Source organism: Mustela erminea, chromosome 1 (genome assembly GCF_009829155.1).
Source record: "Mustela erminea isolate mMusErm1 chromosome 1, mMusErm1.Pri, whole genome shotgun sequence".
NCBI lineage: Eukaryota > Metazoa > Chordata > Mammalia > Carnivora > Mustelidae > Mustela > Mustela erminea.
The window spans coordinates 130,713,083-130,782,705 of record NC_045614.1 but is presented as its reverse complement, the minus strand read 5'-3'; the positions used below and the strand labels follow the sequence as shown (position 1 = coordinate 130,782,705).

General features: G+C 35.2%; 1 long non-coding RNA gene across 1 annotated transcript; it reads right to left on the bottom strand.

Moving 5' to 3' along the window:
* Window positions 1-26,061: 26,061 nt before the first annotated feature.
* LOC116590383 lies at window positions 26,062-34,571 on the bottom strand. Its single transcript, XR_004285574.1, has 3 exons — window positions 34,496-34,571; window positions 34,143-34,315; window positions 26,062-26,362 (listed from the first exon to the last, which is right to left on the bottom strand). It is a non-coding gene; the product is annotated as an uncharacterized LOC116590383 (long non-coding RNA).
* Between the last annotated feature and the right edge of the window lie 35,052 nt (window positions 34,572-69,623).

The following is a 69,623-nucleotide window of genomic DNA, read 5'->3' as shown; positions in this document are numbered from 1 at the left end:
GTTTTTCTTTTTCAGGATCCTATACAAGCTACCATACTACATTTAGTCATAAGGTCTCCTTAGGCTCTGTCTTCATTCAGGCTGCTATAAATTCATACCATAGAGTGGTGCTTAGCCAATATACATTTATTTCTCATAGTTCTGGAGATTAGAAGCCCAAGATGAGGGTGCCAGTATAGTGGGGTTCTTGGTGAGAGCCCTATTCCTGGTCATATTCCTACACAGGCTTGGTAGGTGCAGTCAGAGACAGAGAGCTCCTCTCTCTTCCTGTTTTTTAAGCGTGTTTATCCCATCATGGGCTCCACCCTCATGACTACATCTAAAATTACTTACTTCCCAAAGGTCCCATCACTAAATATCATCACATCATGGATTAAGTCTCCAACATGTGAATTTTGGAGGACATAGACTATAGCAGGTTTTCTTGAGAATGAAAGTTTGTCAGATTTTTCTTGATTTTGTTGACCTTGTCAATTTTCAGGAGTAGTATTCACATACTTTGTAGGATGCCATTTCATTGGCATTTTTCTGATTTTTTTTTAAATTATTAGATTGAAGTTATGAGTTTTTAGAGGAAAACCATGGATGTAAAGTACCATTTTCATCATAACAAATCAACATATCATTACCGTCACGTGATTTATTATTGTTGATGTTGACTTTGGTTACCTGGCCCAAGGTAGTGTATATAGGTTTTTTTTTTTTTAATATTTTATTTATTTATTTGACAGAGATCACAAGAAGGCAAAGAGGCAGGCAGAGAGAGAGAGGAGTAAGCAGGCTCCCTGCTAAGCAGAGAGCCCGATGCGGTGCTCGATCCCAGGACCCTGGGATCATGACCAGAGCTGAAGGCAGAGGCTTTAACCCACTGAGCCACCCAGGTGTCCCGTGTCTATAGGTTTTTCCAATATAAAGTAACTCTCTAACTCCACTGCCTTTCCATACGATTTCACTTGACAAAAGCTACTATTCCTAGCCCATACTTAAGCATGGGGAATTACAATACACCCACTCAGGGGGAGGAGTATCTGTATAAATTACTTAGAATTGCTCTTCATGAGAGATGTATTTATTATCTTCCCTTTATTTATTCATTTATTTATATCATAGGGTTTTCATCGTTTTGTTTTGTTTTGTTTTGTTTTGTTTGTACTTGGGTTAACCCAATACTATTTTATACATTTTGTTGCCCAGGAAAGTTTTGTCCATTAGGGATTCTTTTGGTTGACTCCTGCATTTTGTTTTTGTTTTTGTTTTTTTTTTAAATTTTTTTAATTTTTTTATAAAAATATAATGTATTATTAGCTCCAGGGGTACAGTCTGTGAATCGCCAGGTTTACACACATCACAGCACTCACCATAACATATACCCTCCCCAATATCCATAACCCCATCACCCTCTCCCTATCCCACTCCTCCCAGCAACCCTCAGTTTGTTTTGTGAGATTAAGAGTCTCTTATATTTGGCTCCCTCCTGATCCCATCTTGTTTCATTTATTCTTTTCCTACCCCCCAAGCCCCCCACGTTGCATCTCCACTTCCTCATATCAGGGACATCATATGATAGTTGTCTTTCTCCCATTGACTTATTTCGCTAAGCATAATACCCTCTAGTTCCATCCACATCATTGCAAATGGCAAGATTTCATTTCTTTTGATGGCTGCATAGTATTCCATTGTGTATATATACCACATCTTCTTGATCCATTCATCTGTTGATGGACATCTAGGTTCTTTCCATAGTTTGGCTATTGTGGACATTGCTGCTATAAATATTCGGGTGCATGTGCACCTTGAGATCACCACCTTTGTATCTTGAGGGTAAATACACAGTAGTGCAATTGCTGGGTCATAAGATAGCTCTATTTTCAACTTTTTGAGGAAACTCCATGTTGTTTTCCAGAGTGGCTGCACCAGCTTGCATTCCCACCAACAGTGTAAGAGGGTTCCCCTTTCTCTGCATCCTCACCAGCATCTGTCATTTCCTGACTTGTTAATTTTAGCCATTCTGACTGGTGTGAGGTGGTATCTAATTGTGGTTTTGATTTGTATTTCCCTGATGCCAAGTGATGTGGAGCACTTTTTCATGTGTCTGTTGGCTATCTGGATGTCTTCTTTTCAGAAATGTCTGTTCATGTCCTCTGCCCATTTCTTGATTGGATTATTTGTTCTTTGGGTGTTGCATTTGCTAAGCTATAGATTTTCGGTACTAGCCCTTTATCTGATATGTTATTTCAAATATCTTCTCCCATTCTGCCAGTTGTCTTTTGGTTTTGTTAACTGCTTTCTTTGCTGCACAAAAGCTTTTGATCTTGATGAAATCCCAGTAGTTCATTTTTGCCCTTGCTTCCTTTGCCTTTGGCGATGTTCCTAGGAAGAAGTTGCTGCGGCTGAGGTCAAAGACATTGTTGCCTGTGTTCTCCTCAAGGATTTTGATGGAATCCTCTCTTACATTAAGGTCCTTCATCTATTTTGAGTCTATTTTCATGTGTGGTGTAAGGAAATGGTCCAATTTCATTTTTCTGCATGTGGCTATCCAATTTTCTCAAATCATTTGTTGAAGAAGCTGTCTTTTTTCCATTGGACATTCTTTCCTGCTTTGCTGAGGATTAGTTGACCATAGAGTTGAGGGAATATTTCTAGGCTCTCTATTCTGTCCCATTGATCTATGTGTCTGTTTTTGTGCCAGTACCATACAGTCTTGATGATGACAACTTTGTAATAGAGCTTGAAGTCCAGAATTGTGATGCCACCAACTTTGGCTTTCTTTTTCAATATTCCTTTGGCTATTTGAGGCCTTTTCTGGTTCCATATAAATTTTAGGATTATTTGTTCCATTTCTTTGAAAAAAAATGGATGGGATTTTGATAGGGATTACATTAAATGTGTAGATTGCCTTAGGTTGCATAGACATTTTCACAATATTTGTTCTTCCAATCCATGAGCATGGAACATTTTTCCATTTCTTTGTGTCTTCCTCCATTTCTTTCATGAGTAATTTATAGTTTTCTGAGTATAGATTATTTGTCTCTTTGGTTGCATTTATTCCTAGGTATTTTATGGTTTTGGGGACAATTGTAAATGGGATTGACTCAATTTCTCTTTCTTCTGTCTTGTTGTTGGTGTAAAGCAATGCAATTGATTTCCATGCATTGATTTTATACCCTGATACTTTACTGAATTCCTGTGCAAGTTCTAGCAGTTTTGGAGTGGAATCTTTTGGATTTTCCACATATAGTACCATATCATCTGCAAAGAGTGATAGTTTGACTTCTTTGCCGATTTGGATGCCTTTAATTTCCTTTTGTTGTCTGATTTCTGAGGCTAGGACCTCTAGTATTATGTTGAATAGCAGTGATGATAATGGACATCCCTGCCGTGTTCCTGACCTTAGCAGAAAAGCTTTCAGTTTTTCTCCATTGAGAATTATAGTTGCAGTGGGTTTTTCATAGGTGGCTTTGATAATATTGAGGTATGTGCCCTCTAGTCCTACACTTTGAAGAGTTTCGATAAGGAAAATGTGCTGTACTATGTCAAATGCTTTTTCAGCATCTACTGAGAGTATCATATGGTTCTTGTTCTTTCTTTTATTAATGTATTATATCACATTGATTGATTTGTCGATGTTGAACCAACCTTGCAGCCCTGGAATAAATCCCACTTGGTCGTGATGAATAATCCTTTTAATAAACTGTTGGATCCTATTGGCTAGTATTTTGGTGAGAATTTTCGCATCTGTGTTCATAAAGGATATTGGTCTGTAATTCTCTTTTATGATTGGAGCCTTGTCTGGTTTTGGGATCAAGGTGATGCTGACCTCATAAAATGAGCTTGGAAGTTTTCCTTCAGTTTCTAATTTTGGAATAGTTTCAGGAGAATAGGAATTAATTCCTCTTTAAATGTTTGGTCGAATTCCCCTGGGAAGCTGTCTGGCCCTGGGCTTTTGTTTGTTTGGAGATTTTTAATGACTGTTTCAATCTCCTTACTGGTTATGGGTCTATTCAGGTTTTCTATTTCTTCCTGGTTCAGTTGTGGTAGTTTGTATGTCTCTAGGAATGCATCCATTTCTTCCAGATTGTCAAATTTGTTGTCATAGAGTTGCTCATAGTATGTTCTTATAATTGTTTATATTTATTTGGTGTTGGTTGTGATCTCTCCTCTTTCATTCATGATTTTATTTTTTGGGTCCTTTCTCTTTTCTTTTTGATAAATCTGGCCAGGGGCTTATCAATCTTATTAATTCTTTCAAAGAAGCAGCTCCTAGTTTTGTTGATTTGTTCTATTGGTTGTTTTTGGTTTCTATTTCATTGATTTCTGCTCTGATCTTTATATGGGTTTAGGCTTTCTTTGTTGTTCTTTCTCCAACACCTTTAGGTGTAGGGTTAGGTTGTGTATTTGAGACCTTTCTTGTTTCTCATGAAAGGCTTGTATCACTATATATTTTTCTCTCGGGACTGCCTTTACTGTGTCCCACAGATTTTGAACCGTTGTGTTTTCATTATCATTTGTTTCCCTGAATTTTTTCAATTCTTCATTAATTTTCTAGTTGACCCATTCATTCTTTAGAAGGACGCTGTTTAGTCTCCATGTATTTGGGTTCCTTCCAAATTTCCGTTTGTGGCTGAGTTCTAAATTCAGAGCATTGTGGTCTGAAAATAAGCAGAGAATGATCCCAATCTTTTGATACTGGTGGAGACCTGATTTATGACCCAGGATGTGATCTATTCTGGAAGATGTTTTATGCACACTATAGAAGAATGTGTATCCTGTTGCTTTGGGATGGAATGTTCTGAATATATCTGTGATGTCCATCTGGTCCAGTGTGTCATTTAAGGCCTTTATTTCTTTGTTGATCTTTTGCTTGGATGATCTAATGATTTTGGTGAGGGGAGTGTTAAAGTCCCCTGCTATTATTGTATTATTGTCAATGTGTTTCTTTGATTTTGTTATTAATTGGTTTATATAGTTGGCTGCTCCCATGTTAGGAGCATAGATATTTAAAATTATTAGATCTTCTTGTTGGGCAGACCCTTTGAGTATTATAGAGTGTCCTTCCTCATCTCTTATTATAATCTTTGGCTTAAAATCTAATTGACCTGATATAAGGATTGCCACCTCAACTTTCTTCTGATGTCCATTAGCATGGTAAATTGTTTTCCACCCCCTCACTTTAAATCTGGAGGTGTCTTCTGCTCTAAAATGAGTTTCTTGTAGGCAGCATATTGATGGATTTTGGTTTTTTTTATCCATTCTGATACTTTGTGTCTTTTGATTAGGGCTTTTAGCCCATTAACATTCAGGGTAACTATTGAAAGATATGAATTTAGTGCCATTGTATTGCCTGTAAGGTGGCTATTACTGTATTTTGTCTCTGTTCCTTTCTGATCTACTACTTTTAGGGTCTCTCTTTGCTTAGAGGACCCCTTTCAATATTTTCTGTAGAGCTGGTTTGGTATTTGCCAATTCTTTCAGTTTTTTATTATCCTGGAAGCTTTTTATCTCTCCTTCTATTTTCTTCTTCTTTTTTTTTTAATATTTTATTTATTTATTTGACAGAGATCACAAGTAGGCAGAAAGGCAGACAGAGAGAGAAGAGGAAGTAGACTCCCCGCAGAGCAGAGAGTCTGATGTGGAGCTCGAACCCAGGATCCCGGGACCATGACATGAGCCAAAGGCAGAGGCTTTAACCCACTCAGCCACCCAGGTACCCCTCTCCTTCTATTTTCAATGGTAGCCTAGCTGGATATAGTATTCTTGGCTGCATGTTTTTCTTGCTTAGTGCTCTGAATATATCCTGCCAGATCTTTCTGGCCTGCCAGGGCTCTGTGGATAAGTCCTCTGCCAATCTAATATTTTTACCATTGAATGTTCAGACTTCTTTTCCTGGGCTGCTTTCAGGATTTTTTCTTTGTTCCTAAGAATTGCAAATTCTACTATTAGGTGACAGGGTGTGGACCTATTCTTATTGATTTTGAGGGTGGTTCTCTATACCTCCTGGATTTTGATGCTTGTTCCCTTTGCCATATTTGGGAAATTCTCTACAATAATTCTCTCCAATATAATTTCTTCTTCCCTCTCTTTCTTCTTCTTCTGGAATCCCAATTATTCTAATGTTGTTTCATCTTATGGTATCACTTATCTCTCAAATTCTCCCCTCGTTGTCCAGTAGTTGTTTGTCTCTCTTTTGCTCAGCTTCTTTGTTCTCTGTCATTTGGTCTTCTATATCACTAATTCTTTCTTCTGCCTCATTTTCCTAGCAGTAAGAGCTTCCATTTTTGATTGCACCTCATTAATAGCTTTTTTTATTTCAACTTGGTTAGATTTTAGTAATTTTATTTCTCCAGAAAGGGCTTTTATTTCTACTGACAGGGTTTCTCTAATATCTTCCATACTTTTTTCGAGCCCAGTGATAAACTTGAGAATCATCATTCTGAACTCTAGATCTGACATATTACCAATGTCCATATTGATTAGGTCCCTAGCCTTTGGTATTGCCTCTTGTTCTTTTTTTTTTTTTTTTTTGTGGTGAGTTTTTCTGCCTTGTCATTTTGTCCAGATAAGAATATATGAAGGAGCAAATAAAATACTAAAAGGGTGGCAAAGACCCCAGGAAAATGTGTGTTAACCAAATCAGAAGAGATTCCAAATTGTGGGGGGGAGAAAGGGGATAAAAAGAAGTTCAGGAAAAAAAAAATTTTAAAAATAAAGAAAAAAATATATATATATTAGACTGGTGACTAGAACAAGGTCACCCACTTAATTTTGGGAGTATTTTGGTCTCTAAGAAGAAACTACCTCCCAAAATTTTAAGAGTCTCATACTCTACCGACTGAGTTAGCTGGGCCCTAACCTCCCAAAATTTTAAAGAATGAAAAACATATATAAGGATAAACACAATGAAGGGATGGACTATGCCTATAAAGATGAAAAAAAAAATTTTTTTAATTCCTAAAAAAGGAGTTGATAATGTTAAGTTGGTTGGGAGAGTAAAGAAAAAGAAAGTGGAGAGAATTTACTCTGGCTGGAGACTAGAACAAACTTGGTGCTAGATTTAGATTTTGATCTATTAGAAGTTGTACCCCAATTTAAAAAAAAAAAAAAAACATGTGTATACAAAAAATAAAGTTAGATACAATGAAGGATAAATTATGACTATAATAATGAAGGTTCAAAAAAGATTATTATTATTATTTTTTTTATGAAAGCTATTGTTAAGATAAACCAGTAAGGAACGTTAAAAGAGGAAAGGGTAAAAGTTAAAAAAATTTAGCAGAAGAAAAAAATAAAATTAAAAACAAATTAATTAACTGCAAGACTAAAGAATCATGGGGAGAAAGCCATGAATTCCATGCTTTGCTTTCTTCCCCTCTGGAATTCTGCTGTTCTACTTGGTAAGTGAACTTGGTCTTGGCTGGATTTCCTGTTGATCTTCTGGGGGAGGGGCCTGTGGTAGTGATTCTCAAGTGTCTTTGCCCCAGGTGGAATTGCGCCTCCCTTACTAGGGGCCAGGCTAAGTAATCCCTCGGGTTCACTTTCGGGAGCTTTTGTTCCCTGAACACTTTCCTTAGAGTTCCAGAGGACGGGAATGAAAATGGCGGCCTTCCAAGCTCTGGCCCAGAGGAGCCAAGAGCTTGGGGCCCAATCCTCAGTGCACCATCAGAGAAAAGCGCTCAATCACTCCCGTCTCCCTGGCCTCCCTCGGTGCTCCAAGCTCACCCAGCCTGTGACCAAGCGTCTCTGTCTCTGGCATACAACTCCACCTGGAGTCTCCGAACCCCACAGATCCCTGAGCTCTTCCAGGGGGGGTCTCCCTGTATCTTGTGGGGACCCCACTCACAGAGCAGAGGCCCTTGCCATGGATTAGGGTTCAAGGTAACCCCGAGTTGAGAGCTCACTCCTCTGCTCTGTCTCTTTAGCTGGCTTCCCCACTCTAATACCTGTAAGCTCAGTGACACTCAGACACCCCTGATCCTTCTGTGACCCCATGGGACCTGGGGCTACGCTGACCCGATGTGCACTTCACTGCGGTTTAGCCTCTGGAACGTTGTTCCTTGGTGGAGCAGACTTTTAAAAATCCTGATTTTGTGCTCCATTGTTTTGCCACTTGCCGAGAGCCAGCCCTTCCCCCCGTGGTCTATCTTCCCATTGCTTTGGATTCACTTCTTCGCCAGTCCTACCTTTCAGAAAGTGGTCGATTTTCTAGAATTTCTAGAATTGTTGCTCTTCTTCTCTTTGATCTCCTGTTAGATTTGTAGGTGTTTGCAATGGTTTGATAAGCTATCTAGCTGATCTCCTGCTACCTGATGTTGTCTCAGCCTAACCTACTTCTCCGCTATCTTGACTCCTCCTCCTTAATATCAACTCCTGCGTTTTTTTGAAATAACTCCATCAATGTCTGTTTTTTTTTTTTTTTTTTTGAGTACTTCCTCACTTTCCAGCAATACAAGATGCTCTAAGGCTTATCTTGTATATTTATAGTCCCAGGCCTAGAATTAACCATTTCTTCAGAGTCTTGCTTCCTTCTCTTATAGAATAACGTTGGAAACCAAGGTCTGGTCACTATGTGTGCTTTTGCTAAGGTGATATTATTGTCTTCAAGCCTTCGCAGGAGACAGAATAAGAAAATATTTGCATGCATGTATACCGTCTTGTGTGTGCGTCTGTGTGTGTGTGTCTGTGTGATTTCTCTGTGTAACCATTTATATCCATATTAATTAATCTTGAGTTCATACAGGTGTCTCCAACTCTAATCCATCACCACATGGATCATTCTAGCCCTATTCCCTTGATTAATGATAAATTCCCACTCCAATAGTGAAAAGTTTGGCTACCACAATCTGTCATCCATTTACTCTATTATTCAATTCCAATATATGTATAGAAGTATCAAAAATGGTCCATAAGGACTAAAGTACATTGCTTATGTATAATTCTTTTGCATTTAGTTGTGTAGACTCATTTCCAGAGTTACTTAAGTCAACACCTTTTTCCTCATCTCCTTTAGCGAAGTTGTTTTACACATTTGTAATACAATAGATCCTCTTGTCCTAGTCAGTCTTCTTTCCTGGGACTCCCCAACCTTCCAAATGATTTTGCTTTTAATTTGCATACAGTAAGATTCACCTTTGTGTTTTAAAGTTTGATGGGTTTTGGCAAATATGCAATTTTATACTCAACATTACAGTATTATACAAAATATCATTGAAAAATTTTATCACCAAAAAACTTCATGAACTTCACCTGTTTATTCTTCTCCCTGGAATTCCTAGAAACCACTGGTCTTTTTACTGTCTATATAATTTTGCATTTTCCAGAAGGTTATATAATTGATATAATATAGCATATAGCTCTTTTAGACTGGCTTCTTTACTTCACAATACTCATTTAAAGTCTATCCATGTTTTTCCATAGCCTGGTGGCTCACTTCTGTTTCATTGCTGAGTAATGTTCCATTGTATGGATCCATCCAGTCTGTTTAACTGTTCACCTATTGAAGGACATCTTGGCTAATTTGTTTATGGTGATTATGAATAAAGCTGTTATAAAAATTTGTGTATAGGTTTTCATGTAGACATAACTTTTCAGAAAATTTGTGTAAATACCTAGGAGAATGATTGCTCAGTCATACAGCAAGTGTTTTGTGAGAAAATGCCAAACCATCTTCCAAACCATCTTCCAAAACAACTGCATCATTTTGTGTCATCAGCAATGGAAGGAGTAGCTCCAAAAACTTGCTAGTATTTGGCATTGTCAATTTATTAGTAGTAGTATTTTTTTTTATTTTAGACATTCTAGTAAGTGTGTAGTTTAATATGGCTGTTGTTGTAATTTGAAATTCCTTAGTCATAAATGATATTGAACACCCTTTCATGTTTGTCATTGCTATATCTTTTTTGGGGAAGTGTCTGTTTAAATCTTTTGCCCATTTTTAAAATTATGGTGTTGTCTTATTATTGAGTTTTAAGAGTTCTTCATATATTTGGATAACATTATCAGATATTGTTCTGCAGATATTTTCTCAGTTGATGGCTTTTCTCTTCATTTCCGTAAGACTCTCTTACAGAGCAATTTTTAATTTCATTAAAGTCTAATTTATCAGTTTTGTGTTTGTGGACCATATTTGCTATGTTGTAATTAAAAACCCATCACCAAACACAAGGCTACCTAGATTTTCTCGTGTTTTCTTCTAAAAGGTGTATCATTTTGCATTTTATATTTATGTCTGTAATCATTTTGAGTTGATTCAACTTTTAGTGTTTTCTTTTGATTCTTTCTTAGCATTTCCATTTCCTTATTTACATTACCCATTTGTTCTTGTATGTTGCCAACTCTCCATTAGAGCCCTTAACATATTAATCATAATTTTTTTTAGATTATATTTATTTATTTGACATAGAGAGAGAGATCACAAGTAGGCAGAGAAAGGCAGAGAGAGAGGAGGAAGCAGATTCCCTGCTGAGCTGAGAGCATGATGTGGGGCTCCATCCCAGGACCCTGAGATCATGACCTGAGCCAAAGGCAGAGGTTTTAACCCACTGAGCCACCCAGGCGCCCCAATCATAATCTTTTAAATCCTGAGTCTGGGGGCACGTGGGTGCCTTCGTCGGTTAAGCATCTGCCTTCAGCTCAGGTCATGATCCTTGGGTCCTGGGATATATCCTTATGATAGACATCCTGTTCAGTGGGAAGTCTGCTTCTCCCTCTCCCTATGACCTTTACCCTTGCTCATGCTCTCACATGCACTCTCTCTCTCAAATGAATTAAAAAAAAAAAAGTCTTTAAAAACATTTCCTGTCTGACAATCCCTAAATCTATGTCCTATCTGATTTTTTTTTCCCTTCAGACTGCATTTTTTCTTGTCTTTTTGCATTTCTTGCAATATTTTGTTGAAAAAGAGACGTGATGCAATGAGTAACAGGAACTAAGCTAATTGGGCCTTTCCTGTAAAGTAGCATGTTAATCTGGCTAGGGGTTGGGCTGTTTTTTAATGTTCACTGTGGTTATAGTTGCCAGAAACTTCAAATTCCTTTAGTATCTTTGTTTTTGTCTCTCCCATTGTTTTGAGGTTTCCAAAAGAAATTCTTCTTAAATGTAATCTGGCTTTGTAGGTCTTTCAGTTGTAATCCACTGTTGATACAAAAAAAGTTTGGCAGAGAGGAAGCATTTTATGGTATTAGAACTAATCCATCTTTTCCTGGGTCTGTATCAATGGACTGTGACCTTTGCAACATTTCTTGATCTTTTCTCCCCCTTAGATGAGACAAGAAGTCTAAAGGGGCTGGAGTGGAGTAAATGCCCTGCCCTCAGCTGAGCGAGATGAGGCTCTACTAAAGTCTTTTCCCTGAAGAAAAGGACTTAGTTATGGGTATATTTTAATGTTTTGCTTCCATTCCTGCAGGAAACCTGAGGGATTTTTTGTTTTGTTTTGTTTTGTTTTTGACTTTTCTTTCATAATCTTATGGAGTTCTGGAGATAAAATACGCAAAAGCATAAGGGTCTTCCTAAAACTGTTCCAACCCCCCCCCCAGAAAATTTCTTGCACTCATACTAGTCCAAACTCAGCCTTCAACAATTTGTTAAATTGTTAATTTGTTAAATTTGTTAATTGTTTTCCTGACTCCAACCACTTCTCTTCCATGAAAGCTATCATTAGCTGTTATTCTTTATATTTACCTGCCTCACCAGAGCTCTGGGTGGCAATTAGTAAGCAGCCTCTTTCTTTTATGGGTCCAAACATAGTCATCAATGTTGTTTGTTTCACTTTATTCTTAATTATAAGGATGGCTGTCCAATGGGCATGTCTGTATTAGCTAGGTGGTCACTGTGGCCCTTTCTATGTTCCATTGCTCAATCCTGTTTGCCTAAAAGTAGCCTCTACAATAAGGTCATTGAGAGCCATATTGAAGGTGGCCTATGACATCCTTCTTCAATTGTCATCTTCAGAATATAATTGTCTTTGCTGGTTTAATTCTTTGTATGAAATTTACATTCAGTTTATTCAGATTTGTATATGTTTGGTGACTAAAATTAAATTTTAAAATTAACTAAGAAAGAGTTGACATTCCATGAAGTTGAGTGGTATACAAAAATATGACTTCCAGTTTGTTCAAATGTACATTTATGCTTTCCATGTTTTAATATTTTCTTGATGGAAGTTATTGTATATCTTGTTCAGTTTGTTTTAGGTATTTTATCTGTTTCTGTGGCTATTTTAATAGGTTTGTATCTCCCAGTTTACCTTTTGATAATGATTTTGGGTGATAAGATGGCTTCTGATTTCTATATATTTTATTCTTTTTTAATTTATCACATTTTTTTTGGTTATTTATAGTAGTTGAGCTTATTCTCTGGTACATTCCAAGCATAGTTTAGCATATGCGAATAATGAGAGTATTTTGTCTCTATTTGGGTTTTTATAACTTTAATATCTTTCTCTCCTTTAATTTTTTGGCTAATATCCCCAGTTCAGTGCTCATCTGTAGCAATGCTTATGAGTGTCCCTTGCATTGTATGAAACCCTGCCTTTGTGGCTGACATGATATTAAAAAAGTACCTACTGATTCCTATTTTATTCACTATTTTTAGCAAAAGTAGCTTTGAATTTTGTCCAGTTTCTTTGTACCATTTATGGAGCTGATGATATGATTTTTCTCTTTATATCTGTCAATCTGATTAATTCCTTTAATAGACTTCATAATACTGAACTGATCTTGCTTTATAGAAATAAACTGCACTTAATTATGATAATAAACCTTAGAGTGTGCAACTGAATAATAGTTGGGAATTTTGTATTGATATTTATAAGTGAAATTGATCTGTCATTTTATTTTTATGGACTCTGAAAATTTTCACTTAATATTTTATCTTTCCAAGCAAAATTTAAAAATTGTTATGGATCTTTAATTATCAGTTTGTTTTTTGGTTAGTGGTTTTTGTACCTTAATAATTTTTTTTGCCAATTTTAAACTTGCAAAGATATTCCACTATTCCTATTTCTAAAAGCCTTAGAGCTTTAGTTTTAACATGTAGTGTGTGTTCCATCTCAAATTAAGTTTTGTATAAACTATAGTACATGTTGATATGAAATAATAAGATATATAATATTTATATTGTATATATAGTATATTTACTATAGTAAATATATATATAGTATATATATACTATATATAATACAATATATTTACATATATACTATATATATAGTATATACATATACATATACAATATACATATATTGTATATATACTATATATTATATATATAAATATTATATATCTTATTATACATTATATATTATATAGATAGTATGTATAAGTCTTCTAATTTTGTTCTGTTTTCCCAAGATTGTTTTAGCCATCCTAGATCCTTTCCATTTCTATGTAAATTTTAGAATCAGCTGGTCTTTTTTCACCAAAAAAAAAAAAAACAAAAAAAAAACACCAAAAAAAAACACCAAAAAAACCAGCCTATTATGATTTAGAGGAGTGAGACTGCATTGACTCTGTGGGTCAACCTGGGGAAAATTAACATTTGGACAATACTGAGTCTTTAAATCTATAAGGATGGCATATCTGTTCATGTATTTAGGTCTTCCTTAATTATGCTCAGCAATGTTCATAGTTTTCATTGTTGAATCTTTGTCCAACTTCCATTATATTCATTCCTAACTTTCTTTTGTTAATGGCTTTGATGCTAATAAATGGTATTTTTAAAATGCTTATATTCCAATTTTGTGTTAACATACAAAAAATACAATTTGGTTTTTAATACTGACCTTGTATCCTTAGACTTCGCTAAAAATTCACTAAATTATTTAAATACCTTAAGATTTTCTATGTATAGGTCAAATCATCTCTGAATAAAAAGATTTGCTACTTCCTTCCCAATTTTTTTACTTTTTTTTTTTTTTTAACTTGTTGCTTTGGTTGGGAACTCAAGTACAATGTGGAATAGAAACAAAGAGAGTGAATATTTGGTCTTCTTTCCAATATTCTAGAGAAGTATAAAATATTTTATCAGTAACCATTATGTTAGCTATAGATTTGTCAGCGCTATCTTCATAGATTAATTTTAAAAAATTCTTAATTTTTAAAGAATTAATGTAAAATTTTGTCAGATGACTTTTCTGCTATTTAGATCATCATATAATTTTTTAACTTTTATTATGATAATGTGATGAATTGTACTAGTTGTTTTCCAAGTTCTAAACCAATGTTTGATCCCTCCACTAATCTCTGTATTCCCATGATGATGTATTTATTTAGTTTATTCCCATGATGACGTATTATTATTTATTGCTGGATATGATTTACTAATATTTTGTTGAGGATTTTTACATAAATGTTTATGAGACATATTGATACATAGTGTTTCCTTGTGGAAATATCCTTGCTAGATTTTGATATCTGAGTTACCCCGGTCTCAAAAAAACAACTGGAAAATAGTCCTTTCTCTATTTCTGAAGGAATTTGTGTAATATGGATTTTAATTTCTCCTTATATGTTTGATAAAATTCATCAATCAAGTCACCTTGGCCTAGAGTTTACTTTTGGAAAGTTTTTTTTTTTTTTTTTTAAGATTTATTTATTTGTTTGACAAAGAGAGAGATCACAAGTAGTCAGAGAGGCAGGCAGAGAGAGTGGGAAGCAGGCTTCCTGCTGAGCAGAGACCCTGATGTGGGCCTCAAACCTAGAACCCTGAGACCATGATCTGAGCCAAAGGCAGAGGCTTAACCCACTGAGCCACCCAGGCATCCCTTGGAAAGATTTTTAATTATTTTTTCAATATCTTCAGCATGTATAAGGATCTCAAATTTTCTCTTTTTCTCTCCCTTGTGTTGGTTTTCAATTGTATTTTCCAACATATCTGTCCATTTTCTTTACATTCTTGAATTTATTGGAAAAAGTTTATATAATGTCTCATTATTCTTCCTTCAGTATGTGTAGAATGTTAACCCTGTCCATTCTGATATTGGCAAATCTCTCCTTTTCCTCCCTCTCATTATTTCCTCCCCCTCTCTCTTCTCCCACTTCCCTCCTATTCTTCCTCCCCTTTCTTTTTCAGTTTTTTTTACTTACTTTCCAGTTTTATTAATCTTTTAATGGATACAATTATACAATGTTTATTTTCTCTAAGATTTGTTTTCTATTGCACTGATTTTTACTTTATTCCTGATTTTGTATGTCCTGTACTGTGTCTTCATTACTATTCTGTAGAGCATCAATTCAAATTTACTTCTTGTCTTTTTAAATTTCTTCTTATTTAAAAGTACATTGCAGAAATCATTCCCATTTGGGGATTTCTTTCTTGTTTTTCTTGATTTCTAATTTAATTCTGTTGTGATCAGAGAACATACTTTGTATATTTCAGAACTATGAAATTTATCGAGATTAATTTTATGGCTCACTATATGGTTGCTCTTTGTGGATTTTTTTTTTTTTTTAAGAAGAAAGGTTTTATTTATTTATTTATTTTAGAGAGAGAGAGAGAGAGAGAGAGAATGCAAGTTTGGTGAGGAGAAGATGGGGAGGGAGGAAGAGAGAAGAAGAGAAAGAGGGACAGAATCTCTACAGAACTCCTTGTTGAGCACAGAGCCCCATGCAAGGCTTGATCTCAGAAGCCTGAGATCATGATCTGAGCAGAAACCAAGAGACAAATGCTTAACTGACTGAGCCATCCAGGCACCCCTCTTTGTGAGTGTTCTATCTTGCACTTGAAAATAGTATGTATTCTCCTGCTGTTGGGTAGGACATTTTATATAAACTGTCCTTATAACACTTAAGTAAAGTGGTTTGATGGTTTTTAATCACATTTTCAATATCTTTATTGATTTTTTTGGTCTTTGTTATCTACTGAAAAAGGGATGGATGTTAATAATATCCAAGATTATTGGGGCACCTCTTGGTTTCAGCTCAGGTCATGATCAAGTTTTGATCTCATGAGTCTCAGCATTGGGCTCTGTGCTTAGTGGGAGGCTGCCTGAAAGATTCTCTGCCTCTGCCCTCCCAAATAATTAAATAAACCTTTAAAAAATATCTTAAATTATAGATTTGTTTCTGCCTTTAGTTCGGTCTTAGTTCAATTTTTTCTGAGTATATATTAAAGTTCTGTAATTAAGAGTTAAATATTCAGGATTGTTATTTATTCTTGGTGAATTGAACTTTTATTATTATGCAAAGGACTCTTCTCCATTAATAATCTTTTCCTTTGAGTCTATTTTGTTTTATTATAACCAAACTAGGATATTTATGCTTATTGCTTACATAATATATCTCTTTTGCATATCCTTTTATTCTCTATTATCTAAGTTTTAATATTATTAGTCGTATCTTGTAAACCATATATAGTTGTATCTTACTTTTTAATCTACCCTGTCAGTCTCTGTCTTTTCGAGGTTTAGGCCTCTAAATTTAATGTAATCATTGATATGGATGAGGTTGAATTTACCCTCTAGTTGTTTTAGACTCGTCTCATTTTTTCTTTTCCTTTTCTTATTTATGGAATTAATTGAGCTAAGTGCGGGTCTTTTAGTATTTCATTCTATCTACTCTACTGACTTGAGTTATTGGTATTTTTCTATCAATTAAAAACATGCATCTTTAACTTATCACAATCTACTTTGAATTGCTTATTATATACTATGTATAATGCAAGAATAATACAAAATGAGTAATTTTGTTTTCCTTCCCTGCACACCTGCACCCTTCCTATCTAAAATGCGTGTGTGCGCACACACACACAGACACACACACACACACCCTTTGTTTTGGCCAAAAGGACAACATATTGAGAAGTAGTGTGGAACCCAGAGCATTGAATGGGAGTTGTGTGACTTGGAATAAAGAAGTAAAAGCCTTGGTTTCCTCAGAAGGCTACTGCACAGGCAACAACTGCAAGCAACTTATGGAAATAACTTTTCCTGAGCAAGCAAACAAAATGGACTTTGTCAAAGAAAAGCAATATATTTTATAATTAAAACTTTCTTCTTACTGTCAGAAATACTGTCAGAAGATAATATATTTGCCTCAGGAGATTTTTTTTTAATTATTATTTTTAAAATTGTGAATATCTTAAATATATAGTAAAGCCAAAAAAATTAAAAGCATGAGGTTATAGTTATTACTGTGCCCATCACTTGGATTTAACACATGGTAAGATTTTTATTATATTTATTTCTGATTGCTTTTCTTTTCTTAAAAATAAAACATTAGCTGTTTATTAAAGTCTGAACTTCTCCACCCTATTCTTTTCTCTCTCTTCTCACACATATATTCTTTCTAATAATTAGAGTACATCTTTCTGGACCATGGTCAAGAAAGAAAAAAAAGGAAAGTATGTCCTGTACTTATCTATAGTATCTAATTTGGTAATAGCATGGTTCAAGTAGTTTACATCTTAACTTTTCAGAGTATTTAGTCAATTCCTAAGACACACATTAAAACTTTCACTATGTTTTTGGATTGCAAATTTCTTCTAATTTTGTTCAGTGTTTCAAATATTTAAGTTTGTTCTATAAGACCATAGGAGATTATGCTAGATGCATCTTAATTTTCCTTTTTCTGTTACATGGTAACCTATCCTCAGATTTGAAATAGGGGAAAGTTTTTTGTTTAACCTTATCGTAAGGGCCTATTTAGACAGAGCAGCTCCATCTTGGTTGAATAGCCATTTTGTTGTTTATTCAACAAAAAAACTCACCCTGCCCCCTACCCCCTCCACCCAGGAGAACTTACTTAAAAGCAAGTCTGGGAAACCAGTAAAATATGGTCTACCAGTGCCTGATAACAGAGCCCAAATACAAGGCTGGATCAGGTCAGGTGGAGATAACAGCCCTAATGCAGGGATGAGTTGGGCCAGGTGAAGATATCCAATCAGTGCAGTGTGCATACTGTCTCCCTAGGTACCAAGCAGTGTGGGCCCCGCCTTTTGGGCACCAATTCTGACCAAGGTGATAGGCTAGTTCAAATAGCTACTATGGGGTAAATTGTAATTCAATGGGCCACCCGTGTATGACCTAGCATGACTGTGCAGCTTTCTCTGTGTGTTACAATCTCATTGGTCACTGTGTGTGGCTGGGCTCAACCACATGGCCTTTGCTCTATAAAAGTTAGTCTGTGAGGCTGGGAGGGGTTGCCCTCTCTGTAAGAGGCAGGCCCAAATGGTCGGTTTGATTCTCGATTCTTGGCACGAAATAAAGCTTTGTTTGACCTTCTCTTTCTATCAGTCTTGCTCTTTTGACCATAGACCTCTCACTTATCTCTAACTTAAACATGTTTTTTGTTTGTTTGCAAGAATTTGTTTATTTGTTTGAGAGAGAGAACAAGTGGGGCAGGAAGGGGTTAGATGGAGAGGGAGAAACAGACTCTTAGCTGAGCAGGGAGCCTGACACAGGATTCAAGCCCAGGATACTGGAATCATGACCTGAGCTTAAGGCAGACACTTAACCAACTGAGCCATCCAGCCCCAAGTTAGAGATGTTATTTAATATCTCTGCATTGCAGTTTGATTATATATAAATGGGGGTAATTATATGATCTTTTAGTAAAATTGAAGATTAAATGAGTCCAGTTTAGTTGTAGTTTAAGAATTAAATGAGTTAATACACATAACGTATTCAGAAAAGTGCTTGGCTTGTGATAACTGCTAATATCTATTAGGATGATACGATGCTGTCCCTTTTCTATGGTGTTAGAGTTCAGGCCGCAGTCCCTAGGACCAAGAATATTATAACAGATGTCAGTGGTCCCTCATTACAAAGTAAGGTGCCAACTCCTCTATATAGGGCATAGTAAGAGTTTGACCTTTTAGCTAACTTTTGATCTTTCCTCACCTTGCACTTATATAAAAGAAAGGAAGTTGTAAAGGCCTACTGGGAATGTCTTTATAAATTTATCAGGGTAGCTTAACTTCTAATCCTGGAGGACCTAAAACAACAGTTAGTAAAACAAGAATAAATCAAAACAAGAAAATAAAGAAAAAAAAAATCACCCAAGTTTCCACATCACAGATTATTTGATCGAAGATAGGTTAAAGTTGGCAGAAGTCGGAAGCTTTAATTATATGAAAATTTGGAGGTTTTAAATTGCACAGAAATTTTCACTAAGTGACTGAAAAACCAATGGAAAAACCCTCATTCTGGAGGCAGAAGGAAAAGTCCACAAATAAATATTCAGGAAAAGTAGTGCAAAAGAATGAAGTTGCTTTTCTTTACCTTTGACTGAATCCACTTATCGATAAACCACTGATTACTCTACATATGGCCTTAGGTACACAGTCAATTTGTTTAAATATGTCCTGGAAAAATAGGACCAATTCTTATTGAACTTACATAAATAATTATATTACCTTGCAAAGTAATGAGACTCATTTAAACTATGTATTTATGAAATCTGAGGAGACAGAGTTCAGATACCATTTAGAAATGGTTCATTTCCATTTACAAGAGTATGGTCTATTAAATTGAAGGTTAGACATAAATAAATAAAGTGACTGGGCCTTTTTGTATATACATAAGAGAATATAAATTAATATAATTCTAACAATATTTCAAACAAATAACCACAATAAAATTCTCTTTGTCCATTTATTTAGTCCTATATTAATTCCTGTTTTATTGAATCTTGGGTTAGAAGTGAACTTTCATGGACGATGTCTACTTCCAGAGTGACAAAGGTCAAGCTGATTCAGTCCATCAGTATAGTTTGAAAGTTTTCTAAGCATTGTGAGCTTAAAACAGTTTACCAACAGTATACTCTTTGAACTGTTGAAGTAACGATAGTTCAGAAAATCTGGTATAATCTTTTTTAAGAGGTGCTGAAACTGTCTTTACTGACGACGCTAATGCTAGTTTGCAATTTAGGAATAGCAGAGGCTTCTGGCAAATATCAGGAAGGAGAAACCTATTTGTTAATGAGACTCTTAATTTATTATTATAACCAATAATATCAGAATAGAGAAAAGTAAAATTCTCTATTAGGGTAGAGTAAATAACTATTTTATAAGAGTTTGATCAATATTTTAAATGAATGACAAGAATATTTTATGGATAGTGAGGACATTAGCAAAACTTCAGGGCCTTCTCAAAAAGAATACAATTTCTGAAATATTAACATTAAAAAAAGTTTTCCTATAAACTTAGGGAAAAGTTTATTTAGGATACATGGGAGTATATCTTCTGCTTTGATAATCTTCCCATGCAGTTCCTACAATGGTACTGAGCTAATAAAGATTTAATGGAGCCTGCTAAAAAACCAATCATTATAGAACTCACCCCTTTTTTATAAGGGAAATAACAATTTTTTGTGATTTTCCTGGGGTCCTCTGGGAAAATTGATTTGTTTTAGCTGTAAAAGAAAACAGGAGGGTGTGTAGGTGGCTCAGTGGGTTAAGACTCTGCCTTAGGTTCAGGTCATGATCTCAGGGTCCTGGGATTGAAGCAGGCATCAGGCTCTCTGCTCAGCAGGGAGCCTGCTTCGCCCTCTTTCTCTGCCTGCCTCTCTGACTACTTGTGATCTCTCTCTGTGTCAAATAAATAGAGAAGATCTTAAAAAAAAAAAAGAAAACAGGAAATTTTATTTATAGCTTCTAACTTAGGATCTCATCTTAGGAAAGCAAAATTAAAAGAATTGTCAAATGATATGAGGTCATTTAATAAAGTTAAGATCTTAAATGCCTGAGACTATACTTGTTTATGTATTTAATTGAAGTGATGAAATTTTTAAAATAAACACAGATGAATGTTACAATATTATAAGGAGCTCTAGTCTTTCACAAAGGAGAAATCTTTATTAGTTGTGTGTGTGTGTCTGTGTTTATTATCTTTATTTTAAGTAATTAAAGATATGGTAAAGTTAACATGAAATAGAGAAAGAAAATTATTCTAGAGAGGCCTAAAACCTCATGTCTACATGGGTAAATTACACAGAACGTAAAGAGTAATTTTTACCATTCTATGTTAATAACTCTGAGACTAATTTGTCATTTTAACAGAGATAAAGTCAGATATGTTATTTGGGAGTAAAGACTATAAGCTTTTTCCCCACTTATGAATAAACGCATCAAAGCAGGGCAATCTTTGGCAAAATTTTAACGCATTTCAGTGCTTCTTTTCAGACCTTAACACGTGCAGATATTTTAAACCAAGGCACATAGAAATTCTTCTTCTGCAAACTCTGACCTTTTACAGCCATTCCAGTTTTGTGTTTTACTGTCGCCTTTCACATTCTAAATTGCAGACAATTTAAGATGGAAGCACTCTCTTTTTATCTTGATGAACTAAAACACCATTCCATTATCTTGTCTACACATTCATGTCACTGTCATCATTGTCCCTAGTGTGGTTTCAACCATCCGCAGTAATTACAACTTTTAACCAAAGTAACTAATTTCTATTTCACACAGCAAAGTGAGAATCTCATAATTGAGATTGTTCATATATAAGCATTTTGCTAGACCACTAATGCTGACTCGATGAAGTAATACAGGTCAATTGACACCATTTTAAAGTTGCAAACATGAACTCATTCATTATCATAACCCAAAGATAGAGAATATAAAATTTTATATATATTTTATAGTATATAAAAATAAGAAAAAAGTGTGTAATTTTAAAATGATTCCTAATCAGTAGTTCAGTATTTAAACATACTCTGAAATTAAGATCCCAATAATTATCCATGGTTTTAAGTTGCCTAAGAATCTTGAAATTTATGGTTAGTCTGAGGTAGTACAAATATAAGTAATTACAAAAATGTTTATCATAATTATGATTCAATTTAGGTGAATACAGATATACTTTTTAATATCTTAAAATTTATGTAGGAATAGTATTAATTTATTTAATCAATAACCCAACATAAGTTTAGAAAGTTCAGATAAACTAGTTTGTTCATGAAAAAACAAATCCACATCTTTCAAAAATAAAACAAATATTTACATTATATCCCTAGTAATAAACTCAAGCCAAGACATAGAGATATTTATGTTTTTAAAGTATTAAATGAGCCTGATTTGTCCAAAGACTCACTTTAACTGCATGAATTTGGATTTTTAAATGTTTCTGAGATAGCAGTTTCCCTAAAAGGATTTTTTTCTTAAGATGTCCTTTCTGACATCCTTAAGATATTAGAAGCTCACTTTCCTTATTTTGTGTGAATTCTAGCAATATTAGACTTATGTAGAAGTGTATCTATGTATAAAACATTTAAAACAGGGGCACCTAGGTGGCTCAGTGAGTTAAAGCCTCTACCTTCGGCTCAGGTCAGGTCATGATCCCAGGGTCCTGGGATGGAGCCCCACATTGGGGCTCTCTGCTCAGCAGGGAGCCTACTTCCTCTTCTCTGCCTGCCTCTCTGCCTACTTGTGATATCTGTCTGTCAAATAAATAAATAAAATCTTTAAAAAAATAAGCATATAAAACAGAGTAGAACTACTTTAAGAAACATAATAATCCAATTTATTAATTCCTTTTGGTGGTAGGAAAAGATGTCATTCTCATACCAGGAAAGGTAAAAGCTTTTCTGAATTACAGAGAGCTTATGGGTTTAGTTCTGCAACATCAGTCACAGGTAAGAGGTAAACCATAAACAAAAACTACCAGTTAAGATATCAAAAAGCTATTTCCCTTTCCAGTGGATACAGAGATTTGAGTTCATAAGCAGATAACAACAACAAAATAAGACTAGCAAAACATTGTCATTTCTCATCGAACAGAAAATAGATCACATAATCCATCTGACAAGAGGCATTCAGGTGGTCAAACCATATAATCAAATTCCCGATTACATCAATGAGAACAACTTTATCAGCTCTGAAAGTTGGACACAAAAGCACTATGGGGGAAAGAATTGAAAAGCACCCCTAGAGCATCAGGAAATATAAAGTTCTGGGTTTCACTCTGAGAGTCAAAAAAGACTTCCCTGGCCTTTAACACCTCATGAGGTATACTTTCTGGGAGCAGTTTTTCTTGACATCATCAAGAGATATTTATGGGCATCAAGAGATCCTTGGGCATCTCAGTAAATGACTTCCATAATTGTTCAATTTGAAGCTAAAATTTTTAGGCAATGAGCATATGACTGCTGGGTTTGACTAAAACTGGTTAATGCCCATAACCTTAAGCTTTGGGGAGATATTTAACAGAAAAAAATTATTTGCATTTCTACCAGGACCCCTTAGAATTGTAAAAAATCCCCGTCAATAGAAAGTCTGGAAAGTCAAGCCTAGCACTGCACGCAGAACACAGTAATCTCCATGGTCTATCTGTCTTGTCTATCTCCATATTTATGTGATTTTCTTCACCAGGATCTTTCTATTTCAGATCATTCCTTTTCCATTATTCATTTTCTTGTTTATCTTAATCTCACTGCGGGTAGCAATTAGACTTTTTATCTTTGTACTCTTGGTGTCACCTATTTTCATTTTTAACCCTCACATTACTTTTATTGATTTTTTTTTCTCCAGTATCCAATTATCTTTGATTCTTCATTCACACTGATGGGTAAAATGTATTGATTTGTATAGGGGACAAGCAATTTTTATTGTGATGTTAGGAGTTATCTTCTTAATAGAGTTATTTTTGCTTGGAATGGTGATTTTATGGTCTATGTAGGTGAATTGCACACTTTTGTAATCAGAGTTTCCTATAAAATGAATGGACAGCAAAAGGGTAATTAAGGTACTGACACTTACCATTTCCAAATTAAAAGCAATTTGTAAGATGGTATTCTTTAATGCCATTCTCACTTGGATGTATCACTTCCTTGTTTTAGGATTTTTTTTTCTTCTTCTTCTTCTTCTACTGATCAAGTAACTCAGTTCTTTTTTTTTTTTTTTTCCAAGATTTTATTTATTTGCTTGAGAGGGAAAGAGAGAGAACGAGCAGGAGGAGGGAGAGGAAGAAGCAGACCCCCACTGAGCAAAGCCCCAGGTAGGGCTCAATCCAGGACCCTGAGATCATGACCTGAGCTGAAGGCAGATGCTTAACCAACTGGGCCACCCAGGAGCTCCTAAGCAATTTAGTTCTGTTCTGTTTTTCACTCTTGTCTGTGAGCTCTAACCAGGAGTCCTCCAAAGATGGAGTCCTCCTTCTACAAGTTTGGTTTTAAGGCAAAAAGTCCACTTCTTCCTTTTGGTGGTTGAGGAAGGGAACAGGGCCAAAACCCACCTTCATAAGCTATTCTGAATGCTATTATTCCTCAGCCGCCCGCTATGTGTATTTGTTGATTCTGAGGTTGTAGCATCCCCAGAACTCTCTTAGAACTAATAGTACATTACTTGTTTTTCTTAGGCTAAGATTTTACTATCATGATTTCTCTACCATCCAAATATATATGTCTTTTATCTGTCAGGTCCTTTAATGGTAATTCTTCTTTTCCCAGTGCTATTGTGGTTTCATTATTTTTTAACTTATTATTTTTATATCTTTTTGTCATTTAAATTAAATGTAGGAGTGTAGAAAACATTTGTGCTTAGTCTGTACTTTCAACCAGAATTTAATCTGCTATAACCTAACACTTATTTTATTTTGACTAAGCTATAAGAATTATATAGAAATAAACTTATTAAATGTATAGTTGAATAATAGAACACATATTTTGTAATAATATATCATTTTCATTGCATGCAAATCTTTAAAATATGATGTGTTAACAGTGTCGGGAGGAAAATGCTTCCCTCTCTCTATTTAGGTCCAGTGCTTGGGGTCTGCAAATTAACTGTCAATAAGGAGATAAACAGGAGAAAAACAAAGTTTATTCAAACATGTATGTGGTAGTTGCTCAGTGTTAAGTAACTTACTGAATATCTAGAAAGAAAGATTTATATATCAAAACTAACAAAAATGGAGAGGAGGAATTAGGGCTTCAATGGGAAGACACAGAAGGTTAGATAATCTGTCTGTGGGCTAAAATCACAGGACACTCCCTCTGAGGGAAGGTAATGACAAGTGTGTTTTCAAGACGCTCTGCTTTAGTGAGGTAAAGGAAGTTCAGATTAAGATTTCTTTCTGCATCTTTTGTAGCTTGAATGTTTTCCCTTTACAATGATTTTATGCCAACTTCTAGAGTTCAAGTGAGTCTCTACATTTTTGCCATTTGAAACTTCTCTAGAAGTTACACATGAGTGCACATATGTGTGCATGCACACATGCACACACATACACACGCTGATTGGTGTGGAGAGCTAAGCTCTACTGACTGGTGTAGAGAGAAAGATTTAGGTTGAAAATCGTGAGGTAAGGAATCTGCAAAGAGGAAAACAAGCATTGATTAAAATGAGGATGAATAAGCAGAATAGGAGAAATCCAAGGAACCTGTCTCACATCACACTGAACAAGTCTCTCAGTCCTGGGAAAAGGTAGATCAGTCTAGTTTAATGTTTGTGTCTCATTTAAGCAGGTGGTGATGCAGGTGGGAGCGTGGTGCACATAAATACTGGGCTTCTATATGCTGGGAACAATCAAGCATCGCTTCATGAAGTCCATCTTAGTTCCTTAAAACTGTCTAGTTACATCTGATTCTGTGCACATCATTCTCAAATATGATATTCCAGTTAAAGCCTTGATAATCTGATCAGTTTTCCCAAGTGTGCCCTGTTACAAGGAGAACAGATTCTCACCGAATTTATGCAAATAACTATATTGCCATGTAAGAATACTTAATGAGAGTTTCTAAATTCTAGAGGGATTGGGCAGGGAGAAAAGATAAATGTTTTGTTTCTGTTTACAAAAGTATGATCTACTAAATTTCTGTAAGTTATGGATAGCTTAAGATGAAAGAAAAAAGGAGTTCCTTAAATCTGAAAAATGGAACATGAAAAAATCAAATCTGTTTCCCAAAAAAAGTTCATGAAAAATTACAATGGTCATTTATCACTTCATTTAATTCTGTGTAATTCTTTTTTTTTTTTTTAAGATTTTATTTATTTATTTGACAGAGAGAGATCACAAGTAGGCAGAGAGGCAGGCAGGGAGAGAGGAGGGGAAGCAGGCCCCCTGATGAGCAGAGAGCCCAATGCGGGACTGTATCCCAGGACCCTGAGATCATGACCTGAGCTGAAGGCAGTGGCTTAACCCACTGAGCCACCCAGGCGCCCGTGTGTAATTAATTCTTGTACCACTTGATCTTGAATTAGTAATTTCATAAACCCATCAGCTTTCCCCAGCAGAGTTTTAGAAATCCTTATTCAATCCAGGGTAGGATTTAAGAGTTATTAATGCTATCAGAATCCTCTACTATGGAGTACATGTCTTAGTCCTTTCCATGGGTCTCTGAGATAGTCAGTCCCTTTTGTTGAAGATGAAGCCTTCTGGCTTACAGTTGATTGCAAAGCTTTTAGGAAGGTATCAGAGTAAAACAATAACTACCTGTGGATAAGAAGAGAATTAGAATAGATGTGGCTGAAGATCAGAATAGAGTTTATTAAAAAAAAATGTAGTTGATAAGGAAATTTAGTTGTTTCTATGACATATAATGCTTCAGTAAGTGGAATTATGAACAATAACCTTAGACCATTGTTTTCTACTATCACACAAAGCAGCATTAACAGCATATTGTAGACAGTAAAGATATTGAAGAATTTCTAGAAATTTTATGTAATTCCTGAAAAATTATATTGATAATGTCTACACATACGAATAAAATACAACCTAGGGAAGGTTAAGCATCTCTTCTATTTTGACAATGCTTTTCATGCCAGTCAACATATAAGTAAACCTTATTATATATTAATATTATTTAGAAAAACAAATACCATTGCCTTTCCTGGGACTGTAGACACAGATGGCAAATCATGAGACTTCTTGGCCTCCATAACTCCATTAGCCAATTCCTTACAATAAATCTGATAGATACATACAGAGTTACATAACGAGGTACAGATAGATATTTTCTATTCATTCTGTTTCCTCTGGAGAACACTGACTAATACACTTTTCATAGAATTTTTTTTTCCTTCACCCTTACTATTTATAGTATATACTATATATATATGTAATTTTTTTATTTTTTAATTTTTTATAAACATATAATATATTTTTATCCCCAGGGGTACAGGTCTGTGAACTGCCAGGTTTACACACTTCACAGCACTCACCATAGCACATACCCTCCCCAATGTCCATAACCCCACCCCCGTCTCCCAACCCTCCTCCCCCCAGCAACCCTCAGTTTGTTTTGTGAAATTAAGAGTCACTTATGGGGGCACCTGGGTGGCTCAGTGGGTTAAGCCTCTGCCTTCAGCTCAGGTCATGATCTCGGGGTCCTGGGATCGAGTCCCACATCAGGCTCTCTGCTCAGCGGGGAGCCTGCTTCCCTCTCTCTCTCTCTCTGCCTGCCTCTCCGTCTACTTGTGATTTCTCTCTGTCAAATAAATAAATAAAATCTTTAAAAAAAAAAAAAAAGAGTCACTTATGGTTTGTCTCCCTCCCAATCCCAGACAACTATCATATGATCTCCTTGATATGAGGAAGTGGAGATGCAACATGGGGGGTTAAGGGGGTAGGAGAAGAATATATATAATTTTTTAAGCATTAGTAACCCTTATTTTACAGAGAAAACTAGAAAGTAAACAATTATGAATCACTTGTCATATACCAACATTCTTATATTAGCAAATTTTATGAAAATATCATTTTACAATTTCTAGAAGCATATGCTTCTTCATGGTATATTTTTTCAATGTGAGGGAGTATGTTTAGTAACTGAGTCAAAAAGCCTTAATTTCTCTGTCAGAAGAAGTCATATATATATATATAAACTTATGTTTAGTAACTAATATTTCAGTATTTTATCTCATTTAGAAATATCCAGGTATTTATTATTACTTAATTTAGAATAACTCTGAGGTTTAAGTTACCAAAAAATTTTGGCAACTACTTTAAGGCAGACATATAAAACAAAATTATTGTTGAAATAGTTTGTGAGAACAATGACTCAATTTGATTACATTAAGAAATGCGAGTTTTATACATTTTTTAAGATTTTATTTATTTATTTGACAAAGAGAGTGAGAGAGCACACACACAGGGAGGAGCAGTAAAAGGAGAGGGAGAAGCAGGGTCCCTGTGTGGAGCTCATCTCAGGACCCCAGTTTCATGACCTGAGCCAAAGGCAGATGCTTAACCTTCTGAGCCATCCAGCACCCCTGTGAGTTATATATTCTTAACCATTTAGTAGATATAAGCTTCTTTGACTTATAAGCCCATAGTATTACAGTATTATCTTTGATGTTGACAATTCTGAAGACATGCCTATTGTATAAAACCAACAATATTGGGAGTGCCTGTGTGGCTCAGTCAGTTAAGTGTCTGACTCTTGGTTTCCACTTGGGTCATGGTCTTGGGGTCCTGGAATGGAGCCTCACCTTGAGTTCTGTGCTTAGTTTGGGATTCTCTCCCTCTCTCTCCCTCTGTTCCTCCCCCCTTGTGATGAGGGAGCAGGAGGCTGGCTGAAGACAAAGCAAAAGCTGACGCCTTGCACCCCCCTCTCCACCCGTTCCCCTCTGTAATATGTGTAGCATTCCTCAGGGACCCCTGACTGCTATAGATGATAAACAAATAGTTAACTTGCAGAGATCACAATCCTGCAAGACAGGAATCTCCCTTGCTCTACAAATGTCCTGGAGATCTACAAACAGGGAGGTTGCCTTATCAATAGCACAAATTTCCAGAGGCAAATAACTCTCCGTTCCTCAAGCCCTAATGTCTCCCTCCCCATCATAACGAAACTGGAAAAGGCTGAGGTAGAAGGGAATGTAAATGATAGCAGGATCATAACACCCCACCAAGAATCTCCCAACTATCTTGATGTTAATGGCTGGCCTAAAGACGACATTGATGTGAAATAAGTCAAGCAAAGAGAGTCGATTATCATATGGTTTCACTTATTTGTGGAGCATAACAAATAGCATGGAGGATATGGGGAGATAGAGAGGAAAAGGGAGTTGGGGGAAATTGGAAGGGGAGGTGAACCATGAGAGACTATGGACTCTGAAAAACAATCTGAGGGTTTTGAAGGGGAGGGGGGTGAGAGGTCGGGGTACCAGGTGGTGGGTGTTATAGAGGGCACAGATTGCATGGAGCACTAGGTGTGGTGTAAAAATAATGAATACTGTTACGCTAAAAAAAAAAAAAAAAGACATTGATCAAGCCACAAGGGCAAGGCCTCCTCCCGGCACCTTGTAGGCCCTCTTTAACATATGAAAACTCTGTTGAAACCTCCCTTCCCCTCACCTTCCCCCAACTGCAAGGTATATAACCTGCCTTCCCTCACAACCCAGGGCAGCAGCTCTTCCTGCCCAGGGGTCCTGTCCCCGTGCTTTAATAAACCACCATTTTGCACCAAAGATGTCTCAAGAATTCCTCCTTGGTCATCGGTTCCCGACCTCAGCCCACCGAACCTCACCTAGGTTCTAGAACTTCATCACTTGTAAAATAAATGAATGAATCTTTAAAAAACAACAATACTGAACTGCTCTTATTTACCAAAGTCTTATTGAAGTCACATGAATTTTAAAAACATTTAGATCAGTTCCTATATTTCTGAGAGTTTCAGAAATATTTAGTTTATATAAGAATTGAGCTCTTTTATTAATTTAGCAATACCATCTGAAGATAGGAAAATATCACATATACATCACATATATACATACAATAGACAAATGCAAGTGAAGATCTTTATGGTTTTCATTATAAAATTTTAGCAATGTGTCAGGCATAAATACAGTAGTACACAATTCACTAGTTTATATGTGAATTAGTTTTCATCTTTGCCCACTTTATATTTTTATCCGAATTGTTTCTGGCAGATGGAACACATTGTTACTGGCTCAATATGAGGGTTAGAGCTTTCCATCAATATTTGTGGAGAGTTTTAAAATTTTCTTTTGCCATATTATGTAATCTTACCAAGGCTGTGGACTAAATTTTGTTCCCAGTTATCTCTTTTATTCTCTCTTTTCTTTTCTTTCCTTTTTCTTTTTCTGAGTCCCCTTAGCCCCTCAGGAGTATCAGGGGGTACTAAAGATCCAGGACCTAGAGAAAGTTGAGGATTGGAATAGGAAGGTGTGCTTGGGACTATAACCTAGCTTCAGAGGATATACTCCTTTTAAATGTGAGCTGAACCAATATATTGTATTTTTATGGCTTAAGCATAGATACAAGCAAGGCATAGAAGCTTCTGCCTCCATACCCAAAAATTACCAAGGAGAAAGAAAGCAAGGACTGTTACTGTTACAGGAGGTAAGTGAAGTCAACAGGAATGATCTTAAGTACCAGAGTACTTAAGGGTTGAGACCCTTTTTTAGACTCAAGCGAAATTCCTGAGAATTGTCAGAAAGATGCTACCAGGAAATGGGGTGTCCGGGTTGCCACATTTTTGCCTGGCTATCAATTCTTGGGCCCCCACTCTGACCTGCAATCACAGACCTTATGTCTCTCCCAACCCCACCTCAGGCAGGCAGAAAACCAAAGAACACTCTCTCTGAATCCAAACCAAATACTTAGGACACAAAATGAAGATTTAAAGAAAACTTCATCCAGTTTTACTGGGGACCCATAAACGCACCAGCCTGCAAGGCAGGCTTCAACAACAGGTTTATAAGTAATACCTAAACTTCTGTTCCACCCCACAATTCTCCTCCTTAAGACAAACAACACAAAAGGTAGAAACAAGAAACAATGGTATGTATAAAAAGTCACAATTGCCAAAGAACTAGTTCTAGCCCAAGGTTTTGTGCTGTAAATCTGAATTTTGAGAAATACGTTTCACAACAGAAGAGTCTCTTACTGCAAGCAGAGGTCCAGGAGTCTGATTAGTAAAAACAGTTTTTGCTGACTTGGTCAGAGACCCAGAGAGCTCAGTTGCAATCTCTGGAGCGGGCAGGTAGTCCCAACCATCCTATCTTAGTCAACAGAACTGTTGGGAGGACAAATTTTTCTCTCTAAATTGGGTCCGTTAATGGAGCCTGTAAATTAACTGACAGTAAATAGATTAACAGGAGAAAAGAAAAGTTTATTTACACTTGCACTTGGTGCTTTGCTCAATTCTGAGTAACTCACTGAATAGCCAGAGCTAAAGCTTTTTATGTCAAACTTAACAAAAGAGAGGAGGGTTTAGGGTATCAAGGGGAAGATGTGAAAGGTTCTATTGGGCTTTTTTAATGCTAATGTCTCTGTGCCAGCTGAATTCACAGGAAACTCGCTCGGAGGAGGGTTAATGGCAGCTGTATTTTCAGGAGACTCTGCTTTAGTCAGATAAAAGGAGTTCAGATAAGATTTCTTTTTGTACCCTCTGTAGTCAAATGTTTTCACTTTATAATAACCTTTGTACTAACTCTGGAGTCCAAGTGAGTCCCCACAGATGATTTATATAACATTTCAGAAAATTTTAATTAGGTTGGATTGAATTTAAACAACAGAAACAAAAGCCTATAAATTCTGGGGATAGAGATGAAAATTGAAAACTAATTGTTCAGGACATACACAGATAGAATTAGTAAGTTATTAGAAATATACAAATACATTCTAGGAATATTTCCTCCAGTACTCTTTTTCTCAGTTTATCTGAAAATATGGAATAGTGATAATTATAAATGTACTGAATGCCAGCTAGTTCTAATTAGCAACAATGGGAATAGTGATATTTAATTTCTTTTTTCTAGATCTTATTTATTTGACAGAGAGAGAGAGAGATCACAAGTAGGCAGAGAGGCAGGCAGAGAGAGAGGGGGAAGCAGGCTCACTGAGCAGAGACGGATGTGGGGCTGGATCTCAGGACTCTGAGGTCATGACCTGAGCCAAAGGCAGACTCTTAACCCACTGAGCCACCCAGGCACCCCGATATTTTAATTTTTTAATGCATGATTTAAAAGCATGTTTTACAAGAAAATTCACAAAATTTAAATAAAGGTTAATTCTTACGAAGAGAGTGATGACCATAATTAGAACTTGAGTTGAACTTTTGCTGCTTGTATTCCGTTATGAATAAAACACTTGGCAGAATATCTGGACGTTTCTTGTTTTTTTAATTTTATTATTGCTACTACTGTTATAATAATGTACCATAATTATACTTCTCTAAAATTACCATTATTTTCCAAGAGTCTAAATCTAAGAGCCAAGAAAATGTTGAAGTATATCCTCTTAAACATTATATAAGACAGGTTACCATGGGTAATGAAAGTAACAATAATCAAATCCATATGTATCAGCTGAGTTTTATTTCAAGTACTGAGAAAACAGTCATAAATGATGTAGCAAACAAAGGCAGAAGAAAAATTATTAAATTTCCTTAATACGTAGGGCAGAATGACTTTCCTTTAGGGACTCAACTCCCTCGATGTTGACACTTTGCTAATGGCAAAAGGCAATCTTAGACCCCCAGGATCCTATAAGTTTACTTTAACATATAAAAATTTCTTTAGAAATTTCCTTTATCTCTAAACCCCCAAGATGAGTGTTGGCAATCATCCCCCAAGCATATGGCCCACAAATATACATCTGAAGGGTCTCATGTCTTAAGATTTTATTGGACAGTAATAAATGACCTTTTCCCAAAATAGCTAGCCCTCTCAAGGTCCTAAAAACCTTGCTTCCAAATTCCTTAGATTTACACTATCCCTACCCCTTCCGAATTTGAAAGTATATAATGAGCCACTCCTCATGACCTTGGTGCAGCTCCTTCTGCCCAGGGGTCCCATCCCTGTGTTTTCATAAAACCACCTTTTTGCACCAAAGATGTCTCAAGAATTCTTTTTTGGCAGTCAGCTTGAACCCTAACATCTACATCAATAATCTGTCTTTTGAAATGGTATATTTCTGCTTGTTTCATGATTGTGTTAAAATAGGGAAAACAGCCTCCCTATTAATGTATTACACTTCAATCTACACTTTCTTTTACTTTTTTTTTCAGACTTGTACTTCTAAAATTGAAGGTTTGCTGCATGAAAACGCAAAGCTGACTGGCACCAATTCTCTTTAAGAGGGAGAACAGTTGAAAAAAAAAAAAGGAGACAGCGGTGGGAAGGATGAGGAAAGTGGAGTGATGTCAGGAAAAATAAAATGCTCATTTTACTCAAGAGCATATGAAAGCAAAAGTGGTAGATAAAGGATGAAGAGGAATTGGGAACATTTGATAGTTTGATGGAAACTGAAAGAATTTTAATGATAAAGGAAATGTGACTTTTCTCTGGTTCTATTCATCTTCACCTGGTGTTTTCTCTGTGGTTACCTTGTCTTGCATCTTTAAAGGGAAATTGAGCCTTATCACTGTCCTTCGCTCTCCTCTGTGTCTTTAGAACTTTCAGAGGCATTTGTTGTCACTGACAGACATATTATTGTCTTTCTTATCAGACACTTTGGTAACGTTCTTTTAAATTCAGTCTCTACATCTATATCTTCCTTTTGTCTTCTCTTTGTAATAACTTACTGAATAACATCTCTTTCCCTTCCTTTCCTTCCTTGTTTCACTGACTCCTAGTCATTCTGACATTTTTGCAGTTTTGTGCCACAAATACCACTGACTTACATATGTCTCTCTTCCTTGTCACACTTCTTAGAAATTTTGTTGCTGGAAAAAAGATCACCTCTCCTGATTGCTTATCATTGGCTATCAAACCACCTTAGTAGCTATTTAAAAGTGATTTTGCCACATTTTTTTAAGATAATATTAAGAGAATTTTCAGATAAAAGGTAAAATTGACTGTGGGGTCTGCTCTTACCAGCTGGATTTCCTCATGTGCTATTTAGCATTTAGCTGGGCATTGGAAGTTGTTATTGTGGGAATCCCACGTGCTAGTGGTTTGTGTACATTTGCGGGAACCCTTGTTTTCAAGTTTAAGTGCAAGAATTCCTGAATAAAAGGCCAAACTCCTATTGCTGTTTTAGATTAGCTTTTAAAGTATTTCTTATACACTACTTATTTCTCAGCAAATCACTTACTTTGGTTATTGTGTTTGAATTTATCTTTAGTATGTTTTTAGACGTTAAAAAACAAAATTTGACTGTGTAAATTTGAAGCGCTGATTGGCTTTATTCAGTGATTCATGAATTGGGGCATGATGCCATCTAATGGGTAGAAAGGAGCCCCAAGACACATATGAAATGGGCGACTTTTATAGGCAGAAATGAGGCAGGAAAAAGAACTTACTAGTAAGCGAAAAGAAAGGGTTGTTTGAGGCGAGGTCCTTTTCCTTCTGGGGTGAGAGTGGGACTGTGTCAAACAGATTACCTCAGTGGTGCAGACCAGGAAATTCCAAATTGCCTGTGAAGAGGAAAATTACCCAGAGCCGGCCCAGGCCAGCAGGCCCCAGTAGATAGTACCTAGAAAGAACAAGAGATAACCAGATGATGGCCTCCACCCTCTACCCCCCCCCCCCCCCCCCCCCGCAGAGGTAAACAGCATTTTCTGCTTCTGTAAACAGATTTCCAACCACAAGCTCCAGTTCCACTGACCACTGTTCCTTGTCTAAAGCAACACCCACCCAGTTTAAACCCACCTACCTGCAGTCAGCATAGCCCTTGGACCCTGACCCCCAGCACTCCCCTATAAAAGCTCTGTAACCCCGCTCCCCAGGCCCAGATTTTCAAGTGTGAGCTGGTCTGTGTCCACAAAGGTAATATAAACCCGAGTTCTTTCACTTCCCCAAGTCTCCCTTGATTTCTCACAGGTCTGTAACTATTCCTCAGAACAATGTATTACTTAAAATATAACTTACAAGAAATTGTACCAGTCTTCTAAGCATGCTTAAATAAAACCTTAAACAAACAAACAAACAAACAAACAAAATCTAAAACATTTACTAGCAACAAGCCTCTGGGGGAGAGCGAGATATACGTCCTTGAAGCCAAGCAGCTGTGAATGCCTGCCCCGCTCAAGGTGGAACACTGCCTGCTTTTATCTGTTGTCTCCCCTTCTCCAGAGACCACCTGTGGCTAATTAGATGATCTCTTTGAATGTACTTGCTCAACTATAAATTCTGTGCTGCTAGACCAGGCATATCCTGCCTTTCTTCTTGCTTATCTATAAAACATAAAATCATTGTATAACTCATATTCCTTCTTATTTATCTACAAGGCATATGGTTAATATACAGTCTTCTTTAGCTCCTTTGTTAACTACTGTCTAATATCTAATAAACACAGGACCGAGAATTTGTTGGGGTGACAGTTTTCTCTGCTGTCAACCCCTGCTCCCTTTCTCTTGCAGCTGACTTATTTGTGCCTCATTTCCCATGTGCTGTCAGGAGGCGGAAGGGTCTGATTATTTTCTACAAAAAGTGGCTAAAAGATTACATTCCTGCAATCAAGGCTTTGTTTGATGTTGTGGAGTCAAGTGACTCCATTTGGAGCTTGTTGTTTCTTTCCCCCACCCTTCTTTCCTTCCTTCCCTCTTACTTTCTTTTTCTCTCTCTTTCTTTAACATGGGTAACTTTTAAATTCTCTGCTGCCCAAGGAAAACTGACTTAGTATTAAAATATTTCATTTATCAAAACATTTACATTAAACTCTCTATATATTCCAAATTCTGGTATCTTTTTAAAATCACATAGCTTTTTTTAATCTCACAACTATTTTCTTCAAGAATTGATATACCTATTTTTTAAAAAGAGCAATTTTTTTTCAAATATTTAATACCTCAAATAATATTGTTAGATCGGTGGCCCTGGGAATGCAGGAGGAACAATAAAATGGCCGCCAGACTGCCATCTTCCCCCTACCCAGGACTTTCCCACTAGAAGGACATCTGTCAAGGACACCTCACCTTGAGTAAACTGAAACTTATTCGAGAAAGAGAAACCCTGCCACTTGGGACTTTCCAACCCCCAGTCTCTAACCTTACCAAATATAGTTATGAGCCCCTGCCCTGCCTTGGCCCAGCAAAAGCTCACTCAACCCTTTCCAGGCAGGACTTCCTCTACTCTCCTCTTCTGAGTCATGGAATAAGGAAGTTTCAAAAGAACTTTCATATGCTAAAGAGGACCCACCTACAAGGTATAGGAGGCCTGGCCATTGTCAACTTAAGGTGGCTTTCCCCTCTAACAACATATTAACATTAAGACATTTGGAGATTCCTTGAAGAAGGTCACACCTGTCCAACCCAGAAGTGGGGGTTGGGTGGAGGTTGCAGGGTGTCTGCTTATGCTTTGTCTTCAGCCAGCCTTCTGCTCCCTCACCAGGATGATAGCACCATCCATTTTATGTGGATCAGTTCCGCTTTATACTTGTTTTTCTACTATAACTATTAATATCCCCTTTCATTCCCAAATGTGCCCTGGGGCAATTAAATTACGTGCTTCTACTTACATTTAAGTGTATTTATGAGAGAGAATAAAGATAATGTCCAGCTTACTTCACTTTTTAACTTTCCTGAACACTGAACTAACTGGTTTCCTATATGGATATGACCAGTTTCTACCTCAAAATACTACTTTGGTTTAAAAAAGCTAATGCTAAAATTTTTGTGTCATTGACTTGCTTAGGGTATTGCTTCCTCTGTATTACATGATTAGATAAACTACTCTTCCAGGAGAATACTACTGAAATAGAAAGGGAAAAAGGTGTTAAAATTATATACGGGATGTTTGCTTATTTCTGAGCCATTACCAGTGTAGCTTCTTATTGTCATCATTAATGAAATTGATGCAGGAGAGCAAGGTTCTCATCTCTTGGATTTGAAGAACAAATTTCGGCGATATTGAAGAGTGAGTAAAGTGATAGAAGTTAATTAAGTGAAGATACAGAAAAAGTTCTCAAGAGTGAGAGGGGTCCCAACAAGGTTGCCAAAGAGGACCTTTAGGGTTGGTCTTTTATAGAAAGCTAACCAGGGAACTTAAATCCTTTTAACATCTCTTTTGATATCATCATTAAACAAAGACTAGTGGTTAAGACCTTCAATGGCTTACTTCCTTTTTAGAGTCTGGTTATTCTTTGTTGGTCACAGGTGCTTATAATAGAAAAAGACACCCACCCCCACACCTAGGGCTGGATGGTCTGTTTTATTCTCTTATCACTGGTTTTCCAACACCTCCACATTTTTAGGATTTCTGTAAGTCTGATCACATAGCCCCCCTATCTATCTCTCTTTACCTAGCTCCACCTGTCCCTTACTCAAAATCATGTGTAAGAAAGTCAATTGTAACTTATAAAATATCATAAAACAGAAAGCAACAATACTATTACAGTTGTATACTGAGTATGTCCAACTCTCTGTCTTCTGGATATATAATAGAATTGCCCTTCATTGCTCCTTGGAAGACAAACAAATGGCCAAAATAGAAAATTTATAATCCAGTCCATGATTTTCCACTTTCCCTTTCCATGAAAGCTGGACTTTCGATTGAGCTTTAGTTACTTGATTTTGAGAGAAAAGAACCTAGCTCTCCCTCTTCAGGCTATGAGATATGTGAGTGGAAACCCTTCTGTTCCATACGGAGCATGAGCAAGAAATCAATTTTTGTTATATTACGCCACTAAGATTTTAATGTACTTTGTTACCATAACATAACCTAGCCTAACCTAGCCTTTATCAAGTGTGACATAACCCTCTTAAGTAGCCCTTATCTGCTCTCTTTAAAAAAAACAATTACACTGTTTGCTTTCAGAGCCTTATACCATTTCCCAACCCTTCCCTGAGCTTTGGCTGTCTACTCAAGTGTGTTTTGACCACATGGTCTGCAAACCCTTTGTGAGGAAAAAAAAAGTCATAATTTGAGAGCTGGAAGATATTTTAGGGATTATGTAGTTCAACTCCACCATTTAGATAGATCATTTGGAAAAGCATAATTTGAGTAGTCACTGGCAGTCACTTTTGTGAACTCAGCAAAGCTACCTGATCTTTCTCACATTACTTCCTTTAACTATACAAATGCAGATAATCAATTGTCCCAGTTGGGTTTGTTTAAAAAATTGAGTGAGTACATTTAAATAAACCAATCAGATATCCGTGGTCACAGGATATCCACATATCTCTTTGTTCTTTACAAATCTTACCAGGTTAGACAGGTAAAAGAGTTAAAATATTTATAGTTTGACAATTTTATTTTTATATACATTACCTCTTTCCTATAAACTTCACAACCAACTTGTTATTCAGACAGAGCAATCATTATTACTTCTATTTCACAGTAGTCCATTGAAACCCAGAAACACTATGGTCATCCTGTTAGTAAATAGCAAACCTAGAGCTCAAACCAATGGCCTCTAATTGAACATCACATTGCTTTTCTGCCGCCTTGAAGCATAAACTTGGTGCAATGGACTATCTAGTCAGAGCTTTTCCACTGCAAATAACCTTTGTAGAAGTGGGTATTTCTGATTTTCTCAATGCTCAATCCACAATAATAGTTGACATAGTATTGAAATTCATGTTTTAGGGTATATTCTTTGAAGAAAAAAAAGATCAAAATAAACTCCTAAGTAATAAAGAATTTGTCTGGCCTTTCCTTCCCAATTCCTAGGAGAGTTCTTTAAATCCTAGCAATTTCCTTAGTGATAAGACTATGTTTGTTTTTCATGGTAAGGAGGTGACTAATGGGGGACCTTTAGATAGTTTATGCTGAGATGACTCAGGATAGGGTGTGGCCATGGTAGCAAGACTAGTCACTTAAAAGGTTGAGTGTTTTAAGCCATATGGTATCTACCAAATCTCTGAGTAAGCAAAGGGTAGCTGGAGATTGTGTTTATCATTATAGCCAATGATGCCTGTGTAATGAAACCACTGTAAAGACTGGGAACTAAAGCTCAGTCAGAGGAGCTTCCCTGTTTGGTTCACACATGGATATGCCAGGAGAGTGACATGTCCTGATTTCATGGGGGGAAGGACAATGGAAGCTTGTTAGTAGCCTATGCATTCTTTTCTTTCTTTCTTTCTTTCTTTCTTTCTTTCTTTCTTTCTTTCTTTCTTTTTTTTTTTTTTTTTGCATTTCTTTTTTTAGCTGGTTCTGATTTGTATTCTTTTACTATAATAAACCTCTAATCTTAAGTATAGCCCTTTCCTGAGTTCTGTGAGTCATTCTAGTGAGCTATTGAATCTGGTGGTGGGGGCAGGTAGTGGAGCCCCCTGAACTTGTAGTCAGCTGGTCAGAAGAATGAGAGGTTGGGGACCCTTGAACCTGAAGCTGGCATCTGAAATAAGGGCACTCTTTTGTGAAGTTTAGCCCAACTCTGGGTAGTTGGTATCAGAAATTATTTCATAAACATACTTCGACACTTGAAAACAAGAAAAAATACATGTACATACATAGATATATATAAAATGCAGAACATATCTTTTTATTATTCTTTTCACTCATAGGTAAAGATAAATGTCATTTGGAATTACCTTATTTTTTAAGGTTTTGTTACATCATTTTTACATGAAAAAATCAAGGTTATTTCTAAATGTTAGATTTTTGTCTTGATTTTTTAAAAAAAAAATGTTTGTAGGACTAATTTATATAGGACTCAATGTTCTTTAATGAATTATTTTATTTAGTTTATGAGAACATAGTTTCCAAAATGTAATACATACTTAACTGAAAAAAAATGTGACCGAAAGTGAACATTTTTCTATCTGGGACATGAACACAAGACTGTTTCATTATCTTTCTGCATGTGTGAAATATTTGCTTAAGTATATCTACATTTTGATAATAATTTTTTTTTTCCATTCACTGGCAATGCTAATTAAGTAAGTCATTAGAATAATTGAACAGTACAAAATCAGAAGACCACAGACCTTTGCAAAGGTTGTAAATCAGGACTTTCTTTCCACCTGTGGAGAGGGGGTGGTAAGCAGCTTACCATTGCATAGAGGTCTTTTTCAGTCTCCTGGACAATACAAATACAAGTTCTATCAGAAACACATTTTCTTAATAATTTGCTCTGCAGAATTGGTATCTCACTGAATGCAGTGTTTTGTTGCCTGCATTATTGCTGATTGTCGATCTCACCATACATTCTGCACAGTCATTATTCACCAACTTCATAATGAGAGAAAGGCTGCCATTCCCAAAGTTCTCAGTTGGTAAAACACTTTATTTTTGTAATACTTCAAAATGTTAAAATTTGTTTTCTGATGAATTCACCTAATGTTTCCCACTTTACACCAATAATCTTAATAACATTTGAATATATACAATGTTAAAGGGGAGCCAGGGTGGCTCAGTTGGTTAAGTGACTGTCTTTGGCTCAGGTCATGATCCCAGGGTCCTAGGATGGAGCTCATATCCAGCTCCTTGCTCAGTGGGAGCCTGCTTCTCCCTCTCCCTCTACCTGATACTCTGTCTGCTTGTGCTATTGGTCAAATATTTTTTTTTTTTAAATGCAATGTTAAATTCATGACAACTGTTCATCTTGAGTGTACATCAGTATTAGCAGTAAATTTTCCTTTTGATGTCAAAATATGCCTAATTTATACAAAAATTATTTTTAGTTACCATTTATTGAATATCAACTTTATGCCAGGCAATGTACTACATATTTTCTTTTTTTCATATTTTTATTTACCTATTCCTTTCTCAAAATCTTTGTCAGGGAGGTAGGATCTGTATATTTCCTGCACTGGAATGTAAGACTTACCAGGGAAGGAGCATTGTCTACTTCTTCAAAAATGTATCTAAGGAGCTTAAAACAATGCTGACAACATAGTCTACACTCAATAAGTACTAATTGAATGAATAAGTGGTTTTTACTGTTGTATAAACTAAAATTGAAATTTGATTTTTTCATCATCACAACTTCTAAGCCTAAGGCAATAATTAGAATGTGTGCTTTTCCTAGTGACGCAACAATCATGTATTTTCTGAGAACTCTGTTTGTCATCCTTTTCCTTATGTGGATTTGATAAGATTTATGACAGTCAGAAACAACAAAGGCATTATACTGTGGAATCCTACAAGGTAATATTCCACAGTAATATTTGTCTATTTTGTTCCATGATGTATCTAAAGGCCCTAGAACAGGAACTAATACATAGTTGGCACTCAGATCAATAAATAAATTTGTTGAATAAGCTAATTTTATTTTCTATGTATATGCTTAGGTTATTTAAAGTACCTCAAAGTGAAAACCACTATTTATTTTTTTTAATTTTAGTACATTTTTATCTTTTTTTTTTTTATTTTAAAGTACTATAGACTCATAAAGTGTTACAAAAATACTACAGAGAAGTTCTGTCATTGTGTAATGATAGCACATTCTCAAAACTGGGAAATTGACATTGTCACAATACAATTAACTAGACTACAGACCTTTCTGGGACTTCACCAGCTTCTGAATGCACTCATCTTTTTGTAGGTCTTTGTCTATAATTTGGTGACATTTTACCACACGTATAAATAAATATTGCAGTCAAGACACAGAATTGTCTCCTTACCAAAAAGAAATGCCTAAGGGCCACCCTTTATAGTCATACCCTCCTTTTTCCATTACCAATGATAACTACTATCTGTTGTCCACCTTTATAGTCATTTCAAGAATGTTATATAAGCAGAATTAGATAATTTTCTGAGATTGGCTTTTCTTCATTCAGCATGACGCCCTTAAAATCCAACCACATTGTGTGCATCAGTAATTCCTCCTTTCTTAGTGCTGAATACTATTCCATTGTATAGATGTGCCAACAATGGAATATTTAACCATTTACCTGTTGAAGGACATATGGATTGTTTTGAATTTGGGGTTACTACAAACTATGAAAATTAAATAATTTAGCTAGTACTAAATATTTTAATGAGCTAAAACTATTATGAATGTTCATATTAGATTATTGTGTGGGGGTACCTGGGTGGCTCAGTTAGTTAAGCATTCAACTCTTGATCTCAGCTCAGGGCATGAGTTCAAGCCTCATATTGATCTCCAAGCAGGCACAGAGCCTACTAAGAAAAACAACAACAACAACAAAAATCACTGTGTGAACATACATATTTGTTTCCCTAGGATAAAATGCCCGGGAATGTGATTGCTGAGTTATGTGATATAAGTGTATGTTTAAGATATATATGTGTATATATACATAAATATATGTTTAACATATACACATGTATGTATACACACATCATTTACATGTATACTATACACACATATATATACACATGCATATACATATATACACAAATTTATAGTATTATATATGTATCATCACATTCCTGGTCATTTTATACATATACATATACAATGTTATATATAACATACACAATATTATATATAAACACACAATATTATATTAATTTCAAGTATAAAACATATTCTATATATTCTATATCAGTATATATATTCTATATCAGCAATTCTATATCAGATATATATTCTATATCAGCAATTCTATATATTGCTCAATGCGCACCAAAATAAGTATAGCCATCTATCACCGTACAATATAATTATAGTCTTATTGACTATAATCCCTATGTTGTACTTTTCATCTCCTTGACTTATTTATTCTATAACTGGAAATCTCTACCTCTTAAGCCTTTTTATCTATTTTGTCCATCCCCCCATCCACTTCTCTTCTGGCAACCACGGTTTATTCTCTGTATTTAGGAGTCTATTTGTTTTTTTTTGTTTTATTTTTTAGATTCTTCATATAAATAAAATCATATGGTATCTTTCTCTGACTTGTTTTATGTAGCATAATATCCTCCAGATCTATTCATGTTTTTGCAAATGGCAGGATATCTCTCTTTTTTAAGGCTAATATTCCATGGTGTGTGTGTGTGTGTGTGTGTGTGTGTGTGTGTATACACTATATCTTCCTTATCTACTTGTCTATCATGACACTTGCGTAGCTTCCATACTTGGCTATTTTAAATAATGCTGCAACAAACATGAGCAGGTGCATAAATCTTTTCAAATTAGTATTTTCATTTTCCTTAGGTAAATGTCCACTGGTGTAATTACTAGACTATATGGCATTTTTATTTTTTATTTTTCAAGGAACTTCCATACTGCTTTCCACAGTGGTTGCACCAATTTAAATTCCCACCAAGGAGCATGTAGGTACTTTTTCTCCATATCTTTGCCAATATTTGTTTCTTGTATTTTTTATTTTAATCATTCTGAGAGATGCAAGGTGATACCTAGTTGTAGTTTTTATTTGCATTTCTCTGATGATTAGTGAAGTTGAGCAGCTTTTCATGTATTTGTTGGCCATCTGTATGTCTTTAGAAAAATCTCTAGTCAGGTCCTCTGCCCTTTTATTAATCAGATTGTTTGTTTTTTTGATGTGAAGTTGTCTAAGTTCTTTATATATTTTGGATGTTAACCCCTTATTAGACATATCAGTCTAATAAACTTTTCAGTTCACTAAACTGAAAGCCACAATTTAAATAAGGTATTTTTTTTACATTATACTATATTTTATAATATTTTTCAGTACTATTTTCTGTATTTCATTTGATCCAACAATAATTCTAAAGATGCATAAAGCAAGTATTATCTTTTCAACATATACATGCTAAATGTCCAAGGTCAAGTGAATTTTCTGAAAATTATATAATTAACTGAGAAACTGTGATTACATATTTGTCTTCTGCCTATTTTTTAAAAATAAAATAGGGTTTTTAAGGCATCAGAATTTATTATCATTTAAGAAATTTTCATGTTCAAATAATTAAGAGTCATAAATACCATATACCACATTTCATGAAAGTAACGTCTAAATAATAGTATATTGTGTGGAATACCCAATTCTTTGAGGCAAATATGTACTGAAAGAATAAACTTTATGGCTTTTTGCCTTGCCTAGTGTTAAAACTACCTGAGAACAAATCCTGTCTACTGGTTTATTAAATTAGTTCTTTGAATCAAAGGGATTCTAGTATTAATTATAAAACTTTCTTATTAAAAAATGAGTAGCTATACTACTCATTAATTAATTAATCCTTAATTAATCAATTTTAGTTTTTTTAGTGTAAAACTAGAAATTATTACTCAATATATTTATTACCCAAAATATGATAACCAAAATTCTTGCTCTTGTAAACAGATATTAGTTGAAAATAATGTCCTGGGTGCATTGTTGGCAATGCTTGGTTAAATTTTTATTGTTTATTTTTCATTTAGTTTTTAGTTTAGTTTTGTTTTTTAAGATTTTAATTATTTATTTGACAGACAGAGAGAGAGAGCACAACCAGGGGGAGCAGCAGGCAGAGGAATAGGGAGAAGCCGAATCCCCATGGAGCAGGGAGACCAGTGTGGGACTCAATCTCAGGACCCTGGAATCATGACCTGATCCAGAGGCAGATGCTTAACCCACTGAGCTACCCAGGTGCTCCAGTTTTTCATTTAGTTTTGATTTGCTTTGTTTTAAATGTAAAACAGCTTAGATTAATTAATATGTCAGTGTATAATGTGATTTTCTAGAAGTGGAAGTACATTAAGCAGTATTTTCCCAATCTATATGAACCTGAAAAAAATGTTTCTCTTTTAAAGGACTTCTTGTGGGATTTATTGTACTGCGGATCACACTTTGAGATATACTAGACTAGAATGTACTGTTTAGCTAACTTATGAACTGACAGTCTCACTGGTTTCTATAATACTGTACACGGTTCCTTCACTGTCTTTAGTTTTATTTTATTGTGATAAGAATACAACATGGTATCTACTCTCTTAGCAAATTTTTGTGTGTAATACAACATTGTTAACTATAGGAACAACATTATACAGTAGATCTCTAGAATGATTTCACCTTGCATAATTGAAATTTTATGTCCATTGATTTGCAACTCTCCATTTCCCCATCTACCAGGTCCTGGTGACCACCATTCCACTCTTCAATTCTAGGAATTTGACTATTTTAGATACTTCATATAAATGGAAACATTCAGTATTTTTTTCTGTTACTGGTTTACTTTACTGTGTATAATGTCCTCCGGGTTTATCCATGTTGTCATATACTGCAAGATTTCTGTCATTTTTAAAGTTGAACAATATTCCATTCTATGTATACACCACATTTTCTTTATCAGTTCATCTGTTGATGGGCATTTATGTTGTTTCCACATTTTGACTATTTTGAAGGAACATTGAAGTGCTAATATTTGTTCAAGATACTGATTTCATTCTGTTTGAATAAATACTGAGACATGAGGTTTCTAGATGTTATGATAGTTCTATTTTTAATTTTTGAGGAATCAGTATACTGTTTTTTTTTTGTTTTTTTTTTTTTTTAATTTATTTGACAGAGAGAGATCACAAGTAGGCAGAGAGGCAGGCAGAGAGAGAGAGAGGGAAGCAGGCTCTCTGCTGAGCAGGGAGCCCGATGCGGGACTCGATCCCAGGACCCTGAGATCATGACCTGAGCCGAAGGCAGCGGCTTAACCCACTGAGCCACCCAGGCGCCCCAGTATACTGTTTTTTGTAGTGACTGAAACATTGTTCATTTCTGACCAACAGTGTGGGAGGGTTCCAATTCTTCTAAATTCTATCCAGCACTTTTTTTTTCTCCCTCACTCCTTCCTTCCTTCCTTCTTTCCTCTTTCTTTCTTCTTTACAGTAGCTATCTTAACATCAGGAAAATCATTGTGATTTTAATTTGGCTTTATATTTCTCTGATGGTTAATGATGTTATCTTTTTACATACCTGCTGGCCATTTGTATATCTTTGGAGAAATGTCTATTTCAAGTATTTAGCCCACTTTAAAGTCAAGCTATTTCTTTTTTTTACTGCTGAGTTATATGATTTCCTTATACATTTGAGATATTAACCCTTATCTGATATGTGATTTGCAAAAATTTTCTCCCACTCTGTGTGTTGCCTTTTCACTCTGTTGATTATTTCCTTTGCTGAACAGTAGATTTTTTAGTTTGATGTACTCTTTCTTCCAATTTTTTTTTCTTTTGTTGCCCATGGTTTTGGTGTCATATTGATGAAATAATTGCAAAGACCAATCTCATGAAGTTTTTCTCAGTGTTTCCTTCTAGGAGTTCTATAGTTTTAGGTCTTATGTTTAAGTCTTTAAACCATTTTGAGTTTATGTTTGTGTATGGTGTAAGGTAGGGGTCAATTTCATTCTTCTGTGTGTGGATATCTAGTTTCTATAACACTATTTGTTGATGAGACAATCATTTCCCAATGTATGTTCCTGATACCCTTGTTGAAGGTCAGTTGACCTTGGATATGTGGATTTATTTTTGGGCTTTTTTGTTCTATTGCTTTATATATCTGTCTTTATGCCAGTGCCATGCTATTTTAATAGGAAGTATGATGCCTCCAGCTTTGTTCTTTTCAAGATTGTTTTGGCTACTAAGGGTCTATTCTGGTTCTATATGAATTTTTGTATTTTTTTAAATTTTTGTAAAAACTGTTACTGGGAATTTGATAGGAATTGTACTGAATCTGTAGGCTGCTTTGGGTAGTATGGACATTTTAATAACAAGTCTTCCAATCCACGAATACATGATGTCTTTCCATTCATTTTTATCTTCTTTAATTTCTTTCATCATTTTTTTTTCAATCATTTAACCATTCACCTTCTTTGTTAAGTTTGTTCCTAAGTATTTTATTCTTTTTGGTCCTATTGTAAATGGGTTATTTTCCTTAATTTCCTTTTCAGATAGTTCAGAATTAGTCTATAGAAATGCAACTGGTTTTTGTATATTGACTTTGTATCCAGCAACTTTACAAAATTTGTTTATTGTGTTTGACAGTGTGTGTGTGTGTGTGTGTGTGTAATCTTTAGTGTTTTCTTTATGTAAGACCATGTGATATGAAAACAGGGAAATTTTACTTCTTCCTTTCTGATTTGTATGCTTCTTATCTCTATTTCTTGCCTAATTGTTCTGGCTAGACTTCCAGGACTATGTTGAAAAGAAATAATGAAAGCGAGCATCTTTACCTTGATCCCAGTCAAGGGACTCTTGTGGATGATATTTGCTGTGTGGCTTTTATCTATGCCATTATTATGTTGAGATAATTTCCTTTTATTTGTAGTTTGTTGGGAGTTTTTATTATGAAAGGGTACTGTGTTTTCTGCATCTTTTGAGATGATTGTGTGATTTTTATCCATTCCATTTATGTGGCATATCATACGAATTGACTTTCATATGTTGAGCCATCCTTGTGTCCCAGGGATAAATCTTACTTAGTTTTATTGCATGATCCTTTTAATGTGCTGTTGAATGTAGTTTGTTAGTATTGTGTTGACTTTGGTACCAGGGAAATGCTGGCCTCATAAAATGAGTTTGAAAGCATTGCTCTTTCCACTCTGAAGGGACATGGTTGTGGAATGTTAAATAACTAAGGAGATTACTAGGAAAAAAAGGTACTTCAGCAAAATGAAAAAATGAAACAAAGCAAATGATATTGGATATGAGAGGCAGCATGAACTAACCATGGCATAGGAGAAGATCGGAGATGATAAAGATCTGTTGACTTTAGACTTGGAAGATTCTTCTTTAAATGGCAATGTTTAGTCAGATTATATTATATTATATTATATCATATCATATCATATTATATTATATTATATTAAACTTTCCCTAGTCATCCAACCCCTAGTCTTAGATTTTAAGGACTGTTTAATGGTCTTCTACTTTTAGAAAATCTATAAATAAAGCAAAGAAGGGAAGTATAGCTACAAAATAGTGCATTAATACTAGATATTAGGGTTGCCCTAGGTAGCTCGATTAGTTAAGCATTCTGTGATTGGTTTCAGCTCAGGTCATGATTTTATGGGTTATGGGATCAAGCCCCATGTTATTAATCTCCCCATTCAGTGTGGAGTCTGCTTAAAAAATTCTCTCCCTCTACCCTTCCTTCCCTTCACACATGCTTGCCCTCTCTAAAATAAATAAATAAATCTTTAAAACATACTAGATATTAATTTGTATAAGTAATTGACATACTTTAGTGAACATTAATTTGTTTTCTTATATTTCATAATTAAGGTTTATAAATACAAAAATTGAGAGATGAAGATTGGGTGAGAAGTTGGAAAAAGTGTCAATATTCCATCTACATTCTCAGTTTTCCCTCAAGGTTCCCCTGAAGACTGCAAAGTTATTGTTAATGTCTGCTTCTCTAAAAGCTGACCTGCTATGGGAAATTTTATGTTTGTGATTTATTGAGGAGATGTTCTTAGGAGAAATCAGTAGGGGAATGAGAGAGGCAGTTTAGGAAAAGAGAAGGAACTATATAAGATGTGGCTTCGTATAAAGTCTAAGTTCTCTAATCCCCTAGGAGCTTTGGGGAATAAATGTCAAAATAGTCTGTCATCACTTGGGTTTAGGAAGCAGGACTTTTGTACACCTTGAACACCCCAACTTATCATCAACTGTGACTTGCAAGGCAGAGGGAAGAGTGGGGTGCCCTGGTTCAGTCCTAGTTATTTTTAGGAAGGTGAATGTGATGGCTTATGGGTATGTCAACTTGACTGAGCCACAGGGTCCCAGACATTTGGTTAAACATTATTCTGGATCTTTGTGGGTGAGATTAACATTTGAACCAATAGACTAAAGCAGATTGCCCTCCTCATCATAGGCGAGCTTCACCCAATCAGCTGAATGTCTGAATAGAACAATAAGACTCACCTTTCCATGAGTAAGGAGGAGCTCTTTTATTATGGCTTCCTTCCAGCAGGGATATTCAGTTTTTTCCTACCTTCAGACTTCAACTGAAACATTGATTCTTCTTGGATCTCCAGCCTGCTAGTCCTCAAACTAAACTACATTATTGGCATTCCTGGTTCTCTGGTCTTCAGACTCAGACTGGAACTATACCATCAGCATTCTTGGATCTTCAACTTGCCAACCTCAAGTCTTGGGAGTTGTTAGCCTCCATAACTGCTTGAGCTGATTCCTTATGAAATCTTAGTATGTATGTGTCTCCCTCTTTCATTTTCTCTCTCTCTCTCTCTTTCTTATTTATTCTGTTTCTCTATAGAACCCTAGCTAATACAGTGAGAGATGGATACTACAACCCAAGTGAAATCCTCCAGAAAATGTCAGTCAATGTGAGGCCTCAGCAGTAACATCCTTGGGAAGTAGTAAAAGCAATTTCAAGGGATTTGGGTAGGACAACATTTGCTACATTTTTATATTTAGATTCTCATTTATATATTCTAAGAAACTGCCTACATACAAATAGCATCTCCATCTAGTCTTTCTTTCCCAATAATATTTCAGTCATTTGTTGTGAAGGTTGCTGTATATGCACTAAAAAAATCTTGACACTTTTAACTCATCTTATGGTAAACATGGTTTCCAGTGAGTTTTAGATCCATATTTAGTCCATAATGTATTCTAAAACAAGTTTCAGGATTCTAAATTGATGTAATTTTTATGCAGGTTCCTATGTTTTACTTTCAACAGAGCTATTCCTTATGGCAAATTACTTCAGTGTTCTTTTTGGAGATTCAGGTCTCCAAAACTTTCAGAAAAATATAAGAATATCACAGATAACCTAAAAGATGATCAGTCTATTATTTGAAGCTAAATACTTAGCAAAAATTGGGGTACTTGGTTATTTAGTACTGAGATTACATGACCTACCTTTGAAAATGATAAAATAAAAAACTACGACCATAAACCTTTAGGACTAAAAGTTTCTTAGAGGTCATCTTGTTCAATACACTGTTTCTCCATAAAGTAAACTGAGGAAGAGAATATGAAATCAACAGAGGAATAGAGGATATATATGAGATACTTTTTTTTTTAAAGATTTTATTTATTTATTTGACAGATCGAGATTACATACAGTAGGCAGAGAAGCAGGCAGAGAGAGAGGAAGGGAAGCAGGCCTCCCGCTGAGCAGAGAGCCCAATGTGGGACTCGATCTCAGGACCCTGAGATCATGACCCGAGCTAAAGGCAGCGGCTTAACCCACTGAGCCACCCAGGCGCCCCAAGATACTTTTTTTGTTTTTAAAGATTTTATTTATTTATTTGACAGAGAGAGAGATCACAAGTAGGCAGTAGGCAGAGAGGCAGGCAGAGAGAGAGAGGAGGAAGCAGGCTTCCCGCTGAGCAGAGAGCCCGATGCAGGGCTCGATCCCAGGACCCTGGGATCATGACCTGAGCCGAAGGCAGAGGCTTAACCCACTGAGCCACCCAGGTGCCCCTATATGAGATACTTTTTAACTTTACATTTTTAACACATTAATCTGCAATTAGTTTTGATTGGAACTCAGTATAAAGTTATTTATATACAATACATTTTTAATGTTGAAATCTTATTGCTCATGGATCTAAATTCAATTCAGGAAATGCCCTAGAAGAAATTTTCTAGTAAATGTTTTATTAAAAGGAATGTATCCTTTATAGAGAACAAACTATTATGAATAAGATAAAGCCATGATTTTTATTTATTACAAATCTTTGAAGAAAATAATAATATAGAAGGCAATGACAGCAATGTCAATAGCATAGGCATAGTAACATATGTTTTATTAACACAGGCATATTAAACATATTGAGATAGGGAGGGAGACAAACCATAAGAGACTCAATCTCACAAAACAGACTGAGGGCTGCTGGAGGGTGGAGGGGTAGGGATAGGGTGGCTAGGTTATGGACATTGGGAAGGGTATGTGCTATGGTGAGTGCTATGAAGTGGGTAAGCCTGATGATTCACAGACCTGTACCCCTGGGGCTAATAATACATTATATGTTAATAGAACAAACAAATAAATAAATAATAAACAAATAAGTACATATGTTTAATTCCCAAACAATCCAACAAGGTCAGTATTTTTATTACCCCATTTCGCATACGAGGAAACTGTGAAACTTGATGTCCCAGTCACTCTGGATTCCATAATTGACTTCTCAACCATTATATTCTTCTGTAGAGCAAATATACTTTGAACACCTAACTACTTACTATTTAAAACAGCTCAACACACATTTAAACTATTTTCATGCACATTTGCCAGAGAATTATGAAAGTATGAATACCATTTCGCTACTTTTCTTGTTTTGTTGTGAACATAAAACAGTGGATGGTTATTAGATGTAATTTGTGATCAAGTAGAAAATCATGTACTTCAAAGCAACTCTGGATAAAGTTTGTTAGGAATGCAGTTTGGTATTTAAATATGAAGATGATGATATTGATCTACTGTCAAAGAACATATTGGTGGGGTTGATTTTGCAGTATGAGGGATTCCAGAGGCTATAATAATCATTCTTGGAAGAATGCACACTGTCACAGAAGTCAGGGGGCCTAGGGTTTAATTTCTGCTTTGTAAGTAGCCATTTGGCTTTAGCCAAATCACTTTATGAGAATCATTTTCCTGTCCTTTAAAGTGGGGAAGTTGGGGTTTTGACCTAGATCAATTTGAAGGTTCCCTCTAGGTCTCTTTAAACATCCTATGATTCTATGACCTAAGCCTCATTAGTGGTGTGCTAATAGTCAAAATTAGGCCCAAATGAAATACATTAGGTTGCTTTTTATATGGGACAGATACTGTTGGATTTGAAATACCGATTTTTAATTTCTATTTTGAGATTCTCTTCTCCCTGCTCTGTGTTCTTCCAGAAACCTTTGTTCTTAGAAAAGAACTGAAGTGCAAAGAGTGAATAGAGATAGGTCTTTGAGTATTTTAATATTATTAAACAAGCTAAATTACAAAGATTTAATAAAAAATTAAATGCCTGAATTTCAAAAACAAACCTTAACTCAACCAGTCTATCAATTGTTCCTTCTCTAAACTGAAATAACAAATACAATACATTATCATACCTTATCCATGTAGACAAGCTATGTAATGTGTAAGAGAGAAGAATGACTTTGGACCTGCCCTCAGGAAAAGATGCCCTTACTGGGCATTCTTCACTGATCCTTGAACAGTGTGCCTGAGCAGTTGGAAGCAGACTGGAGCAATTGGAAAACACTGCATTAGTAGGAGGTAAGGGATGCATCTGCAACAGCTGAAGCAAAATGAACTTTTCTGCCGAGAAAAGCAGCTTAGTTACAACCCTCTGAGCTTAGACGTCAATCCATCCACAAGCAGGACAAGTGTGGGTGATATATGGAAAGGATATTTTAAAATCTGCTTGAGTTTGCCAATCTGGAGAGTCGCCCAGGAAAGAGAAGCTCAGAAAAATCACGATGGAAACAAGCAAATTTTATCATATTTATGCAGAACTTGAGAGACACAGAAACTAATTGGATAGACTCCCATTGCTAAGCAGATGAAGATTTCATCATTAATGATTACTATGACAGAAAACTCTTTTAACTGTTCTTCTTTAATATCTGCAAAAATTAAATAAGCATATGTATTAGCTTTGTATATATCATGATGGAAAAGATACTTTGCTCACATGTCCCTATAAAGCTAACCCTCTTCTCTTGTAGCTTGCTGAGTCTTAAATCAGTTTTCAAATATGGCTATGCTGTCAAATAGAAGTGTGTTATGAACATTTCTTTCTGAAGTCAGAAGCATTTCATTTTGAATGCATAAGAAAATCGCAAATGCCAAGTGCTTTGTTCTTTTAAAATAAAGGTGTGTTTAACATCTTGAATTATGCAAAATATTTGTGGCACTAAATAATAATGCACCTTTTCTTTAATATAAATGGAATGTTTTGTCAGCAAAGTATAACATCCTGCATTTAAAAATAATATTAATGCTCATTGGCTGTGTGCATTATTGTCTTTTGCAGACATCAGCTGAATCACTATGATTTATTCCAAATGAGATATTTTTAATGAAAATGTATCACATAGAGAAGCTAAATCATTTCCAGTAATATTGTAACAGCTTCAAAAGGAGACACTGTGGTGTTAAAGAGAAGCATATGATTCTTGGTGTCAGTGCCAGAGAACTATAGTTTTAATGTGTTGAATCAGTACAAGTGATGACATGAATGATTAGATTTTTACAATAGCAATTTAATTTGAAAGAAGCAGACATTCTTACTCAGGGACTTAGCTAAATTTTCATAATAAAGTTAAAAGAATTAAAATTTGCTAGGTTTTCAGATAACTTCTTTTTTTTAATAAATACAAACTTTGGGATATACTGATTAATGCTATAGGCTATAAAATAGTTTTTAGTTAGTGGAAGTACTTTAGATGGAGAGGTAATCATATTTACTTTTGCAAAAGTATGTAATATTTAGCTATTGAGATGTCATCTTAAACCTTATTTACTAAGGTTGTTAAATTCTAGCATCTTGAGTTGCAGTGTTGTTTTAAGACAAGTTGATAAAAATGGTAGGAGATAGATATATATATATATATATATATATATATATATATATATATATATATATATATGAAATTTTAAAAAATGGAATCCAAGCAAGCAGAACCAATGTTGGAGATCTTATGGGAATATGTGTGGCCACCTCACACAGACACTTCTGTGGTGCCAGCAAACATGAACTCCTGGATCCATGTCCTACTCTTCAGGCAGGGCTCTTTCATGGGCTAGTGTATGCTCTCAGCATGTGGGGGTCAAGCCATCACACGTCTTATCAGCCAGCTGAGAGCAAGGTCTCAGGGTAAGCATGGAGGTACAGGTGGATGGGAAGAGAAGGATTGAGGAAAAGGGCAGCCCTGAATAGGAAGTGAGAAAGAGGCAAAGACAAGAGATTTGTTGTGGTTTTGCTCTAGGCTGACCCTGATTTAAGGCATTGGAAAAAAAAAAATGGAATCCATAATACACAAAATAGGATAAAATTCACCAAAGATTTAATTGGCTTGTGCCCTTTGGAATACATCAGTATTGATGCACTCACTTTAAAAGACCAGCAGTAACACCATGAATCCAACTATCATAGATCACTGCTGATCAGACAGCAGTTGTTATTGAACATTCACAATGAAGCTATTGTTTTAGGTCAGATAGTGATACAGTATGGTATAAATTCTGATCCAGCTAGGAGAAATTGAAAAAAAGCTACATTCAAAATAAAAGTGATATTTAAGAAAAGGACTCGCTAGTAAAATGTTAGATAGTAACTTCTTTTACTATCACTTGGCATCCTTAAACCACCTCTGAATTTAATATACTAAGTGTACTTTGAAAATATAGTTTCTACTTTATCCTTTTACAATGAGTTGCATAGGACATGATTTCCTTTGGTAGAAATGTATTTTCCGGATTTTGCCATTAGGAATAGGTCTGTTGTAGAGAATATATTATTTAATTTTGGTAGTTCTAATTCAAACTATAATTGAATAATTGTGTAAGTAGTTGTTGAATGGCTGCATCCCTGAGATGATATACTCTGTGAAGACTGTGGTGTTGTCTGCCTTGTGAATGACAGCTCCAGCCCCTAGTTAGGGCCTTAACACAGTAGACAATCACTCAATAAGAAATTGCTCATTAATTGAAGGATGACATGGATTCACAACTAGTAACTAGGAAAGAGGAGAATTCAAGCCTAAACTGCTAACTCCATGCTTACTGCTTTAGGGACTATTTTGAATTTGTAAATGACAGGTTGCAAGCATTAAATTCACAGATATATTTCTTAGTGACTAAGCTATGTGTATAGTGAGTAGCTTGACCAAATTACTTGATCTGTTCTTGTGTGATGATTTCATGGTTTGCTTTTTATGGAAATGCCTTTAAGTTACAGTTTATATTGCATATCATGATTCCAGACAGTTCATGGCTAGGGCCACTGATTCAGTTCTCAGAAGGAAAATTAGATTTTCCAGGGAAACTTTCTTTTCCCACAGAGTTTGTAATTCCAACTCTAGTGAAAAATGCCTATCTTGTCTGAAGGAAAAATTCTGCACTGAATGTGAGCTAACATCAGCCCTTTCCCATCTCCAGCCCTGAATCATCAGTTAATTAGTTGATCCACCATGAATGAGTTAGTTATCTTAAATATTTTCTAAACTCCTTCCTGGCTCAGAAATTATATTAAATTAATAGTATTCAAAAAAATTAATAGTATTCAAATTATGTACAGATTACCTTTTTAAATACTGAAAACAATTTTATGAAATAGATACTAACTTCCCAATTTGAGATGAGGAAAATGAGTCACAAAGGGAATTCAAACCTAGGTTCTGCAGTAAAATAAAGATGATAATAAGTATATGCTCATAGTGGTTTATGAGTATCAAATATGGTAGAAAATATTGCTGTGATTAATATGATTTATAAGCTAAAAAGTAGTGTTTACATAACAAGGCTGTGTTAGAATAATCGTTTCCCAAAGATGTTCATGTCCTAATTCTTGCAGCCTAAGAACTTGGGTTTTTGCCCATATGATTAAGGTTACAGACCATGGAATAGGGAGACTATCCTGGATTGCTCAGGTGGGCCCAATCTAATCACTTAAGTCCTGAAAAGCAAGAACTTTTTCCTGACAAAGTCCAGGTATATAGATAGACCAAGAGATAGGACAAAAGAAGAGGCATGAGAATGATTCTCTCTGCTGTTACTGATGTTAAAGATGGAAGAAGGGGGCTATGAGTCAAGAAAGGCAAGTGACCTCCAGAAGCTTGGAATGGCCCGCAGGCGACAAACAGCGAAGAAACTGATACCTTAATTCTATAACCGAATGGAACTGAATTCTGCTAACAACCTGAATGAGCAAGTAAAAGGAATCTACTCTAGAGCCCAAGAGAGCTCTCACGTATAAAACTGTGAAGTAATAAATTTGTGTAGTGTTTAAAGCCACTGAATATGTGATTGTAGATAGCTAATACAAAGCGAGAACAAACTCGGTAGTTCATGGAGCAGTGTCTGATTGGAACACTGACGAGCATTTGTATAAAGCCAGAGAGTCAAGCCAGGCCCTGGAAACACTAATAGGATGGTGATCCAGTTTCATAGTCACAAAGTACAAAGTTTATAATTATCTATTCTTGCACAGTCTGTTATCAATCATCAGCTGTGCTGTGGGGTTACAGAGCCAGCACCCAGTTCATACAGGCCACCAATACTCTATTATTTATGTCTTGATTCTTATTATAACCAGCTTCATGTACTTGACCTTTCTGTGCTCTGGATCTTGCTGTATTCTGTTCCTGTCATTCATTCTTTTATTTTTATTTTTATTTTTGCTTCCTTGAACCTTGACAAGGTATTCTTAGCTGTCACTTTAGATATGACATAATCTGCGCCTGACCATGACTTCGATTTTGCTGCTGCAGAATACTGCTTCTGTCCTATGCTAGAGCCCTTAATATAAGACTCTTACCTTGACCTCTGAGACTGGATACTAGTTTAGAAAGATCTCTATGCTTAATATCAGGAGACAAAGTACAGAGCAGGAATAAACAGTGAGAATAGTATATAGCAAAATTCAGAGAGAAAGGACATGAAATGCAAAATAAGGACTGAATCAGAAAACACTGAAATTAGTCGGGCTAGCAACACTGGGCAGTTAAACTGTTAGTGCTTCTATTCTTCTGTATTTAAAATTTGGATAATAACAGCAGTTCATAGATAACTTACAGTACTGAATAAAGCTCTTATAATGGTCTGTGTCACAGAGTAAATGTTTTATAAATGACCGTTTTTATTGACATAGGATATATATGCCAGCGTACTTATTTTTAAAGAAAGCATACTGAGGGAGGGGGGGGAAAGGAGGTATTTCTTCTTCAATTTTTCTGTCTACATTGAACTGTTGTCTTTGTGAAAACAGTATTTTCACTTAGGAACACACCTGGTCATCAACATTTATTTAATAAACTAAATATTAATACTCACTTAATTTTCAACTATCATAAAGTCGGCCCGTTATGAATGAGACTGTTTGATAGAAAAATCAGTAATCTAAAAAGCTTCGTTTTTCAAAGTTTGGTCTGGGGGAGTGTGTTTGAATACAGCATCTCAGATCCCACCTGATAATTAGAACTTGAATTTTAATAAGATCCCCAGATGACTCATGGGTATCCTAAGGTTTTGGAAGCACTGTTCTAAAGCACAAACAATAAAAATTCAAAAGGTAGCCAAATTAAAATTGTAAACTACTTAAAGTTATCACAACAAGAAAACTCTTCTTATGCCTTTATCATTTTGTTTCATCATTTGTAAAATGAGGTTGCTATACTACCTATTTCTTGAAATTAATGGAAAGATTTAAGGGCCTGTATCATTACTAATTAGATAATACATGTAAAGCTCTCTGTAAAGTGCCTGGCCAATATTCAAATGTATCAAATGTAAATATGATCAATATTCTTATTTATCAGCTCATTTCTCTACATAAGACTTCCTCTTTAATTGTCCAACAATCCTATTTAAATAACATCCATATAATAACTTGGGTATGCTATGCAAGTAATCAATTGAAATGATGGCCATGGTGGATCAAGAGGAGAATCAACCTATTTTTGTTCTTCTTATAGCTACAGCAGGGAATATGATAAGAAAAAAGGGTACTAACTTACCCAATTCAAATGACTAATATTTACTGATTTTTTAAAAAGTTTTTATTTATTTATTTATTTGACAGAGAGAGAGAGATCACAAGTAGGCAGAGAGTCAGGCAGAGAGAGGGGGAAGCACGTTCTCTGCAGAGCAGAGAGCCCAACTCGGGGCTTGATCCCAGGACCCTGAGATTATGACCTGAGCAGAAGGAAGAGGCTTAACCCACTGAGTCACCCAGGTGCCCTATTTACTGAATTTTTTTTTTTTAAGATTTTATTTATTTATTTGACAGAGATCACAGTAGGCACAGAGGCAGGCAGAGAGAGAGGGGGAAGCAGGCTCCCTGTGAACAGAGAGCCCGATGCGGGGCTCATGACCTGAGCCGAAGGCAGAGGCTTTAGCCCACTGAGCCACCCAGGTGCCCCATATTTACTGAATTTTTTAATAGATTAATTAATTGACTGTGAAAAAAATTTATCTCCAGTTATTTGGGCCTATAGAAAATTACTGTAGTCTGTGAGAAGGAAGCCACATATAACATCTAAAATGAGAAAAGACAGAGATTAAGATGTGTGGATTTTTATATCTCCTACAGAAGCATAAGTATGAAATAGAAGAAAGAGACCTTGCTTAGAAGCCAGTAAAACCTGGGCTTAAAATCTGACTGTTCGTCTTACTTACTTCATGACATTTGGCAAATCAATGAATTGCTCTGAAGTTTATTTCCTCATCTATAAATATCTACCTTAAAGGACTGTGGTTCTTGTTAAATGTGAATACCTTTTGTATGTTGTCTGGAACATAATAGGCATAAAATAAAGACTATTTTTTTTGTCTTTTTGATTTTTAGATATATAAATATGATAAGGTAAATGACAGGATTATATCTCTAAATATTAAAATGTGTTTTCTATATATTTTCCTCACCCCCTTCATAATATTTTCCAAGGTGATTTTATTCCCTCCCAACATGTTTGTAGATAAGTAGAAACAAAGACTTACATTTAAGTATGTGACAGAAAGATTCAACCATATGCTTACAGAACAGCCTAAGACAAGATAAGAATGGACCTATGTATAGGAGAAAATAAGGAGTGGCTGGGAAAAGAGGAAAAAGGGACTCTAGACATTGAAAGAAAAAGAGGAAATAGTATCTTTCTTTTCAAGAGCTAGAGCCACAAGCAAAAGAGGCTGAGCATCATCTATCCAGTATGGACTATTTATCAATCCATCACCTAGGGACTAAACTCTAACAGCCCTGGTCTACTGAGTAGATTTTAAACATGGCTTGAAAGACTAAGTATATTGGTGACCAAGATGGAATTGAACACAGCCAGAAGTGATTTTTCTATGAGCCATAATAAGGCTATATACATTGCTAAGGATAATCCCAGTCTAGTTATTGACTCAACAACTGCAGAGATACATACTAGGTATCTTGAAAAGGATAATGATTAAGGTTATACCATCACATGATTCTGATACTTGAATATGAAAAATCTCAGATTTTTTAGTTCATGAATTTTAGCGACTACTTGAACTTTAGGTAGTCACAGAAAAACTAGGAAATTATTAATAAATATTACGTAGTATTTCAAATGTGTGTATCAATACAGATTATTACAAAAAATGTTTACTGATACATTTAGACATATGAATACAATAGTTTTAGTGTATGCAATATATGTTAAAATTTCCTTGGGGCACCTGGGGGGCTGTTAAGCATCCAACACTTGATCTTAGCAAAGGTCTTGATCTCAGGGTCATGAGTTCAAGCCCCATGCTGGGCTCTACACTTAGCATGCAGCCTACTTAAAAAAGATTTGGGGCACCTGGGTGGCTCAGTGGATTAAAGCCTCTGCCTTTGGCTCAGGTCATGATCTCAGGGTCTTGGGATCGAGCCCCGCATCGGGCTCTCTACTCAGCAGGGAGCCTGCTTTCTCTTCTCTCTGTGTCTCTGCCTGCCTCTCTGCCTACTTGTGATCTCTGTCTGTCAAATAAATAAATAAATAATCGTAAAAAAAAAAAAAAGTTTCTTTACTGTGCAGTTCTTACATTGACAATTTAGGTCTGAAGGCCTAATAAAGCAAAGAGATACAACTTTACATTGAAATTTAGTTAAATTTTTATATGTATCTTTGTCAATAGGGTAAAAGCAGTCACCTTAAAGTAGCTCCTGAGTTATCTGATGAAAATTCTTTTAATTTTATCAAATACATTCAGTTTTGCAAGACTTATTGAACACTTATCACGTACTATTCAATGTGCCAAGACGATAACAATGATACACTTTTATAAGTGTTGTGTTTAATATTATAGGAAGATACATAAAAAAATTACAAGAGCAAATTCTATAAAAATGAATGATTCTGTGCTCATGTATTATAATGTTTTTCAAAAAATTAACTCAGGCTTTTTCCACTCTGAAGAAATTTTTTTTTTCATATATTAGAAATGCATAACCTGAAAATTATAAAGATTTATAAAGAGCCTTTGTCTTGATGTTATTCTTCAGAGAGTTTTAAACTGATTACTCACATTTACATTTTTGGTTATAACAGCTTGGGTAATTTGAACCTATTTTCACACTTGAAGACAACTTTAAAAAGTTGGATGAAGTTAAAAACAAATTGCTTAAAAGCACGTAGCACTAACAAGGCTCTGAAAAGTTACAAAGTCAAGATTTGAAAAGTAGAAATCTAAAGAAGGCTGGTGTTTGTCGACACTCTCCCTGGAGGAGTATTGGCTTATTCTGAAAGACGCAGCTCAGTGTTTTAGAATCTAAGCAGTCATGTTGAAACTCTCTCAAGGCTAGAGGGAAAACTTTGGTGAGCAACATGTAGTTTGCTCTTCCATAAATTGATGCTTAATTTCTCTCAAACTTGAAACTGAATTAAAGTAACACCAGGTTCCTGGTACCTCTAGCTGTATTTGAGTTTAAGCAACCCATTTTGTTATATTCAGGGAGATAATTGATAAGATTAAACTTTTTAGAAGACTGCAAGAAAAAAATTTTAATAATTAAATGATTATTCCAGAACTTAAAAAAAAAGTTAGAAATTTAATAGATTGGTTCACTAATATAATAGACATACTAAGGAAATTAGTGAACTTGAAATAGCTTAGAAGGAAATTTCCATAATAAACTTAAGAGAAACAAAATGTGTAAAACACAGAAGTGTATTTAAGAGACAAACAGGACAAAGTGAGATGATAAAATACGTACATAACTGAATTGTCAGGGATAGAGAAAATGAGGCAGAAGCACTATCTGAAAGATACAATTCTCAATAATTTTCCAAAAACTGATCACAACATATAATAAACCACAGAGACCTTATGGATGCCAGAGAAAACAAGTGAAAAGATAATCAGTCCTAGATAACATTCAATAAAATTTCTGGAAAATGAGATAGGAAGAGAGTGAGAGCACTTGAAAGAATGTATATCAGAAACTGTAAACACTAACAAACCAAGAGGATATCATGAAAACTTTTACTCTAAATTTAAACAAGATGGGGGTACCTGGGTGCCTCAGTTGGTTAAGTATCCAACTCTTGATTTTGGTTCAGGTCATGATCTTGAATCAAGAGACTGAGCCTTGTGTCTGTGCACTGAGTAGGGAGTCTGCTTGAGATTCTCTCACTCTCTCTTCCTCTGACTCTCCCTCTAGTCATGTGCTCCCCCCCCAAAAAAATAAATAAATCTAAAATTCAAACAAAATGGACAGACCTAGAAAAATACAACAATGGAATATTATTCAGCCTTAAAAGGGAAAACTTGCCATTTGCAAAATTTGATAAACTTGGAGAATGTTGTTCTAAATGGAATGAGCTAGACAATGTAAAAAAAAATACTGCATGATCTCACTATTATGGAGAAGGTAAAAAAATTGAATACATGGAAGCAGAGAGTAGAGCAGTAGTTACAGAGGAGGGAAGGTGGGGAAAATGGGGAGATTTATCTCAAAGAGTACAAAGTAGCAGTTACATAAGATGAGTAAGTCTAGAGACCTAAAGTGCAGCCTGATGATTATAGTTCATAATACTGTATTGAATACTGGAAATTTGCTAAAAAAAGGAAATTTCAGGGACTCTCATCACATACATGTGAAAATGGTAATATGTAAGATGTCTGTATATTAGTTAGCTTGGCAATAGTAATCATTTTCTGTGTATATGTATATTAAATTATGTTGTACATCTTAAATATATATATTTTTTATTAAATTAAATTTTTTAAAAAATTGCTTTATTCTATTTGGGACATAGTAAGTATAAAAGTTTTATTAACTATGCTGGGTCAAATATTACTTTGTCTAGAAACTTGTAAATATATGAAATTGTAATCTGTCCAAAATATCACTAAAACTGTTATGGAATTTCCCAAAAATGGAATTTTTATGTTTAAAACCAAAACTTTACTAATACAAATAGATAAATGCTTAACATGTGAAATTCATACTTTAGTTTGAAACAAAGAATTTTAAAATTATAATTTTTGATCACATTACTAAAATAGATTTCACTGGAAAAAAAATGTCTCCAGAAAAGTGAAAATAGTGATATAAGAAAAGTCATCATTTGAATAATACAGAATAGCCAGACTACAATGGAAATCTTTTCTGTTAGCGAAAGACTCGGTAAAATTGCAATTAATAAAAATAATTGGAATGGAAAAAAAAAGTGTATCTACATGCAAAATACAAATGGTCAAATAAGATATCTTTCAAAAGAAAGTATTTTTAATGTATAAAATATAACAAATACTTAGGAAGTAAATTAGTCAAACCCAGTTGTGATAGTTAATTTTGAGAACCCTGACTAACATGTCACTTGGGAACTCAGCTTGAAGTATTACTGAAAGATAAATGAATATATACTCTTTTGATAGTTTGGAATACTGCACATGGTAAAGGTGTCAAATTCCCCATGTAATTTCACCTAGATAAATTACAGTTTGGGGCGCCTGGGTGGCTCAGTGGGTTAAGCCTCTGTCTTCTGCTCAGGTTATGATCTCAGGGCCCTGGGATTGAGCCCCTCATTGGGCTCTGCTCAGTGTGGATCCTGCTTCCCCCTCTATCTCTGCCTGCTGCTCTGCCTGCTTGTGACCTCTCTCTGTGTGTCAAAAAAAAGAAAAAGAAAAAAGAAAAAAAAAACTTAAAAAGAAAAACCCTACAATCTGAATGAAAACTCCAATGGACATTGTTGTGAAAATTGACAAGCTGATCCTAAAATTTATAGAGAAATGCCACGGACCGAGATTAGAAAAGACATCTTGATGAATTAAAACATTATTGGAGGACTTTTAGCAACTCTTCTTATAACAGTACAGTAAGGATATATGGTATTAAGGCAAAGTTAGAGATAAGGATCAGTGAAATAGGATAGAAAGACCGTACTCATGGACACTTGATTTATGATATTACTAAAGAGTAGTAGAGGAAGGGCAATCTCTTTTATAAGTCAAATGGTTATCAAGTTGATAAAAATAATTAATTAAACCTGATCCCTATATCATAGTATAATATTTGTATATTTATATATAGTAATTCATTTATTGTTTCTATCACCATACCCCCAAATCATTACATACAAGAGAGATGGCCAGAAAGTAAGAGTAAAATTGCTTCTTGATATTTGGAGAAAGAAATATTTATTAAATAGTCTTTCATAAATTATCATATTTTAATCCATCAGAATGGGTAAAATTTATAAACTATGATGCAAAGTATTAGTGGAGATATGGATCATCAGGAACTATCAAATGCTCCTGGGGAGAGAGTTGCAAACATTTTGGAGAACAACTCAGCATCATCTACTAGTGTTGCAGATCTGCATATCAACAATTTCACTCCTGGGTGTAAGGTAAGAGAAAGGAATGCACAGAAAGACTATGAAAATATTCGTAGCTGCTCTCATATAACAGAACCAATGTAGCGATGAAAATCAATGAAATATGGCTACAAAAAAAGTATGAATCTTAAGTAGACAAATTAAATACCAAAGAATATATACTATATTATTCCATTTATTTAAAAAAATCGGAAACTGGCAAATTTAAACTAAAATATCAAACCTCAGGGTAGTGGTTACTTTTGTGGAAAAGGGAAGTGCTAAAGGTAGAGAAGATACATAAATGGACTCACCTAGTTGTGGTCTATTTCTTGATCAGGATGATTGTTACATAGATTTCCTTTGATGATTTTTTACACTGTTGGTTTATTTTGTGCATTTTCCTGTGTGTGATACTTTATAATGCAGGCCATTTAAAATCCTTATTGTTTATACTAGAACTATTTTAAAATAAATATTCTGGTTACAAAGATTGAGAAGCCTACACATTAAGGTTTTATGCTTGTTTGTATATGTAGAAGTCTATAGTAAGGATCTCATGTATGTCCTTGTGCCAGTGAGAAAAGACTAAACCACCCAGCTGGCAGAACCTTAACTCTTTCAGGCCAACAGAGGGTGTTTAGAAAATTACCTTTTTGAAATGAATTAAATCAGCCAAATAGATTTATGTGGAGCCTTATATGCCAAATGTTGGTGATAAAGCTGCCCCAACATTTAGGATTAGATAATGGACACTGACTTGTTTGAAAAATTGAGTTTCATTTGCCAAAAAAAAAAAAAAAAAAAGGAAAACAGGGACATTATAAAAACATAATTATGATCACTCTATTAAAAAAATGTGTATGAGGTTTGGAGTGAATCCTCTATCCCTTTTATGAACTCTTCTTGGCAGAGGACATCTACTATTACATAACTATGTGAATGTTATATTGAAAAGAAGTTCCTCAGAAAAATGTAAAATCTGTTGCTTTGATCAGGAACTGGGTGCTATAGTAGAATATATGAAGTCTGGGTGCTATAGTTGGATATATGAAGCCTGTGTAGATTTATGGTTTTCTTGCCAATTAAATTAGCAGCCTGTGTCTAACCCCGTGAACATTCTACTGATTCCTTCTGTTATATCTTTAATACTGACTGGAGTTTGATCAAGGTTTGAGCAATGATCTGGTTAGAGTAACTGACCACAAGGATCTACAATGAAGGTTACTATGCACTGGTTTCCTAACTGAAGTAAACACAAAATTTATGCATTTAGAATGTAAAAATTAACCAAACAATCAAACAAATATTTGTTTAGAATTTTTATTTTTTTGCCTATTATTTAAAAATAAATGGGCTTTAAATTGTTTTTAATTTAAAAAAATCTTTAACTTATTCTAGGGAGAATTTATTTTTTCTATCATAAAATATATATAAACCAACACTAGTATTATTTATTATTTAATATTACATATTAGGATATAATTTTACCTCAGATATTATGGAAAATGAAATAATGAAGACATAGAGTTACAGGCCAGGATTCCAGATGTTTAGGTGTGTAATCAAGTATTCAAGAATTCAGTAAATGCTAACAAGACTTTCTTGAAGCCACATATAAAGAATATTTTTCAAGGTTTAGAATCTTTATCACAATGATTGATCAAGGCGGGGAGGGTTGTCAATCACACCCAGAGAAGTCCAAAATATCAGGGAAAAAAACTTGTAGCAATGCTGGTATTACCAAGAGTTTAAACCACTGCAGTTATCCCCAGATGATGTACCTAAGTAAGGAAAACAAAGCCAAAAATAAAAATGGATGAAAATTTTCCTGTAGTGATTATTTGAGAAAGTGATCATAAAACTTCTAGACTGTAAATAAGCAAAGCAATTTTAGACTTTTAAAAATTACAAAGACAAACACTTTCCTTCCAGAGACATATTGCCTTACCTTACACCAAAATCTTTGGAATAAGGATATATTTAATTGTGTGAATGAGATCTACAGAACCAGAAGGGAAAATAACTAGTATCACAATTTGCAGACATCTTTGTTGTTCATGGAGTGTTGAAAATTGATTTTTTTTTTCAAATACTTTGTTCTTCTAGTCCTTTGGTGTATTGACATGCACTTAGGCTTCAATAGTAATTAATTATATGAACCTAATTTTGATTAATACCTTTCCCTGAAACTGAAGGAGGCTATATGTCCTTGAACAATGGATAAATTTCCATCACTTTCTGAATTTGCTCCCACCACCATCACTTTTGGTTGCTATGTGGCTTGCCTTAATTAACTCATTTGTTCCAAAAAAGAAACAAGATTTGACTATGGAGATGGAGTGATATTTTGAGGAACACTCCAAGAAGTTGACTGACAAAAAACAGATACAAATAGGGGAATTCCAGAAGTTGTATAATCTGGGAAATTAGGACACTTGGGACAACTGATCGAGTGCGGATCACCCTGGCTTTTAAATAGGTAGATCTCAACCTCTATGTATCTGTGGTATTATTTTTTGGAGTAAGAGTTGTAGTAAGTGGTAAAGGTGGTTTATCACTTCTAAGAAAGATAGAAGCAAAAGGAAACTGGAACTAATGGTTCATTTGTTCTTATACTAAAAGCTTTCTATTCACCTACCTGCAATCAAATACTAATCGGTTTCTATAAATGCATGTTTTTTCAGTTTTCAGTTGGGTCAGATACTCTGTTAGCAAACAGTACAGAAATTAGTTTCTTTAGTTTTGTTATATTTTGTTTTATTGTGGTAAAAAAACACATTACAAAATGTCTCATCTTAACCATTTTTAAGCGTATGGTGTTAACTGTATGCACATTGTTATGCAACAGATCTCTAGAACTTTTTCATCTTGCAGAATTGAAGCTCTCTATTCATGGTGCAACTTGCTCTTCCCACCTCCCATCTGGCCCTGGCAACTTTAATTCTATATTCTGTTTCTAAGAGTCTGACTATGTTAGATACCTCATATATGTGGAATTATGCAGTTTTTTTTTTTTTTATGACTGGCTTATTTCACCTAGCAAAATGTCCTCAAATTTCATCCATCTTTTAAAATATGACAGAATTTTCCTCCTTTTTAATGCTGAATAATATTCTTTTGTATGCATATGTCATACTTTTTATCCATTAATTCATTGATAAATATTTATTTGCTTCTGCCTCTTGGCTAGTGTGAATAATGCTGCAGTGAACACAGTGTGCAATGTTTTTTGAAATGAGTTTTCTCTTGCTAATTATGTACTTTTTAAAGTAAGTCCATCATGTTAGGACATTGTTTTTGATTCAGTAAGATACTTCAGTGAAATAATGGAGGGGATAGACAAGTAAGAAGATCCAGTTATTTAAATTTTAGTAGAGAAACAGATTATCAGGTAATGCTATAGTCAAGGAAGCAAAATTATATAAAAGATGAAAGCATAGATAATGTAAGACAAGATTTGGGATTTAGGCTTGGATTGAAAGAGAAAAATGATCTTCCTCTGAAACTTGGGGCAAAGAAGTGCAGTTGAGTATAAAAGTAAATATTTTTAAGTAAAGGACTTTATGCCTAAAGTTCTCCATTTTCTTTGTGAAATAGAAGGCTTAATTATCTGTTTAAAATAAGGGTCACAGGCTGTTGAGGAACATAAGAGAAAAAAGCAAATTTTCACTGAGCAGAATTGGAGAGGGAGGAGTCAAGAAACATTTAAATATTTTTCAAGCAATTTTATCACCCCTTTGAAGTTAGAGACTGTGTGTGTGTGTGTGTGTGTGTGTGTGTGTGTGGTGTGTTTGCAGTGATAGTGACCTATATGATTTTCTCCAAAGTTTCTCAGTAGTCAACTTGCTGTTAGAAGTCTTGACTATTCAAAATTGATTTTTTTTCCCATTTTTATTCATTTAAAAGTGTACCAAGTGAATACTATTAGTCAAGAATTACATTTTGCACAGGGCATGAATAGCAAAAAAAGGTAGTACCTATGTTTATCAGTTAGGGTTCAACCAGAGAAGCAGAACCAGTAGGAAAGATTACAACTACAATTCAACTCCCTGGGCATAGGTTGAAGCTTTTGTCATAACGGGAATTTCTTCTCTTTCAGGGAAACCTCAGACCTTCTTTAAAGGCCTTCCACCTGATTCAGCCAAGCTCACATAGTTTATCTAGGATAATCTCCCTTATTTAAATTCAAGGGATTAGGAATTGCTTCAGAGCAACACCTAGATTCCTGTTTAATTGAATCACTAGGGACTGTAGCCTCGCCAAGCTGACATACAAAAAAGCCATTATATCACTCTTTTATTTCCTAGTTCAGAGTAAGATTGTTAGATAGACGTTAGTATTAAAGTATTGCATGTGGCCATTGAACACAGACCATGGACATCAGGAAAGGAGGGGTCTGTCCTGCTTAGGAGCTAGCTAGGAGAGTTTGGAAAGGAAGTGCAGACAGAGGAAGCTGCTTATACAAAGATCCACACAGCATCTCATTCAGAGAGCAACAAGTAATTCAACACATTTTAATTTTGACATGTGAGATGGGAAGAGATCAGGGAGTCAGTAAGAGGTGAAGTCATATCATAAAGAACAATATATACTACAATAAGACCTTTGGTTATTATCTTGAAAGTTATGCAAAGCATTCTGGGTTGTTAACTGGTATAATGCACTTGAATTATCTATCATAATGCTCATTATAGATTATATCCTCCCTGGAACAGGTATTTTCTTTATAAATGATTCTAGAAACAAATATTACATAATCAAATTAGCAGCACCTTGGATTAAAGAAAAGAAATGTGGACACAAATGAGGCCATGGAATTTATTATATCTCCAGTTTGAAATGATGGAGGAGTTTAAACATTATGAGCATATAGAACACAAAAGGAATTGTGAATGATTGTTTGTGGAGGTGAAAGAAAAAAGAGGATAATTATATCCTGATTTCTCTCTAAGTTCAGTAGGTAGATAACTGTACTACTCATCAAGATAAGGGTATAGCAGGAGGAAAATTGAAGGGTTGGGGAGACGTAGATGAGATGATGAGTTTAGCATTGGACATGTGGAATTTGAGCTGCTTTAGTTATATCCCAATGTCAGGAATAGTCAGTTGAATATTTGAGTTTGAAGCTCAGAAAGGAGGTCAGATGTGAAAACATAGATCAGTAGTTCTTAAATGCTAATGTGCATAAAAGTGCTAAATCTTGTTAAAATGGATTTTCAGAGTCATATTCCCTAAATCCCTGAATCTAGAGACCCATGTCCAAGAATTGAAAAGCATTTCATGGACTAGTTTGAGTCATGCTTATGCAAATTTTACAGAAGATATCAACATATAGAATTATAACATTGTTGAAACCGTGGGAATTGGGTGAATTCAGCTAGACAGAGTAGGAAATGATGAATTAAGAATAGAACCTTGAAGAAGAGGATTGAACAGACTGGCTGAAAGCTAATCCCTGAATGGCAACTGAGAATGGTGGGTAAGAGAAAGTTGTGAGGAACATCAGGAGCATGGGAAGGAGAGACTTCCAAGAATGAAAAATTCAAAAGCAGTGCCAAATAAGGCAAAACAGTCAAGAATATTCACCTATTGAGTGTCATTTGATTTACCGACAAGTTTCTCAGAGAGCCAGTTTTCAATTAAGGCAAAGTAATGGAGATAATATTTGAAAAGGGCAATTAATTCATTCATTCAACAAGTATTTACTGAATTCCTCTGAGTTGACCTCTAAGTACTGGAATTGTAACAGAGAACAAGACAGAAAAGAATCTACATCTTAACTTGGGAGATTTGAAAAAAAATCAATAAATATTTAGTAGCCTAAATTGTGAGAGGTGTTATAGAAAATAATAAAGCAGCAAAAATATAGTGCCAAGAGAAGGAGGGGTACTATTTCATGTAGGATAATTAGGGGAACATCTCTGGTAAGGTGACATTTGAACAACGAGCCAAAGGAAGTATAAAAACAAGTCAGATATCTGCATAAAGAATATTACAGGAAAAAGAAACAGCAAAGACCTTATGTTGTGTGCATGTGTAGAATGTTTCAGTATCAGCAAGGAGACAAGTATGGGGAAGAAGGAGAGCAGTAGAAGGAAAGAATAGAGTAGACAGTAGATTTCTCAGACATGTAAGGTCTTGTAGGCCTTTGCAAGTTACTTAACTTTTATTCTGAATGAGATAGGTTGCCATTGGGGAGTTTTGGAAATAGGAATAAAATTACATAACTTTTGTCTTTTTTTTTTTAAGATTTTATTTATTTATCTGACAGAGAGAGATCACAAGCAGACGGAGAGGCAGGCAGAGAGAGAGATAGAGGGAAGCAGGCTCCCTGCTGAGCAGAGAGCCCAATGCGGGACTCGATCCCAGGACCCTGAGACCATGACTTGAGCCGAAGGCAGCGGCTTAACTCACTGAGCCACCCAGGCACCCCAATGACTTTTTTCTTAATGGTATTACTCTGGCTATGGGTTAAGAAAAGACTATAAGTAAGAAGAGTAAATAAAAGGAGCCCAGCTGGAAG